General features: G+C 34.6%; 5 protein-coding genes and 1 pseudogene across 9 annotated transcripts; 3 read left to right on the top strand and 3 right to left on the bottom strand.

The window, feature by feature from the left end:
- Positions 1-428: 428 nt before the first annotated feature.
- Positions 429-823, bottom strand: LOC119984998 (annotated as a pseudogene).
- A 19,846-nt stretch (positions 824-20,669) lies between these two features.
- Positions 20,670-21,341, top strand: LOC119984993 (probable aquaporin PIP-type 7a). Its single transcript, XM_038829139.1, has one exon. The coding sequence runs from the start codon at positions 20,760-20,762 to the stop codon at positions 21,069-21,071; it is 312 nt and encodes a 103-aa protein (XP_038685067.1). The 5' UTR covers positions 20,670-20,759; the 3' UTR covers positions 21,072-21,341.
- Positions 21,342-28,477: 7,136 nt separating this feature from the next.
- On the top strand, positions 28,478-35,036 carry LOC119984986 (uncharacterized protein At4g15545-like). 3 transcript variants are annotated; one of them, XM_038829129.1, is made up of 10 exons: positions 28,478-28,867; positions 29,988-30,056; positions 31,558-31,611; positions 31,809-31,872; positions 32,057-32,131; positions 32,768-33,022; positions 33,304-33,349; positions 33,451-33,529; positions 33,613-33,745; positions 34,772-35,036. In XM_038829129.1, exons 1-9 carry the CDS (start codon positions 28,556-28,558, stop codon positions 33,703-33,705), a joined length of 1,047 nt encoding a protein of 348 aa, XP_038685057.1. In that variant the 5' UTR covers positions 28,478-28,555; the 3' UTR covers positions 33,706-33,745; positions 34,772-35,036. The 3 variants fall into 3 exon arrangements, with proteins under 3 accessions (XP_038685057.1, XP_038685058.1, XP_038685059.1); XM_038829130.1 differs by lacking the exon at positions 34,772-35,036 and adding an exon at positions 34,314-34,730; XM_038829131.1 differs by lacking the exon at positions 32,057-32,131.
- Positions 35,037-38,770: 3,734 nt separating this feature from the next.
- LOC119984966 lies at positions 38,771-40,165 on the top strand. Its single transcript, XM_038829099.1, has 4 exons — positions 38,771-39,274; positions 39,386-39,523; positions 39,629-39,790; positions 39,891-40,165. The coding sequence occupies exons 1-4, from the start codon at positions 38,822-38,824 to the stop codon at positions 39,963-39,965; spliced, it is 828 nt and encodes a 275-aa protein (XP_038685027.1). The 5' UTR covers positions 38,771-38,821; the 3' UTR covers positions 39,966-40,165.
- Positions 40,166-55,746: 15,581 nt separating this feature from the next.
- LOC119985191 (organelle RRM domain-containing protein 2, mitochondrial-like) lies at positions 55,747-58,324 on the bottom strand. Of its 3 annotated transcripts, none has more exons than XM_038829399.1 (5): positions 58,163-58,324; positions 56,828-57,024; positions 56,572-56,640; positions 56,192-56,298; positions 55,747-56,067 (listed from the first exon to the last, which is right to left on the bottom strand). In XM_038829399.1, the coding sequence occupies exons 2-5, from the start codon at positions 56,985-56,987 to the stop codon at positions 55,972-55,974; spliced, it is 432 nt and encodes a 143-aa protein (XP_038685327.1). In that variant the 5' UTR covers positions 56,988-57,024; positions 58,163-58,324; the 3' UTR covers positions 55,747-55,971. The 3 variants fall into 3 exon arrangements, with proteins under 3 accessions (XP_038685327.1, XP_038685329.1, XP_038685328.1); XM_038829401.1 differs by having other exon boundaries at positions 56,864-57,024; XM_038829400.1 differs by having other exon boundaries at positions 56,828-57,029; positions 58,167-58,320.
- A 2,844-nt stretch (positions 58,325-61,168) lies between these two features.
- Positions 61,169-63,397, bottom strand: LOC119986042 (transcription factor JUNGBRUNNEN 1). Its single transcript, XM_038830574.1, has 3 exons — positions 63,115-63,397; positions 62,208-62,491; positions 61,169-61,789 (listed from the first exon to the last, which is right to left on the bottom strand). The coding sequence occupies exons 1-3, from the start codon at positions 63,344-63,346 to the stop codon at positions 61,310-61,312; spliced, it is 996 nt and encodes a 331-aa protein (XP_038686502.1). The 5' UTR covers positions 63,347-63,397; the 3' UTR covers positions 61,169-61,309.
- Between the last annotated feature and the right edge of the window lie 8,692 nt (positions 63,398-72,089).

Genomic DNA, 72,089 nt, shown 5'->3' with positions numbered 1-72,089 from the left:
CTTTACTGTCACCTTCCACTGTTATTTTCCCGCTTGAGGACGAATTTTTTTTTCTTCCTGCTTCTCTTTTCAACCAGATAATAATAAAAAACAAAACTGTCACACTCAACTGTTCATTTCCCCGCTTGAGGACGACTCTTTTCTCTTTTTTTTTCCTTTTTTTTTTCAACTAGATAAAAATAAAATAGAATAATAATAAAAAAAAACTTTCACACTCCCCGAGAAATTATGAATATTTGCACAGTGAGGCAGGGTGCATAACAGACGATCAGGATTTAATCCAAGCAGGACCTTTTAAGCTGTCTGATAAGAGATTCCAACGGTGGTGGAGAACATGGCTCTGATGGTGATGGTGGTAATAAACATAGATCACAAGTCTTCGGAAGCTTTCTCTTGTTGTTGATGCATCTCTCTTGGTTTCCGTCTCTGGTCATGTAACCTTTCAAGCGCTTCACATCGAACAACTTCACTGACTTTACAATAAATCCTCTACTCCTTCTTCCAAGCATCTGTCGATTCGAGTCACTACGTTCTCAGATGACCTGATTTCCACCGGAATCTCTCTCAAGGCAGACGATTCCTTGATTTTCTTTAGCAACTCATCTCCTGGCATTCCAGGCATACAGTAATTGGTGATAATTAGATCCACTTTCAAACTATCAAACCCAACAGGACAATTATTCTCCTCGTCTAATCCCAGAAACTGAAGTATTCTTATTCCACTGTCCACTGCAGTTACTTTACAGGAAGTAATCTTGAGCAACCTTTCAATGACTGGTCTATTAACAAGGTTGTCATCGACAGCCAAAACGTAAACCTCCTCAGAATCAGACATAAAATGATCCATTCCCACTTGATCAACAAGAAAATTAAGAGTCAATTTCCTCACAAACTGCCCCATTATATTTTTTTTTGTTGTTCATTTTCATTGTTTTAGCAATTCACAACTGCAATCTTATACTATAAGGATGGCAAAGACATGAGTGAATTGGTGTTTTTTTTTTGTTTTTTTTTTTTTCATGCATGACTATGAACTTATTTAGTTTGACAAAATGCAATGACTGTGCCTACGTGAATGCATGAGAGAAGAAACCAATAATGGAAATTACAATTAAAAATGTGTAAGACAAAACATCGACGACAAATGAGTAAATCACACAAAAATAGAATATGCCATTACACTGGGTAACCTAAATTTCTGGAGGTTTTGGGCATGGATCTAGGGCTTTATAAAGTGCTTGGGTAAGTTTATCTAACTATTCTGCGAGGTCCCAGATCATGTTGCTTTTAAAATCCCAACTATTGGGACAAAAGCTCCTCCCTTAACTTTTAAGAGAAGTCGATCCGGTGAGGATATCTTCCACTATCCATGCGGAGACGGAATCTCACGAGAATAGTGGTCAACCCTCTCTAATACTAAAGGTAGAGCCCGGGTGGTAGGCTACAGTGAGTGTAAATGTATGAGATGACAAATACTTTACCACAACAAAATAAATCAACATCCCTAACATATAAAGGAAACAAACAATTAATCATACAAAAAGAAGTAACCGTAGCCAATCAATTTAATCATATGGGTTTGACCCTCTTAGGTTTAAAAAACCTGGTCTCCCCAGCAGAGTCGCCAGTTGTCGCAACCGGGGTCACGACGCGGACCGGCGTGGGAGGATGAAAAATGTTTAGAGTCGCCACCAATTGATTTAAGGTGCAATTGGACACCGAAAAGACCTGCGAACCAGAGAAAAGGGTACGGGGATCGATTGAGTGTGGGGAAGGTGTTAGGCACCCCACAACTCCCGTTTGAAAACGGTTACCCGGATTAATCTAATGGCTATCTTATGGAAACTTGCTCTTTGCAAGGTGTAATTGTTAAAGTTTGAATTATTACTTTCAACACACTTATCAACTTATGATAGTGTTTGAAAAAGAAAGCTTGGAATATTACTATCAATTTATGATAGTTTTTATTTGAAAATAGGTTTAAAATAACACTATCCACTTATGATAGTTTTGGGAAAAGATTTGTAAGAATACTATCAACTTATGATAGCATTAAAAAAAATTGTAATATTACTATCAACTTATGATAGTTTTTTTATTTGGAGACACACTACCAACTTTTGATAGATTTAATTTTAAAACACCAACTTATGGCGTTAACGATAAAATGTCCTACCAACTTTTGGTAGGTTTAATTTTGAACACCAACTTATGGTGTTAATGATAAAATGTCCTACCAACTTTTGGTAGGTTTAATTTTGAACACCAACTTATGGTGTTAATGATAAAATGTCCTACCAACTTTTGGTAGGTTTAATTTTAGATACCGACTTATGGTTTATTTAATAAAATGCCCTACCAACTTTTAGTAGGTTTAATTTTAAATACCAACTTATGGCATAAATGATAAAATGACCTACCAACTTTTGGTAGGTTTAATTTTAAATACCAGCTTATGGCATAAATGATAAAATGACATACCAACTTTTGGTAGGTTTAATTTTAAATACCAACTTATGGTATAAATGATTATTTGGAAAAGTGTCATCTATCAATTTAACCTATTATTGCCAACTTATGGCAAATTCATAAATGAAATCAAATAAGGTTCATAATTCAAATAAAGGAAATCAACTTATGATTTCTTTAATTGAAATGACCTATATTCAATTTTAAGCCTATATATTCATAATCCACACTTGTACAAATAATCCAAATAATAAATGTCGAAATTATACAAATCGACATGAATAAGATAAATTACACAATATGGGGGGCCAAATATACACAAATTGTAATAAACCAAACAAAATCTTGAAATTGCTCAAGCCTCCATCAACTCGTCCAAATAATATCCAAGCCCGAGCCTCGTCCAACAAAACAAACATAAAGAGAGGGAAAAATAGAATACTCAAATGTAAATCAAGATTTAAATCGAATCAAGACCACATTATGAGATTCACACGTATCCAAACCAAGAAAATCAAATCCAAATATGGTCTCTCCCGCTTTTTCCAACAAGAAATAGAAGAAAAAAAAAATGCAAAGAGAAAGGGCTCAACATATTAGTATCGAAAACACTCCCAAGCATCACATATGTCCAAGGTGAATGCAAGAAACACCATGTCTATTCTTAGTCAACATCCGAGGATGCTAAAAATGAATCAAACATTGAAATCAAGTGTAAATAGAGCAATACTTGAGTGAAAGATATGAGGGGTATGAAGCTTCTACCAAAAAATCCAAAGAATCGGTTTTCCCCTTCTCTCCTTCTCTTCTTCTCTTCTTCCTCTCCCCTCTCTTCCTCTCTTCCTCTCTTCTTTTTTTGTTTTTCTTCACCAAAAGCCAAAGCCTCTCCTTTTTTCTTCCTCTCTCTCACGCCTCCTCTCTTCCTCTTTTTTTTTTTTGTTTTTGTTTTCTCTCCCTTCCTCTCTTCCTCCCTTCTTATTCTTTTTCTTTCTCTTTTCCTTCCCCTTTTCACTTCCCTTTTTTTTTTACCCTACTTTCGGCCACTTTATCTTTTCCTTCTTTTTTTCACTTCCTTTTTTTTTTACCCTACTTTCGGCCACTTTATCTTTTCCTTCTTTTTTCACTTCCTTTTTTTTTTACCCTACTTTCGGCCACTTTATCTTTTCCTTCTTTTTTATATTTTTTTTATATATTTTTTTTTATATTTTTTATATGATATATATATATTTTTAATATATTTGTTTTTATTATTATTATTTTTGTATTTTGTATTTTTTTGGCCGGACGAAAACCGGGTACTACAGTGGTATACCCAAAAAATTTAAAAATTCTGAAAAAATCGTAAGTTGTGGTCATTAGTTCTTCGGCCTAGAAAACGTGTACCATGTGTGAGAGGTACTAAGACTTTAGTTATATACCACTCGATCAGATGATATCAATCCGATGTGAGATATAGTATTTAAATCATCATCAAAAAATAATCTTTAAAGAAAATGAATGATATTTTTTTTACGTTTGAATGGTAAAAAAAGTTGGCAAACCTTAAAATATTATAAATATTATATTTGGGTCCGAATGATAACAATTAAAAATACAAAATTTACCATGATTTAACAATTCAACTTTTAGTGCAGCAAAAGTAGTATATCAAATTTTTAGTAGAGAAAAAAGAGAGTTTGTCATGATCATTTTGTTCACATCATAATAAAGAAGTAAACAGAAGAGGGGAAAACATGGTCATATAGTCATCAAATATTATTGTTCATGTATTATTTGAATACTAATACCAACTGCTTTATTGGTGTCATAGTTTTTCAAGAATCGATCTTTTGATTTGTATATATTTCTTTTATATTGATATCATTTTATTTTTGAATCGATATATATTATGATTCATATAGAATGATACATATGGTCACTGACAGATGGAGTCTATAACAACTCAGTCCCTCACGTTTCAAACGTAACAATTTGGTCACTGGACTTTGGGACTGACTGGATTTGCATGAAAACTGACAGTGTAACATAATGAGAAGAAAAGAATCAGCCCATCCAAGACTGTATAAGCCCATCACCAGATAGTATATTCTCAGGCCCATCAAGGCTTTAGATGTATCTCTATCATATTACCGTTGTCACAATGGTAGTCTCTGTAAAGTGTTTGTAAAATGTAAGTCTTCTGTCAGCTACTATGTTTCACTACTTTGTGTATATATATTGTATATCGTGTATCACTTGAATTAACTGAATATAATCTCTGAAAGTATTGTTTATGGTATCGGAGCTTTTCAAACTCCAACGAGTTAGGCTCCATGGCTAACAATCCACCTCCTACCACCACTATCATCATTCCCTCAGGGACAACATCCTTCCTTAACTGTTCATGCAATCTCAGCTATTCCTACCAAACTCTTACCCACTAATTTCCCTTCCTAGCGCTTACAGTTCGTATCTCTTCTGAAAGCATACAACTTAGTTGGTCATGTTGAAAGCATTTCTCAATGGAACCCTCACTGAAACTGTCTACATGTGTCAACCTAAGGGCTTTGAGGATAAGAAGAATCCTAGTTATGTATGTAAGCTGCACAAGCCCATATATGGACTCAAGCAAGCCCCAAGGGCTTCCCTCAATGCTTGTCTTCTTAAGCTGGGTTTTAGAAACTCTAAAGCGGATACGTCTCTGTTTATTCTCCAAGAAAAACAACATCTTATGTACATACTTATCTATGTTGATGATTTAATACTCACTAGTTCTAATCCATCTTTGCTTCACAGGATAACCAAAGCTCTTTCCAGGACCTTCTCTTTCAAAGAACTTGGTGACTTATCTTTCTTTCTTGGAATTGAGGTCATACCCACAACTAATGGTTCATTTTTATCCCAACAAAAATATGTTCGAGACCTACTTGAGAAAATCGATATGGAGGGTGCCAAGATCGTGAATACTCCCCTATCAGCTCATTTCTCCACCAAAGTCATCGATGACACTCCTCTCCCCGATGCCACCCAATTTCGCAGAATCGTAGGGAGCCTCCAATACTTAAATCTCACTCGTCTTGATATCACATTTGCAGTGAATCGCATTGCCCAATTCATGAATCAACCCATTGACATCCATTGGTGCCATCTCAAACGCACACTCCGCTACCTGAAAGGCACGATTCACAATGGTATCACCATTACCAAATCTCCAGAACTTCAACTCAAAGCCTACTTTGACTCTAATTGGGCCGGCCACCTTGAAGACTACTCATCAAATACAGCGTACATTATCTTTCTTGGTGACACACCCATATCATGGAAGTCACAAAAACAGAGGGCCATTGCAAGATCCTCGATTGAAGCTGAATATCGTGCCCTTGCCACCACCACATGTGAAGTTCTCTGGCTTGACCATCTTCTCCGTGACCTTCACTGGCCAGCCCCATACTCGCCTCCCTTCTACTGTGGCAATCAAGGTGTTGTGCAAGTCTAAGCATCAATCCAGTTCTACACTCTAGAATGAAACACATAGGTGTGGATATCCATTTTGTTCGCAGCATAGTCAAACATGGTCTCATCTGCGTTGAGAAAATTCACACCTCTGATCAACTAGCTGACGTCCTCACCAAGTCTCTCCTCGAGAGTTAGTTTGCCTGGTTATGTAACAAGATTGGTGTCTCTTCCGCCACACAATCTTGCGAGAGGGTAATTAGAAGAAAAGGGCTCAACCCATCCAAGATTGTATAAGGTCCATCACCAGATAGTATATTCTCAGGCCCATCAAGGCCTTAGATGTATCTCTATAATATTACCGTTGTCTCAACGGTAGTCTCTATGAAGTGTCTGTAAAATGTAAGTCTTCTGTCAGCTACTTTGTTCCACTACTCTGTGTATATATATTGTATATCGTGTATCACTTGAATTAACTGAATATAATCTCTGAAAGTATTGTTTATAACAACTCACAAAATCCACTGACCAAACTTTTACGTTTGAAATGTGAAGGACTGAGTTGTTACAGATCTCATCTGTCAGAGACCAAATATATCATTTACCTTTTTTTTTAATCGCATCAGCAACAAAGTGTTCTAATACTTTTCTAGTTGATGACTTAATTAGATACTCAGCATCACTATCCACATTGTACTTCAAATAATGCGATAACAACAAAAATCAATTAGTCTAAGATTCTCCCACTTCATTTCATTTTTCTGAAGTTGTAGTCAATTCAAGACTTAGGCCTAGTTTCGTAAGGCATTTTGAAAATAGCAGATATGCTAGCAGAAATACTGGAGAATTTTAGTAGCGGAAATGCTGCTCGAATACTGTGTGGTGTTTGGTTGAACTTTTGCTGGTAACATTTTTGTTGAGTAGCATATATTAAATGATAAATATTTTATAATATCAATAAATTTATTTATTAATTAATTTATAATAACACATGAAGTGAGGGTATAAATGGAATAAAAAAATTAATGGGGACAATATTGACTTTTGACAATGAAATGCTATTAAAATGCTTCATACAAGTAGCATGTCAAAAATAACATAAAATGCTGAATAAAAATGTCTCGGATTATGTGTCAAAAAAACCCGTTTGGATTGAAAGTAGCATTTATACTAGCAAGTAGTATAAACGCTACTAAAAATGTTCATCCAAAAGTGCCTTTAAATTTTTGCTTTTTTTTAAAAACAAAGTTAAAACTCTTGCCTTAATATTGTTTGCTAATCCATTTTCTATTTTATCTATTTAAATTTAACTTTTTCACTATTTATAAAGTCTCTATTTAAATAAAATGCCCTGCATCAATGTTTTTATTATAACCTCTACAGTATTAAAATATTAGTTTAATACACAATTAAAGGGTTTTCTGTCATCATAACCGCAGTTAATAGCTCACATATGCTTCTCATTTTGCACACTTTATGTACAATTGAAGGGGCAACAACTTTTTCCTCTCACAAGAACCACTCTTAATTGAATGAGTCTATATTTCTATTGAGTGGCATAGCCAGGATTTTAGTCCAGTAGGAGTACTAATACACCAAACTAATACAATAACTTCTTATCAATCAACACATCAAATTAACACAATAACTTTATTACAATCCGTCACGACAATTCTTCATTTTTTGGAAACTTAGATTGCTCTATGAGAAGACTATTATATAATATTTCAAGAAATAAAATTGAAGGGGCACTTTGCGTTCCGTCCCTCTACTTTTTCTTTCTTTATAAATATTGTAATATATATTTTTTTAACAAAAAAAGTTAAAGGGGGGAGCACGTGCCCACCCTGATCCTTTATTAGTTATGCTACTGTTTCTATTGTATGTATAATGAGGGAGTCTACATGCCTAAAAGAATTGTAGGAACAAGCGTGGGACATTTTTTTTTTTCCCAAGCCCAACATGTCCATCATATGGTTAGGCCAATTTTAAACTCAGACCGTCAATTTAACTCATAAAAAATTATGTATGCATTAAGATCAATAGCTTCCATTCCCTTATAGAGAGAGAACCAGAATCAGCATAACTAACAATACCATATAAAGGCACCACTAAATTGTTTCATATTCAAAAAAAAAAAAGAAAAAGAAATGTAAGAACTCAAGTTTAGATGAAAATTTTGAGTTGTAGAGCATTTATTGATTTCTTAATTATTACATCTCTAAGAAAGAGAGAAATCAAATTGAAATCAAATGACAAACCTTGACATAAATGGGTGTTTATAAGAAGACCCATTTAGATATTGAGGAGAAGTTGGTGTCTCTTGAAACTTGAATTCAACAAAACCTTCCAGATCTTGGATTTCCCTCATACTCTCTGAGAATATAACAACATAAATGGAAGCAAGGACTAGCATAGCAAGAAAATAAGCAACTTTGCATGGGTTGAAGTACACGTAGTATGCAACCAATGATAGATAATACATTTTTTTTATATATAAATTTTTTTGCTTTTCTTGAGAGAGAAAACTTAAGAAGAAAAACTTGCATATATGAAAGATGGATTTTGTGATTATATATATATACATTAGATGGGTATGTTGTTCATATCAAAACTTATGGTTCATAAAACTTGACAGGTATGACTTGTGTGTGTGATGACTTATAGGCAACAAAAATATGGAGTTTGTTTTTTTGCTAGAAAGGTTGTGCATTCATGGAGGAATTTAGGGTACTCACCTACTACATTTAATAGTCTCACCGTCTTCAGACCTGCATTTTTGTTTTTGTCTCATTTTCAAGAAACCACAAAATCCACCCTATCATATATATATATATGAATTTATTTTTTTAAATTTAGAAAAAAATATATATTTGTATTTTGATCGGTCTAACGAACCCAACGACATATTTTTTGTTCAAAACAAAAATCAAATTCAACGTGAAAAGTGCATGATAATTCTGGATCGTTGGGTATGAAACAAAAAATATTTCATACACTTTTCATGTTGCATTTGATTTTTGTTCAGAACAAAAAATATATCGTTGGGTTCGTAAGACTGATCAAAACACAAATATATATTTTTTCAGATTTTTGAAAAATATTTTGAACCTTAAAAGTGAATTCTAAAAATTAAGAACTCATTTTAAGAACTCATGGGAGAATTACTTTATATATAATATTGTGCCGACTAACAAAGATAATTAACAAAAAAAGGAATAAAATCTTAAAGAGTTAGTTGCTTTGATTGGCACAAGTCACAACAAATAATTTTCAATTTTCTATATATAGAGAATTAATATGCCAACCAATTGAGAGTCGAGACTTCTTGATGATCTCTTTCATATTGTCACATCACCACTAGGAGGCATGCCATTAATTATATATGTGATCTAGTTTTATCTTTCCAATATGATAATAAGAGTGACAATTACTCAAGGTGTTAGGATGAAAAGGAAACATGTGATTTTGGAACGAAACTCCACCAAATTTTAAAGAGGATGTTTCATTGGAGATAAACCACACAAAATATACTTATGTGTTAATAAATATTGTTCTTATGATTGTCTACAATTGGAAGTTTAAGAATTGTTCGTTTGGTTGATTGTATCAATGGCATGCATGTCACGCCCCTCCCTTCTAAGGTATACCGAAGTGTAACTAAACCCATAAGAACGTGACCGGTAGGGGACCCCATCCCCCGAACCAACCCTTAATCCAATATATAAAATATATAAAATAGTAACAACTCCTAAAATATAACATGGGCATAGTCTCTCCAGAATATCACATATATACACCTATCGAAAACATCGGAGTATCTATACAACAGCGGAAATAAGAAGACTTATCTACCTGAGATCAGACTGAACAAATAAGTAACATATATACAGATACAAAACCCCAAATCCTCAAAACCTGCTAAAGAAACAGCTCGAGGCTACACACCAGTTCATGCGTCCCGCCGTTGACCAGCATCACCTAAATCCAACTCACCTGAAAGGGAAACAAGAAGAGGGGTGAGCCAAGAAGCTCAGTAGGGCATAGAAAGGGAACACCGATATCCAAAAAAAAAATAAGAAATCCAGGACTATGACGCATAATATGCAGCACAATAAATATACAATCATTGGCAATTCAACCAAGTAATATGGTAGCCGATAAGGCTATACAACACCGTAACCACAAACACTAAACTCCGGTAATCCATAATCCATAATCCATAATCCACCCCTGGACCCACCCTAATCCCCGTAGGGTGTCTCCCAGTCCAGGTCCATACCGAAACTGGATGAGGATCGGATATCCTGATAGCATAGCCTACACCAGAGAGCGTCCCCTGTGATGCACCTCACCTCAGACGGTCTACAGGTACGTACCCGATTGATTGTATAATCCATAATAATCCGATATATTGGGCTCTTATATGGGTCCCACAGTGTACCTCAACCACCTCCAAACACCCCACTCCCAAAGACGTACCAACAATGATAATCAACATAGAATACGTACAAATTATATAAACAGGTCGTATTTTCACCCCCGGAAACCGACAGAACCACAATATAGTAAGAGTCCGTGAAGCCGGAACCCTAGAATCACACGCAAGATACATAGAAAACCCGTACCTGAAAATCGGAAACCGAATACCACGCACGCGTCCCCAATAAACCCCTAACTCTGAAAGTCAACCAGCTTCAAATCTCAACTGGGATCACCGTCTACATCGAAAAACACATGATACGAAAATACAGTTAAAATACGTTCGGTCAACTATGGTCAACGGTCAACGGGCAAACCGGATCAAATGGGTCAAAACCGGGTGAAATGGATCAAAACCGGGTCAAATGGGTCAACCGGGTTAAACCGGGTCAAACTGGGTTGAACCGGTCAACACTCAGTCAACCGAGTCAACTCGGCCTGACTCGGTCAATTCGGCCGGAACCCATTCAACGTCACCGCCGGCGATCCGGCCACCCAAACCTGTCAAATCTTATGTCATATTGAAGAGCTCGATGAAATGAACTCATAGGTACCTGAATCAAGCGAAACCGTCACCGGAATCGGCCGGATCGACCAAAGAAAGTTCACGGTGGCCGGAACTTCAATCTCCGATTTCTCCCAAACCGGAGCTCCGATCGACGTGATTCAAGTTGGGTTACACTCGTCTCGTCCGTACGCTTCTTTTGATACCAGCCTTGACCGTCACCGTCGCCGGAATCATGATCTCACAGTTGAACCCGTTTTAGAGAGAGAAAGAGGAGAGAGAGAAAATCGTGAGAGAAGAGAGTATTTTTTTATTTTTTATTTTTTTTATTTTCTTTATTTTTTCTTTTATACAATATTTTACTTTTAAAAACAGCCATCTTTCAAAAACATCCCTAACTAAAATGTTCAAATTAACTTCATAAATTTATAATAAATCCAGTTTAAATCCGATTCGAGTAATTCTTGCGCCAATAATTTTATTTTTAAATCCCCCATTTATTAAAAATATTTTCATAGTTTTATCTTGATTTAATTTTTATTCTCCCTAAATCCCGATTCATGATTACCAAGGTTCACTCCACCTCGATCAACGTGTCAAAATACCGTAAATAGTGTATAATCGGGTCAGGATATTACAATGCACGCTCCAATGTTAGGGTTTATGGTCATTGAACCAAATGGAGCGTTAATATTTTTCCCAAAGAGACAACTTACCAAACTATAAGATGAAGTGTGTTAGTGTACGTAGTTGCTTTTCCATAAATATATATATATATATATATATATATATATATATATATATATATATATATATTAAATTGGAAAAGGAATCATTTAGGATTAAACTCACCCTTGACAGCGAACGAGCGGATAGGTAGTTGAGCAACAAGGACTTCCCATGCCAATTAAGTTAGGATACTCAATTTGGTGAGCAATCAAATCCAAGATCTCGTACACCCACGAAACTAACACCGAGACCCGCTTTTGACACGAGGGCCTTGAAATGTATTGGTATATAAATGTGATTAGATGTTATATAGGTTAATGTTTATGCCAAAAGTACAATGCTAAATACCCCTAAATCTATGTGACATTAAAATAATCATTGATTTAAAACACATATATAGGACCCACTTCACATCTAACACTCCACATTAAATGGGGGTCTCAAGCATTATCCATGCCAAAAATATCCTCCGATCATTTGTGGACACGTGGCAAGGGAGAACCCACAATTTGTCATGATCAACCAATCGTCAGCTGGAACGTCGCGAGGATAGGGGAATTTTGGATTAATGTTTGTTCATTTTTAAGGTAAATCCGATGTTAATGGCCTCAAATTCAGGATGCGCACAATTGCTGAAAATAGGCTTGTCCAATGATTGATGTCCAAAAGGCTACAAACTATGGATATTTTGTCTTAGATTTTTTAATTTCAATTTTAAAACAATTTGCTGAACAGAAATAGAATTTTTAGCTGGATAAGTGTAAAGAAGTACAAAAGAAGTCGGAGTTTGTTGATTATATGTTCCTAAATTCTCTCAAACACATTTTCAGCATACGTACTACAATTGATGACCTCAATCACGATCGTCTTGCACTTTGAGAAAGAACGAGTCTTCTCATGTTCAACTATATAGGAGCACTATTGAGATAGCGACTGTTAGCCATTTCCCCTCAAATATAAGCATGAGGCCTATAATCCAGGAAGGTGGAGAGAGGCATAGGTTTTCATTATTCCCACATCCATCATGAAAAAGGAGCATGACCCAGGATGTTAACCATGATGTCCATTACCAGGAGGCTGTTGTGATTATGAAAGACTTTGACCTAGCAACTTTAGCAGCAAGCAAGATGACAAGACTTCTCACTCCTGCACATGTCAAGAACGTGCCTAGGAATAGGAGTTGAACATTACCATGGTTGCCATGAAGAGTATAAAAGGAGAAAGAAGAGACGTCACCCCGCGTCAAACACAAACCTCACATCAAATACATAATCTGATCAACTAGTTTCTAAGGCAATGACTCCGGTTACTTATCTTTTTCAATTAGCATGACTCTGGTCAACTAGTTTCTAACTTAACCTTTACTTCTCAAACTCAGCGGCTATGTTTTTGATTTAGCTTTTGAATTTTAAGTCCTTTTTTCCGGAAGACAACCTAGAATCAATTGTCTTGTGTTCTAAGTCTGCAAACAGTTCCTTTGGTGAACATGTCAGATTTGGTGCAACCTTTATAAAAAAATGTTTAGACTGACGGTAAGTCTTGACACACCTAAATACACACTATCTATAATCCAAACATTCCTATTCCCAACGGCGAGAATCATGACATCTTAGTTTTAGAGTTTTTGTTTTAATGGATGTGAAATGCATATGTTGGTCCATATTCACATAAGGGTAGGTGTAGTGACGTGCAAGAGCATGTGTATAAGTGCCCTCCACTCATATCTCCCCAAAAAATAGCGGGCCGTCCCTGGGTGAGGCGACATGTGTTGTCGTCCAGGATTTTCGAATCCCTGAGATTTCATATTTTTGAAAAAATTACTAGTATTAAAGTAATCTCAAATCCATTTAAATCTCATTTAAATAACATACGTCATTTAATTTTTTTTAAAAGGATCTCTTTTTAGTGTTCGTCCAAGGTCCCTAAACGCTCAGGTACACCACTAGAAGTATAGCATTCTTTGGTACATTGACATAATTGTTTGGGTTGTTGCATGGACATTCATTGCCGCACTAATGAATTATTGTATTTGTGGTGATGAATAGAACGCGTGAGACTTGATATTTGGCCCTAATTTAAGAACACCAATAAATGCATTTCTGTTCATGTTTAGTTGTTGCAACCCTACAACTACAATTACAACACATGTGAATGTAGAATACAAAAACATCTACACCCGAGTCATTAATTGAAGTGATAAGAATAGTATGTATCACCCTAATAATCAGGGTTCGAGTCCCTTCTCCCCGTTTCAAAAGGGTACAAAACGTCTACACTGTTTTACTAATCCTAATTTATAGGTCTTTTTTTTTTTCTTCTGAAAGTTACTAAAGCAAAATAAAATTAAGTGAAGTTTGATAAGCGGAGTTTTTTCTTGTATCTTTTAGTTTTCTTTTTCGACCAAATTATACTGCATGTCCCTCTCATTTAATTTCATTTCAACTGAATTTCAATGTTAATTGAGTCGTCATTTCTAGTCTGAAGGAGTAGGCCACCAGTTCAATCCATACAGGACGAGATTGACAAGTAGAAATTGAGTCTGGCCCATTATTCTTAGCCCATTATTTTTTTTAACTATACATGTATGTACATAATTAAATTTGGGCCGGACTTAGGTAGAGGTTATGGCCCAATGTTTTAAGCGGCCATGATGTTGGAGTTTAATAAGCTGATGAAGGTGGTGGTGATGGGGGAATTGATGGAGGATACAAATTAAGGACACCATTAGAGGTACAAGAAAGATGACAAAAGGGAATTGATTTGTTGAAAGAGATTAATAGATTTAAGAGTGTTATTTGAGAAGCTAAAACTAAGATTTAAGTTTTACTGTTTGAGGGAATATCAAGTTGGTTGACAATGAGTTATCTTAGTTGGAGAATATAAGTTCAAATATAAATATTGATACCTTAGACTTTGCCTAAGAGCAACTCTAATACTAGTAACAAAATAGAGTAATCAAAATACGTATTTGATTATTGCTACAGTACTATAATATCCCATTTGATTTTCTAATAAAGTCACATATTTTAACCCAAATAATCAAATGAGTAATTATTTCTCAAAATCCTCTTGTGTTCATATATGAAAACCCCAAAACCCATCAAATATTTTCATTTCCAATAGTCACATATTCCAGTGTCTCACTATCATGTTACATCCTCCACCTTCTCTCCCCTCTTGGATCAAATTTTGCATCCAAGAAGAGCATCATCATTTTCTATTACGATATTTGTTATTGCGTTTGAGGCGTTTGTGGTTTGAGAAGCAAAATGACAGTTAGCCAATTTTATGGAGAAAATGAGGCTTTTGTGGTTTGAGAGTGCTCTTATGCGTAGGAGCAAGAGATCAACTGATTTTAACTCTTAGAGTCTTCTCGGGCATGCTAAAAATGTGTTTGGGCTCTTGGGGGATAGGAGCTTGTGATGTGATGATTCTGTGTGTTCAAGCGTGTCAGGACTTGTTTTCAGTGCAAAGAATTTGATATGGTATTTGTGCACCAATCTGATCAGTCACGAGATGAGTTATGCACAATTTGAAAACACAAAATTGCTAGTTTAAGGGTGGCTTCTTGAAAAGAACTTAAAATTTATCGAGCGTCAAGTGAGAAAAGTAAGAGATACAAGACAAATATTGGAATGAAAGTATTTCTATTGAGAAAATGAAAATTACGCATCATTGGAATGCATTGGAGTTTTTATTGGGATTACATTTTGAAATTTATGGAAAATCATGCTTTACAAGCTAAAATATAAGAAGAGTGGGAGTATTGACACCACAACTTTTATTAAGCGCACAATACTTTTTTAGGGGTTTTTCTAAAAACACTCACTCTATTTACTGTATAAATTCACCCTACCCTAAACCTTTAAGTCAATAATTCCGGCACTCACGTGGGTCCCCCTATCTATTTGCCATTGGTTGCACCAGCTTCTCTTCAATTCATGCATAATATATATATACATACATACATGTATAGGTGTGATAGGTCTATTGCTGACGTTTTCTAGTCATAGGGAACTACAACAAAAACTAATCATTATTTAATTACACAAATAATAATTATTATTTAATTGTATTTAGGCAAAGTAAAGCCACTTCTTAGAGCACTTGTCATGGTGCAAGTTTAATTACCCAACAAAAATCAATACTGGGTCCCAAATTTATACGAGATAAAATCAAATAATACAAAAGTCTTGGATATTTAAAACAAATTTATTCAAACATATTAACACATGTTACATTTCTAATCTTCCAACACAATGGTTTCAGAAGAAAACCTAGGACGCATATACTACATGTACGCATGAATTCGCTCCGCATATGGGGTAGCCCATGTAGTTGCGCAATCATGCCTGAAGTGAACCCATTGAGGCATAATGGGAGGCATCGGATAACCCTCTGTCAATACAAACTGGATTAGTGATTATTATTTACGTACCCGATAGCGATAGCAACATGTTGATATGACGGTGGTGGAGTAGATCGAAGTAGAAAATACGTGAAGCTCCGTGCAGCACTTAAAACGTGTAATATCACATTGAACTTTGAAGCAATCAAGAGACCCATGTCTGGCATAGTCATCCAATGCTCAATCAGTGCTCCTCTATCTAATGCAAAGAAGTTCAATGAGTTGTAAACACGAGTCCACTGGTCATCACTACCAAATATTGCAACACACTGTGTCCTGAATATGTGCAACTCTTCTAGTAGGTTATATCGGATAGTTGCCTATGGATCTTCGTGAAGACCAAGACAGACAGCTATCGCCTGAAAGCCACAATTTCCATCAGTTTTTACGTCTTGTACATGCATAATGTAAGGATGTAGTATAGGTGGAAACTGACGAACATAGGCATGTACAGAGTAGTTGTAAGTAGAGGAGCAACTGTGTCTCGCTGGTTCCTAAAACTAGAGAATATCTAGCTCAACAAACTCAAATGTAGTCGTATTAGCACGAGTGGATATGTCTTCCCTACTCTTTGAGTCGGGGCCTCCAAACGAATAACTGTGTCTGCTTGGTTCCCGAGAATGAGGGGAATCAGACTCAACGAACACTAATGTAAACAGATTAGCACGAGTGTTTGATGCAACTTTTTTTTTCGAGGAGGGGTGTCCACGAGTGTTCGTCTTAACAACAGGTTCACGAGTTAATGTTGTTGATGGTGTGATTATCTCCCTCAACTTCCTTAAAAGATTGAATTTACCATGCCTTGCTTGCTGCTTAAACCGTTCTGGGAACACTTACAGATCGACGTCACAATCGATGTCATTGTCTTGAAGAGACACACACAGTGATAAGTCAAGTTTCCTCCAAAAATTATCTATGGAATCAATTGGTATGGGACAACCATCGTTCAAATATATTGACATCCGCATTTGTAGGAAACTTATCTGGCATTCTTAGATCGCTCAAATTCCTTCAAAATCATATGCAATGCGTGGATTGAAACGAAACCACATAATTCCTGAAAGTGCGGTATATTGAATCGATGTTAGACGATAGTTTTGCTCTACTCAATACTTGCTTTGATAGTTATGTCCTGTGATTGGATGACGTGATGAATTAACGACAATGATGTCACCAAATCTGACTGTGATGACTCCAAGTATCGTTTCAAATTGGCATGTTGGCTCTCGATTCTATTAGTTGTTTGGTTTCCAAAATACAGATATTTATCGATCCATGCGGATACAAACATCTCCTTATATGATGTCAACCATACATCCTTAAGATAATTGATAATACCTTGAAAGTTTTGTAACACTACCTCAAGGTCCGCCAAAGTACACACATACGCATTCTCAGTTTCAAATTCCAGCAACGTAGTCCACATTTTGTAGAATGCATTCCAAGTTTTGTTGTCTGTTATTGATAGCCTGCACTTGCTCAAAATACTCCTATAGATGTGCCATCTATAAAGTAATTTCTTTGCATGGGGAAATACTTGGGCAGATGCATTCATCTAGGCAAGCTCTCTGTCGGTGACAATAACTCGTGGACCAGTGCATCCATCCATTGTTGACTACATACACCTTAAAGCCCAAGTATAATTGAACAACTGTTCTGAGGGTAGGAACACGAATGCTATGCAAAATGTCATATTAATTGCAGTCACGTCGACAATCTCAAGAAGAGGCATCATATACCTGTTTGTTTTATATGGCGTCCACCAATATCGAATGATCCTGGATATGCGAAGAATAAATCTTCAAGCTCATTGGTTACAACATTTGCTCAACTCTCGAAAATGTATCCTTCACGTTATAGGAAGGACATGACAACTTGCATATGGGTTTTACCGGCTTTCTTTACAGTTTGAAATTTCTAGCATGCATTATATACGATCTTAATGGTAGACACGTTGTCTGGATTCTGCTTCTTCAACTATGTCAAGATATCTCGTGGCTTCACATTTTTCGTACATAGATGTACCATCAACTGGATTTCGAATTCAAAGAGTCGACTAGGGTATGGATGTCCCTCCATATATGTTGCAGGGGTATGATTATGTGTTCCACATACCACCTTACCTTCCAGTCATCACCTGTTCGCATTTTCACCCCTTTCAATCTGAAAGGACGATCAATTCTTTTTTTCCCGTAACCTTCGTTGAGGTTTTCTTGCTTTTGTATGTGCCACCGCAACCACATTGGAACAAAAGTCTAGGACTCTTCTCGATTAGATTAGTCTCTAACCTTTTAATGACAATGATATATCATATACTGTGTCCAGTATTTTGAATCCAATCGATAAGAGATTGGCGCAAATTGAATACCTAAAAATGTATTAATTTTGTTAGAAATTAATAATTTTTTATTACAAATTGACATAATAAACATATATTAATTGAGTTAAATATCATACCATGTCGGTGGGAAATTCCTCAACATTTTCGTCAACATTTTCGTCCACATTTTCATCAACATTTGCATCCAACTTTTCTTCTCTTTTTTGTATTTCGTGTCCGAGAATATCATCCTGAGAACAATAGACATTCACTTGAGCATCTGCAATTAATGAAAAAAATTTCCTAAAACAATTAAAAAGTTGTATATTTACCTGATCACTTGAACCACTTGACAATCACAAATCATTGACCCAAATCCTCAATTGATCTAAATTCATATATTTTGTTGGTATGTATATTGCCAAGAACAACCATATATATATGTATATATAGATTAATGGTGTTAACTTTGAAGTTGTTGATGGAACTAAAGAGTTACACCCTTTTACAGAGAATATATTCTCTGCAAATAAAGAGTTACACCCTTTTACAAAGAATATATTCGTTGCAACTAAAGAATTATACCCTTTTACAGAGAATATATTCTCTGCAACTAAATAGTTACACACTTTAACAGAGAATATATTCTTTTCAGACAGATAGCACAGGACAAGACAAGATATGAGCATGCTTATCACTAGGCTAGGTAAAAACCCAAGATTTTTATAAAATTCAATAATAAATTTGAAACAAGACCCAAAGGCTTAAATATGTTTTGGAAAATCCAACTAAATTAAAACAGAATTAAAATAAAACATATGAAAAAGTAAACTCTGAGCTTTGACTGTAAATATAAGGCCCTAAACGAACTCAGATGGCCAAAATCCATCGAACGTCTATTCCAGAAGGCGTAGAGTATGATTTTTGTCGTCTTTCCGCTTCCAACAAGGTATGGTTCGCCCGAATCGAAGCTCGTCAACAATTACTAAAATACCAGCTACGTCCTTTTTTAATGACGACTATGTCCTTTTTGTATTTTAAGCTTCTTCCTCTCCAATTTTATGCAGAGCCGACTAGTACGACTAGAATCTAACTATGGAGGCTATCACCACTTGCTGTGTCTAGTTAATTATGTATTGAACCTACTTTTCGTGTTTAACTATGTACTGAAATGGAGATTAATGTGTAACTATGTACTAAAATGAAGTAATTGTACTTTATTTTTAATAATCTTCTTATGAAATTAGGATTAAATTAGAAAAGAGTAAAACATTCTTTACAAATATATATTGTTATCCGACCAAAAATGATTTTTTGCCCCTAAATAGAACCAAAGATAAGTTGGCGGGGGAATGTGCCTTACACGCACGTCGTGGCACGTGACATAAATGTACAAATAGAAAGAAAGAAAATAGTGGGAGTGGAGGGAGCCGCAGTTGGTGAATAGTAAACACACGTCACATCAATAGGGTTGACCACCTCCATGTGGATTTGTGAAACATTGACTCAAGGAAGAAATCACAAAAACATAGATTCATAGGTATAAGCTAGAGTGGGTTTGTATAGCAACACCCTTTTTTTAGTTACTTGCAAAGCTACATTGGTTTTTGTGTATGTGAGAGACAAATTTACACAGAAATCAAGATGACTTCACTTATTTCACCAACATTATCTTTTGGTTTATTATTCATGAGTTTCATGACAAAAAATTTCCAATCTTCCATTATTACATATATGCATATTCCAATTTTTCATTATTACAAATTTTTTGATCTTTCATGACACCATGTGATCACTGATACCTGGTGTCTCTCTTTTTCTTTATTTGAAACTCTTTCTCTAAATTTTCAGTAGCTCCTTATTTAAGGATTGTAATGCCAGCATGTTTGATATAGAGATTTTCACTCTCTTGTATTGATTCTTTTCTATTCTCTCAGGTTCATTTGGCCATTTCGAAGCTAGTCTTGTTTGATTTATAAAAAAATATGGGTTTAGTGCATATAGGTCACTGAAAAATACCTTCGTTTGTAATTAGGTCACCCAAAGAAAAAAATTTCAAATTGGTTCACTCAATGTTCCAATTTTAAGCAATTAAGTCCTGATGGTCCAATTCCGGTCAATTGGTCGCCGAAAATTGCTGACATGTTCGATTACTACCCATGTGGACCCAAATGACATGGAATTTTTTATTAAGTGGATAATGACAACTTATTTTCGAATTTTTTTTTGAATAAACAATAAAAAAAATCAAAGAATCAGATATACCCTCCCCACCCCACCCATTCTCTCTTATGTGAAACACCAAAATCAAACTCAACCTACAATTCTTCCATTGCCTCCTCTCTCTCTGTGTGGATCTCCTTCATTTGATTTAAGATAGGATGGTGAAAGAATAGGAGACTCTTATTTTAGCAATGGAGGGCAAGCACTCAGAGAGGCAGCCGATAGGGATGACGGCTCAGATCCAAGATGAAGGCAAGGACTACAGGGAGCCGCCGCCAGCTCCTCTGTTCGAGCGGGGTGAACTAACCTCGTGGTCGTTTTATCGGGCTGGGATTGCAGAGTTCATGGCCACTTTCCTATTTTTGTACATCACTGTGTTGACGGTGATGGGAGTGGTTAAGTCGAACACCAAGTGCTCGATGGTCGGGATTCAAGGGATCGCTTGGGCTTTTGGTGGCATGATCTTCGCTCTCGTATACTGCACTGCTAGAATTTCAGGATAGGTTCACAAATGACTTCTTTTTTTACAATTAAGAAGTAGCATACGGAGGAGGAGACGTGGGAGCTGTTTCTGGAAATGACTTCTACTATTGCTAGCTAGGGGATTCATGCTCCTATAAGCAGAAGTCGAGTGCTCATCGAAACAAAGCGGAGGACTCACTCATTCGACTAAGAATCTGGGAATTCAGAGGTGGATTCTTTGGCTGATGGTTCTGCTCCTTCTTTCAGAAAATTTTTTTACATTTTTTTATAAAAAAATACACATCATCAAAAATTCCATGTCATTTGGGTCCACGTAGGCGGTAATCAGACATGTCAGCAATTTCTGACGACCAATTGACCGAAATTGGACCATCATGACCTAATTGCTTAAAATTGAGACATTGAGTGACCCAATTTGAAATTTTTTTCTTTGGGTGACCTAATTACAAATGGGGGTATCTTTCAATGACCTATATGCACTAAACCCAAAAAAATATTGTTTCTCTCTAAATAAAATAATGGCTCATCTCAAACTCTGGGTTGAAGATCTAAAACCGTCTCGCGACGGCATTTGTCCGAATAGCCAGACTTGACATGTCCAGACAAATCCAACTCTGTGTGGAAATAATAATTTACAATGACGCACGAGACGATATAAAAAAATTAATAATTGATATGAAAATAATTTTATGCGTTGTGAACTTTTTTGATATATGCATATATGTAATAATGAAAGATTGGAAAATTTTTATCATAAAACCCATGAACAATAAACCAAAAAACAATGTTGGTGAAATAAGTGAAGTCATCTTGATTTCTGTGTAAATTTGTCTCTCACACACAAAAACCAAGGTAGTTTCGCACGTAACTCAAAAAAAATATGGTGCACTTACCAAAAGTTGTGGTGTCAATACTCTCACTCATATAAGCATAGTCGTGGAGACTACAACTACCTGAGGCTTGAAAGGAAATAAATTGGGCTAAAAATAATTTCTCAGAATCATGCTAAGAAAACAGTAAAGTTTGTAGATCTGGAGTCTGTGTTTGATACGAGGTAAGTGCAAATTATGATTGTCTTCGTTGTTATAGTATTCTTGGTATTCAATGGTGGTCATCATCTCTTGTGTTCTAGGAGTGATCTTGCCCCGACATGATGTGGTAGATCATAAGAAACTGCTTCTAGCTTGTTGCTTAGGTTATTGGCCTAGATTCCCCTCTAACCTTTGTGTCTTTAAAGTGGGTGGACTAGTAATACTTGATTCAGATCGTGGTCTTCATTCATTGTGGTCGATAGTGCTCCCACTCCCCTGAAAGGTAGGCTTTCTGCATGTTGTTGATGGATTGAGACTGTCGATTGTCATTTCTTGTTGCTTATGATGGATGATCGTGACAAAGTGGCTTGATTCTCAAAGTGCAAGAGGAAATCAATTTTAGTCTTTGGTCAACTTGTAATACCTGAAAACGTGTTTGAGACAAATTAGGAGCGTGAGGATATCAAACTCCATTATCTTCTGCACTTTTTTGAGCTTATCCAGCTAAAATCTCATCCATTTGTTAATAAATCATTTTTAAATAGAAGAAAATGACATTGACAATAAATTCCTGAATTCTAGCTCTTTCGGACAATGCTTCTCCAAACACTGTAATTTCCAACAAGAGAATCCTAGATTTCAGCCTAGATAAAATCATAATCCCTGCAAAATGAACAAATTGTTAGCCGTAAAATCTCTTTGCTTTGCCACGTTTCGCTTGGCGATTGGTTGAGAGGGCCAACGGTGAATCCCATGCTGTCACGTGTCATCATATGATTAGAGGTCATGTTTAATATAAAGAACATCATTACTTTGTTATCAATCATTACTTTGTATTATGTGTTAGGTATAAGTAGTTAGATAGTCCACAACAGACACTCTTAACAAAAACTCTATATATACAGTTTTTGCACACTTTTCACAAATTTACAGTTTTTCCAACAGTACATCCACTCATGAGACACTCTAAACCAAACTCTAAATCATTTAAATATTCATTTCTACAATCACTTTTAATAATTTAAAGTTGATATATTTTATAACATATTATAAAATAAAATATTTCTATATTAAATAATAATCAATTGATATTAATATTAATAATTAAAATTATTAAATAATTAGTAATATTATCATAATAATATGGTAGTTGAAATGCGTGTCTATCAAAGAATTTATTGAATTTTATGGCTACCAATTGATCTGGTGAGTTGTATGACTACCAATAATGCATGTGACTTGTGATTATCAATTGCGCAGGTGCCTTGTGTGTAGGTGCCTTGTGGCTACTAAATGATATTTGAGTTATGTGGATACAATTTAGTTGTTGATTGTTGTAAGAAAATGTATATAAACAATGCACTTGTATAACAAATTTATAACTAAAATCATAATTTCTCCAACATGCTCTCATATCAATGGATTTCTTTTCAAGGCGTAGAAAGAAAAAGATAACAATAGACTCCCCTTTAGATGACGATGTAGTGGAAACACTAACCATTGGGATAGTTGCGGAGTTCGAAGGATCGTCTTCTAATTGTGGTTCTGGACAATCTCGATCATATATCGATCGCAATATTTTGTCATCATTTGTTCCACGATTACTTCTCATATCATCCAGTATAGTCTGATGATCAATTTCGAAAAAGGTTTCATATGAGTCGTACTATATTCCTTCAAATCCAAACTGCGATTGAAGCACATTCACCATATTTTCAACAAAGGTGTAATGTGGCTAAAAAGTTGGGCTTGTCATCTCTTCAAAAGATAACAACTGTACTTCAGATGCTTGCATATGGAATATCAGCTGATTTGATGGATTACTATATAAGAATCGGGGAGACAACAACAATTGAAAGTCCAACAAAATTTGTCAAATGTGTAATTTCTGTGTTTGGTGAGGAGTATTTACAATCACCAACTGTCGATGATCTCACTAGGCTACTTACAATGGGTGAAACCCCTTTCCTGAAATGTTAGGGAGTATAGATTGTATGCACTGGATGTGGAGGAACTGTCCAAGCGCTTGGAAAGGTATGTACACTGGACATACACATGAACCAACTACTATTTTGGAAGCCATTGCATCCTATGACCTTTGGATTTAGCATGCGTTCTTTGGCATGCCAGGGTCTCACAATGATATTAACGTCTTGGAACGATCTACTGTGCTCCAAGACTTGGTCATGGGGCATGCTCCGACAATCAATGGGCATAACTACACAATGGGATATTACCTAGCAGATGGAATCTATCTTACTTGGGTTACATTCGTGAAAACAATTCCTGCACCACCAACACACAAACTTAAGCATTTCGTAAAATGTCAAGAATATGCAAGAAAGGACGTTGACCGTGCATTTGGAGTCTTTAAGCACGATTTGCAATTGTGCGTGCTCCTACTCAATTTCTTAAGGCTAATACACTAGACGACATCATGATGGCATATATCATATTACATAATATGATTATCGAAGATGAGAGAGACTCATATCAGCAGGTTAATATCTTTGGTCACGAACAAATCAATGATAGTCCTCTTTTAGTAGTGTCGTCAAACAACACACCTGAAGTGCACAACTTCATTAATCGTCACCATCTTATAAGAGATAGAGAAGTTCACTCTCAACTCCAACGCGACCTTATCGAGCATCTTTGGAATCATCACAATGAAGAATGAAAACATGTGTACTATAATTGTGATGCTTTATCAACTATAATGTAAAAAGGGATCTCTTACTCTTTACTAAACAAAATTGTATATCAGGGACATGGGATATCTCTAGAGACCATTCACTGCCCATTTAACAAAAAAAATTACAAACCCATCATATATTAAAAAAATGATCTAAAACAAAAGATTAGCTTTGCCAAGGCTTTTTGCCTCTCAACTTTACCTCTTTGCATCTTAGCTTCCACTCTCATTTTTTCTACTTAAAGGTTCTCATTTTTTATAAGTAAATGATCTTGTCATTCCCTCTCAACTCTTCTACCTTCAACTTCAGCCAATGCCATCCTCTCCTCGTGTTCTTTTTTCTTATCAATTTTCAATTGTCCTATGATCTCTGAAAGCTCTTTATGATCGGTCTTACATTTCTTTCACCGCTCCTTTTCAGCATCTCTACCAACTGGTCTCTCTAGGTAAACCAAAAATGATCATGTAGTGCCATCCTCATCCAAGTTGATTGGATCTTGGGCCTTGTTATAGCTGGAACCAACATGCTTTCTCTTGGATGAAGCTTGTCCCATATGCAAGTTCCACTTGGGTTGGTGCCTTAACAAATTCCAACAATGATCAAATTGAAAGTATGATTTTGTCATATCGTGGTACATTTCTTTAGCCAATTGTATTTGTAAGCAAAGCACAAACAGAATATCATTAAAATTTATGAAAAAACTACTTCAACTATATTTCAAAAACAAATAACAGTTCATGTTAGGAAGTGTGATTTTTTTCACTCTTTCAATATGTACAATGATATAAGATTAATCACAATAACAATTCAATATTTACCATAAAACTACAATTTGTCAACAACATTGCTTTAAGGCACTTGCTGTAAATAGCTCATCAAAAAGATTTTTATGATACAATAACAGTTCATGACACCCAAATATGTATAAATATTTGGCATAGCATAGCATTGTATAAATAAGTAACTGAACTCTCAACTAATTCTTCATTGAGTCCAAATCTGAATTAAAGTGATGAATACTACTAAGATTGTTATTTTAATGATCAACTCAATCATGAAAATTATTAACAAAAATTATAAGTTCTATTACCTTATCAATAATCTCAATAGTCCCGGATGGTCGGAAATCCTCCACTTGAGTTAGGAATCCACAAAACTTGTTTACCGTAAGTTGGATGGCTGCCCATTGACTACTCAATGATCGGTCTGTACACACTTTATGATTAGAGCCTTTTGTTGCATTATACGTCATTGTAATTCTAGACCAAAATGTCTTTTGCTTTTTGGTCGGTACCTTGGACTGCATCAATGCTTGTATTAAGCCAAGCAGCTACCAAATTCTTGTCCTCTTCAATTGAGAAGTTGACACTATGATAGTTTTCTTTTCAGAACCCATAAATTCTTCACAAGAATTCAATATTTGAACAGTATGTTACATCATCGATGAAAGGGGCAAATTCTTCATTCAATTGGTGAGACATCTTGCTCAATATTATGAGCTGCTGAAATCAGAGGAGCTATGGCCAAAACAAGGTTCAATCAGAGGAACAATAACCCAAAAATCTCAAATTTTAGAAAACCCCAAATTGTACAAAACCCCTACCCTAGATGTAGAAACTTGTTCTACGCTATTATCAACTACTTTCTACCCCCAAATTGTATATTCCATTCATTGATATCCCGATGAATCAAAGAGCCAAAATCAATGAAAGACCCAAAATAGAGAACTAGGGTTCAATAGAAAGAAAGGAGATCTGAATGATACCTCAGATTTCTAGATGGGTCCAATGTTGGGCTGTCGTCGTCACCGAAAAATAGTCAAAACTGGAGAAGAGATCGGCACCAAAAAACAACGAAAACTGGAGAAGAGATCGGCGAGTTTTGAAGATGAAGACGAAGAGTTGGGGTTTTGAGTATTATGGTCTTGTGTGGGAATGATAGAGAGAGCTGATTTTTTTTATTAAATAAATTATATGCGTTCGCTACAGTCACACAGATTGCCCAGCGTGCGACTGTAGCAAAAAACAATTTATCATTTTGAATCCAGTCACTGATGCGTGACTCAGTTTTTACTACAAGACAAAATAGAAACTCCAAAACTCCAATTTCGTTCCTATGTGCATCGACTCCTGTAGATAGCCTTAGAGCATCTACATCAGATTACCTAAACATGAATCTGTCTATAAAACAGGGAACGATTATAGATAACTTGTCAAAATAGAGCTCTGCATCAGATTACCTAGAGGTTCCCTATTTTACAGAACATGAACAATGGTTTTCTACATCTAGAGAACCACTATTTTACTTCCCTGAACATAAATAATAATTTTTATTACTTTACTATCTCTCATCTCTCCTCACTTTTTTCTCTCCCCTCTCTCCGATAACATATTTTCTTTCCCAGATCATGAAATCTAGCTAAAAAAACTCCAATTTTTAATAACATTAATTTATTATTTTAAATAACATTAATTGATTAATATTAACTATAATTAATATATTGTTTTAAATGGAATTAATTTATTATTTTAAATATAAGTAATTTATATTAATAGAATAAACAAAAGAAAGAGAAAGAAATATTATTTTAACGTAGTAGATACTATGACAGATAATCGGATGCATTGATGGTTGGATAAAGAAGTTGTAAAATAGGGAAAAGTGACATTTTATATGTATTTTAGGGAATTTGTTAAGAGAAACTAATGTAAATGCTCTTAGATTTGATTCTTTTATCCGCTTATTTGGCAGGGCGGCTCCACATTTGCGGCACCGCCAAGCCAAATAGGTAATTTTCGCCAACCGATCCGCTCGCGCAAAAGAAGCTCCCTTAGGGAGCTTGTTTTGAAACGGTTTTATTTTTTTTAAATTTTTTAATATTTGGGTCCCACACTTTTTATATAAAGTATTATTATTTTACTCATGGTACCCACCTAAAATTAAAGTTATAACATTATTTAATAGTATACCTAATAGATTTTTAATATAAAAATTATGTTTAATGATTTAAATATAATTATATTTTAATAAAAATTATAAATTAATTATATTTATGCATTTATAATTATTATAACAGTAAATTTAATATTGAAATAAAATAATTAAAATTTAAAAATACAAATAAAATATACTTTTAAATTAATAATTATACTTCTAAATTAGTAATTATAATACAGATAAATATCTTAATTTTTATTTAAAATATTTAATAAGGTATACATAAAAATAATATAAATAAAAAATATATTTATTTCATTAAATTTAATATTAAATTTACTAACAAATTTAATATAAATTTATAAATCTAATATTATAATACTTTAATTCGATAGTTTTTCTACTAACGTCAGTTTTTAGTTCACCAAACACCTCACAACATATTTCACAACTGTAAGCTCAATTTTTTTTCTACAGTATTTTTACTAGCATTGAAAATAAATCCTTCCGTTCTACCAAACAGAACCAAAAAGTCATAATAACTATGATTGTAGAAGTATTTTTTTAATGTTTGATAATAATTGAAAAATACTATAAAAAGCTTTTGGTGGGAAATGCCCCAAGATTTAAAATTTCAACAAACACACCAAGAATTATGTATCACACACCTAATACGCGCGTACAGCACACGACAACTCATCCAACACAGTACGAAGGCACACAAAACTGGGAAGCATAATAAGACACTGAACCATTACCTTTTATAGAGAACCAATTCATATATCTTTTTTTTTTTCTCGCTTGGTCGGACAGACGGAGTGAGGGAGGGAAGGATTAGGTATGTCGCAATCGCATAGTAGCGGGAGCAGCATCACCGGCGGCGATGGTGGTGGAGAGATGGACTTTCATTTACCGGACGAGATCCTGGCGGTGATACCAACGGACCCTTACGATCAGCTGGATCTGGCGAGGAAGATCACGTCCATGGCGATCGTGTCGCGTGTGACCAAGCTGGAGGCCGAAACGGGCCGCATGCGGCAGGACTTGTTTGAGAAGGACCGGGTTATCTCCGACATGGAAGAGAAGGTCTCTCGCCTTCAAAACGCGTACCAGGAGGCAGATTCGAAGTTGAAGATTATGGTCGACGAAAATGTATGTAGCCAAAACTCTACGTATGATTGTATACGTGTTGTGAGTTGTTCTTTGGTTTTGATATCTCGTTTTCTGAGTGGAATTGAGCGTTTGCCTGTGAAAGTACGGCATTAATCTGAACTCAATAAGAGAGGTTTTGGAGCTAAATTAGGGTTTTTCCCGTTCTTTTTCTGGCATAATTTATGGAATAAAATAGGAGATTGAGTTTTTGAGTCAGCTTTCGTTGGCGTTTGTGATTGTTAAAATCTTGATTTGGGACTAAATTAGGGCAAAATTATTTTACGCTGAGTAGAAGGTGGTAACTAGTTAAAGATCATCATATTAGCTGCTGCAAATTTTCGGCATGAGAGAAACTTTTATGGTTTCATGTTTTCTTTTCGCTTGAGAGTGCCAATTTTTTAACTTTGGATTAAGATGTTCCTGAGCTCAATTGAAACATATACCACCACCTTGCAAATTTAGAGAGGGGTCCTCACCTGGCACATCATGGGCAGCACAATTTTAATATGTGGTTTGGATTCAAAGACACCAAAGTTGTAATGAAGCAAAACAGTTTAGGGAACTACAATCAAACAGGCCCTTATTGTTTTGTAATTAAAGATAATATGTTTGGACACATTAATACCATACAGCAATGTCTTTAGACATAGCGCAGAAGAAGCAAGTTAAAATTAAAGGGACTAGCTTTTTCTAGTTTGATTGAATAGATCTATCCTCTATAGGAAGACTGAAGAAATTGGAATGAAGATGGATGCTGACATAGTTATACTTAAGCCTTGTGAGTATAGAAGCAGAAGGAACTCAAGGAAGTCCCTTTGTTTAACCCATTTTAATGGTGTGGTTTTATTTTGGGAAGGTTAATGAGAGAATAAGTGCTCTATTGGCTAAATTAGGTTTCAACTCTTCTGGTTTATCTTGTTCTTGGATCTCACGGTTAGGAGATTTTTAAAGTCATCATTGAGAATATTTGAGTACATGAGGAGATATAAACACATAAACCTGGAGCTAAATGGTTCATCAATTTGTGAGATCCATGTTGAATATTTGGTTTTGATTGCTACTTTATTTTTTTTTGAATGCAAGCTTTATTGTTTTTTTTTTCTTTTTCATTTAATTGAAGATGAAACTTTCAAAGGAGCGAGATTCTTTGGCAGTGACTGCAAAAAAACTCAGCCGAGATTTATCCAAGGTAGCAATTTTCTTTGACCGATGCAGTTAAGTTGGTTATTTTGCGTTGCTATATATTGTTTGTTTCAATCCATGCAAAACATTAAGTAGAAAGATAATGCAACTTATTATTCTTTCTCGTCGGCTTCCTCTTTTTCAGTAGTTTTGTTAGACAAAAATTAGTTTGAAAGGGTTACTCATGTGAAGTACCAGAGAAAGTTCCAAGAAACTTCTTCCTATGTTCTCAGTAGGACTACTGTTCTCTTTGTTTGTAGGGTTGAGGGTTGATGGTTCATAAAGTAGTCGTGATTTGTGAATTGCCTCTCTCTTTTAGATAGCAATTTTCCTTTTTTAAAAGAACCTATTGGCTGCCAACATTATCCCTTCATATCTTGCCACTTAATAATAGTTGACAAAGTTAATTTGTTAATTATTTGTTTTATATCATCTATAGTGCAAGTCATAGTTGTCAAAAGCGCAAGAGGCGCTTACCTAGGTGCAAAGGCGCAGCGAGGCAAAGTGGCTGCGCCTGAAACAGTAGCCACTTATTTTTGAACTTTTGTAGTGTGGTTGATGTTATGACTTATCACTTGTGCGTTTGTTATGCTGAATTTCTCTATTATTAGAATTATTTTTATTTTTAATTTTAATTTTGCGCGTTCGGGCGTGTGCTTTAAGTGCGCCTTGCGCCTAGGCGATATAAGATCCTTTGCGCCTTGCGCCATTGACAACTATGGTACAAGTTCGAGAAATTGCAGCAAATAGCACCATGATAGAGTTAATGCTACAACTGAAAGTCTTGGAAATGCCTTATCATAAGTGTGCGTACCAAGCATGGTTTGAGACCCACTTGTTATGGGAATGATTAAGAGGAAAAAAGAAAGTGGTGGCCACCTAAAAAGTTTTAATACATAATGGAAAGGGAAGAGGGGAGTTCCGCTTTGCAGGATTTGAAAATAATGGAAAAGAAAAGACACGAAGGGAGGAGGAACTATCAAACCATAGCGTTTGAGAGATTATGGGGTGGTGCAAATACTTTTGTCATACCTCCAAAACCAATTTTGCTGCTTTGTAACCAGCACTTTATTGTGTGTGTATTCCGATTTGTATTTATGACAATACGTAATACTGAACTGTATTTGAAGCTTTAATGGATAATTTTAAGAAGTATACAAAGGTTTAGCGAAAACCTAAGAGGAATTCAATGGGGGTGTTCTTATCCGCTCATCCCTTTGAATTCAGTCTTCTTCTGAATGTCAACTCCCCTCCCCCACCATCGCTCGCTTCCTTCGGTTTTCTTCTCTTTTGACTGTTTCTTGTCTCACTTCCCTGCACCAATGCCCATCTTTCCATTTTTTCTTCTCCCCACGTTTCAGCAAAATTCTGCTATTATGGTATTTCATATTTGTTATCATGGTGCTATAAAGTTATGATTAGTGCGGAAGAACAGTTTATATAATCTGCAAGTTATCATTATTATTTACTTTTCTTTTCTCATGACTGACATCTTCTATTGTTGGCAGTTGGAATCATTTAAGAGACAACTGATGCAGTCACTAAATGATGACAATTCCTATGTAAGATGTCATACTCCTGTGTCCAAGTGCCTTACAATTAAACTTCAATGTATTCTGCTTGTTCTTGCATGGGCACTTTGCTTGACACATGATCAATTTTTCTTCATGCGTGTATATACTACTTTTGTAATGAAACTTACTTATTCTTATTACCTTTTTCCACTTGTTATTTTAATCATCAAACTCCTCTTTGACAGCAAGCCGAGACTGTTGATATTGGGACCTGTGATCAGGCAGTTCCAAAAGCGTATCCTGACAAGGGTATGATTAAAGTGACCTAATGAACTTTTTACTTTACATTATTAGGGAATTTTTTTTATATGAGGGGGGGATTGGGTTGGGATTGTTCACTAAATCCTATGCTTAGTTATCTTCAGAGTTTAACTCTTTCTCTCATTGTCATCCACTTGGGTAACTGCGCCTCTATTATAATATTTCAAATTAGATGAGGGGAGAAATGGCTACATGATACGGCATTCATTTGGTGCATCTACAAATGTTGGAAATCCAATTGACGAAGGTAACTGAGGTTTACACCTTTTCTTTGCCATTGCCTGTACCTGCTAATTCTTAAATTAGTATCCCGTTGCATACCCTGTATGTAGTTCTTCAAGATACTTTACATAAGCATATAATAATGGCCTGTCTAATGTCCTTGGCATTCACATTATTCTCCCTTTTGAGATCTCATCTCGTGTGGAGATGTCAGTCTAAGGTTTTCTATAAAAATCAAATCAGCTAGACTTTAAAGTATAAATAACTACCTAGGACTCTAAAATTTGGAGCTAATATCTTATTTCTTGGCATAAAAGTATAAAACTTAAGATTTTAACATACTTTCTGTAAACGATTCCTTCCATGATACGGCATTGGTTTTCTTGAGAATTAACTAGAAACTATGCTCCAACAATGGAAACTTTAGACAAGAAAAAGAGACTTTGAAGTGGTGAGTGGTGACATAGCATGGGGCTATGAAATCCAAGAATGTGGACGGGTAATTTATGGTAACAAATGTTGTATCACAAATCTACCTGAAATACTGGTTTTCTTATCTTCAATTTATGCAAATGATATTTTTGTAGTACCAACTGTAGCAATTAATGGATGGTAGCAATTGTTATTCATATGCATTTTAAGCTCATGTTTTGGTGGACAGCCTCAAGGCATGTGGTACAACATTCTGTCTCCCCATACATTACACCTCGACTTACACCAACTGGAACTCCAAAAATTTTCTCAACAAATGGATCCCCAAGCGCTTATTCAGCTGCTGCAACTCCACAAAGAACCTCTGGTACAACATCACCCACAAAAACTCAATACGATGGACGGACTGCAGTTTCTGCATGGTATCCATCAAGCCAGCAGTCATCAGCTGCAAACTCTCCTCCACATGGCCGATCATTGCCAGGTTTGTTAATGTTTTCTCTATATAATTACAAGTTGTTATTTTCAAAAATTTTGAATTAGAATTCAGCTTTGTGGAACTTATGTTTCATGTTTTGCAATGATAATCAGATTATGTGTTCCTAGAGGTACCAAATTCAAAGTGTTTACTTGGTGGTTCAATCTGCTGTAGTTTATTTTATTTTATTTTATTTTTGTGATTAAATGTGTATCAAATGCATCTCACGTGTTAAGATTATTCCCTGATCCATCTGAGATTGTTACACTTTGGTGAAATTTATTTAGGTCGCACTCCTCGAATTGATGGAAAGGAGTTCTTTCGTCGGGCCAGGTTAGTACCTTGTTGCAATTCTGGGGTAGACGCAGTGAATAATTTACGATTATATTATGAAGGCTCTTCCATACACTGATTTGAATATACTTGTAATGCAGGAGTTGCCTATCATATGAGCAGTTCAGTGCATTTTTGGCTAACATTAAGGAACTAAATGCTCAAAAGCAAACTCGAGAGGTAATGCATTTGTCAATCCTTTAACTTCTTATCTTATCTAACCTCTTACTAATGAAAAATTGTTGACTTTCATTTGTTTGCAGGAAACTTTAAGGAAAGCAGAAGAAATATTTGGAACAGATAATAAAGATCTTTATCTTTCATTCCAAGGATTGCTTAATCGCAATGTACACTAGGCCTAGTTAAGGAACTGCTGGAGATCGTTTACATTAATTGGTATGTGTATCTATATTAGTCCTGTGTGTTCATCATGTGTTTGCGCATTTTTTATTGGAACATAGACATCACGCTGATTTGTGAGAGTTATCATTAGATTTTGTTGAACTACACTTTTGTAAAGAAAACCATGAAGATAAATTTACTCACACTAGTTACGAGTGTTAGAGACCTACACATTCTTAATTTTGATATACTCGTATGAAAGTTATTAACTTTGCCTTGAGGGTAGTGAATGCATCCACATAAGTTATTACTGACAGCAACTTATAGCATAGTATCGTCCATGAAACCCAGATGAAATCAACCCTTGAATTTTACGCATTTTAGGAGAAATCCTGAAAGGGATGTGAATTAATTGCTTCTTAATCCTGGAACTAGATGACGGGGGACAATAGGTCAAAAGGTTATGGCTAATTCAAAGACAGACTCTGTAGCTGAAGGTTTGGAATTTGAAAACAGTTTGAGAAAAGAAAGTGCAAAATTTTTTTTACAGTTTTTCTCGATTTTGTTATATTAAAAGTTGAAAAGGTATGCAAAAAAAATGAAAATTAGTTTATGGCTTCAGGGAACTGCTAGGACTCCTAAAGACAACAACGCGTAGAGAGGCCGATTAGCCTAATAGGTTGTCCCAACAATTGGCGTATTCCTGGGTGAAGGCATGACACAAGTAAGGAGTGCATAAGCATGAAATTAGAAGGCGATTCCATTAAAGAAATCAATCAAGAAAAGAGTGGAAGTAACGTAAAATGACAAGTTCATGAATATTATGAATAATATTTTGGTGAGAACCTCTTTCATGTAAAATCCCTTTTTCCAAAGAAGATTAAAGTTTTAAGATATTGTGGCTATGAAAAAGGGAGGCCATGAAGAGGACGAAACTAAAACCATCCTTTTTAGATGCTGATGATTATGATGGACTTTTTCCTATTAATTACTGTGTCCTGAGTGAAGCTGTGAACGTGTGACTTTGGAATTTTAAAATTTGTGACTGATTATAGTTGATCTGCAACCATTCTTTTGCAGGTATGTGAATCTCATCCTCGGATTTTTCTGCGGCTCCTTTGAGTTGGTATTAGAATGGGATTTGTGTAGCCATCATTCTCATTAATGCAGATATGCTGTGTAAATAGGTTTGGAAATTATATGCATTCCCTGCCCAGCAATTTCAGAACTACTGGTCTTGACTGTTGTTGAACTCTTGAGCGTCTGTTGAGCCCCGCCCGCTTTTCCTTACTAGCACATGTTCATGCAATCAAATGAGGAATTATTTTTGAAAATGGTCTATTGTTATTTCTTAGTGTATGTTTTGGCACCTGCAGTAATCTTTCTCCGCAGTGCCAGGATTATTAGCATGGGCTGTGAGATGAGTTCTGTTGTGTGGGATTTGCACAACCTTGTGATTTTAGGTCAGGCAATCTTATGGTCAAGAGATCGAGACTCGAACGGGCACACTGGTACAATTATCCAAAGACAAGATAGATAGGGGTAGCCCTCCCATGTTTATTAATCTGAAACATGATTCTTCTCACATAAATCTGATTCCAGAATTTTATGCTTTGAACAAACTGTCTATTCTTTCATGTCTTCAAGCTTCCACTTGGCTAATCATCAAATAATTCTTTGATATGCTGCAAGATCATCGACGAATGGCTTTTCCGATTTCTTGCCGACATATAAAATCTCTTGGAGGAGATATTTACAAGAAAAGCAAGTTTGAATTGAACATGTTTATACCAGAAGGAAGCAAGCCAACCTGAATTCATGAAAGAGAAAGCGACCAAATGTTGGGGGAATCCTTGACAAAAAAAATCTCTGAACAAGGATACAAAAGCAGTGTACTATATATATATATATATATGCAGAGAACAAGAATAATATATTAGTTAAAGAAATGAAGGGTAGGGTAAAGGTTCTGTGGTGATCTTATGATAGAAATTCAGGTTAGATTCATATCTGAACAACATGCATCAACATGACTTTGTTGGAACATAAACCACTTTGAACAAAAGTTCTGGAGAAAAACAATGGAATTTTATTTAGTTCTAAACTATTAATTAGATACTATTAGTGAATTTCACCAGTAATCAACAAATTATTTCTTTCTTTTATTTTTTGCTCAAGTAATTAGATCGGCTTAATCTTAATGTAAATCGCAAAATGCCAACGTAACAAGTGTTGTTTATTACAAAATATCAATGTGGAGAGTTGAATTGAGAAATTTTTTTGGCAACCAAGTAGACACTCAGCTCAGCATGACAATTGAGTGGACGTAAACTTGAGGCCGTCAGAATTCCAGACTTGAGCATTCACATTAAGTCCGGAGATAAAACAATTCTGAGTCATTGTTCTGTGATTGTTGAATTGCGAACTCCCAGCAGAAAGAATTTATCTGCAGTCAAATCAGCCCCCATGAGTGATTTAAAGATGGGTTTTAGGGTTTGTTTGTTTAAATATTGAAGTAAAATTGTTGAAATAGAAGCAGGTCTAAAATGTCAGGCTAGCTTACTTACTAAGTAAGTTGGGTTGATGGGATATTTGTGAAGGGCAAGCCCAGAGGCACCTGATACTGTTAGTACTGTCTGCAAAATCTTCATCTGTCTCCAATTCCATTCTCTCTTATCAATATTTTTTGCTTTTTGTGGCAAATCGCCTCATCTAAGATGAACTTTGAATAAGAAGAAAATGACATTTTTACCCTGCAACTTGCCCTTATTCCAATTGATCAATGATTTACTTTACATTCAAAAAGCATCTATATATCCATAGATATATATAAGTTGCATGAATAATAAATATATATTATATATGCAAGATGCTGGAAAACCAGGAATCTTTGTGATATAGCAAAAGATAGTGCTCAATTCATATATAGATATATATATATATATATATATATACCTTTTAAGAAACCTTTCATGAACAAGATACCCTTCAAATTAAGAACTTTGATGAAAAAAATTAACATAGTATAGAACTCTTTTCTACTTTCTAACAAGAAGAGTATCAAGGATGTTTGATGAGTTAATGATGATGATTAAGACACTAATAAACTATTATTCCCATTACTACTTTTTGAATAAAGTAAAATTTTGCTCACACTACCTAAGCTCCAAGGTCGGGTTAGTCTTTCACCTTTAGATTAGTAAACATAACTTGTGCATTGTAAACGTCATTAATTATCATAAAGTTGAGGGGAGCACATGCAATTATCATGTTTAGAAAATCTTAGGTCAATTTTTAGCATGGAGGGAGTGTGTTCCTAGGGGTGGCAAAAAAATCGATTTCAGGTCAGTTTCGGGTCGGATTAAATCGCATGTTTACAAAATATTTACATGTTCGCACTCTAACTTGGATTGAATTTTGGACGTACTTAAATTGACCAAACCCATATTGGTTGAAGTTCGGATAAGTAAATCGGACAATAACCTAAACCGGATTAGGGTCCGGACAAGTAAATAGGACAAGATTTATTGTTTGGACCCGGACCCACTTTTAAACTGGAAAAATAATTTATTTTGATTGGATCCATATTTCGGACATATGATTTATATCCAAATTTGATTTAATCTGGGTAGAACATATTTGATCATCCAGACCGGACATAATTTTAACATCCCTATTTTTTTGTCTGATTAGAAAATTCAAGGAAGTGTCATACCATTTTCATAGTTGATGAATAGGAGTCTATATGCATCAGATCAAAAGTTTAGGGGTTTTGTATGCATATTATGATTTTTTTATTGGACCCTCTAATTCAAAACACACAAGGATTAATCACTAAGAATTTATTTTTTTTATATGATTAAATTAACACACTTTCTAGTCTCGTCCCAAGCTGCTGCTTTTTTACCATTTAATATCCAGCTAGGATTTTTCCTCTCCTGTATAGGCACAAGGTCATATATATGTATACCCCAAAGAGTTCATTGAGGTTGTGGCAACATAGTTAAAATACCATAGAAAGAGGGCACCCACATATTGGAGTCTAAATTGGGGGATATATGGTTGTACTTTGTTTGTGGATGCAAATCTAAACAACCCCATGTGTTAGATTCTTGGCTATAACTAGCTAGGTTACATCTCCCTTTTCCATTATCTATGGTGTACAGCTTTAAAAAGTATAAGAATAGTGATCACATGAGATGAGACCCTTTATTTTCTTTTATCTAAATCTCCTTATTTTATAACTTTGCTAAAAGATCCTATACTTTACCATGTAAATATTTACTTAATTTTTAAAAATTTTCCTCCTAATTACCCTATTTTTTAAATATGAATTTTAAAATTACATGGACAAAACTCAAGTTGTGATGATTATGATGAACAAACCGTTGATATTTGACATATTTTTATTGTTATTTATTTATTTTACATTGGAACCTCCAACATTATCTTTCGGATAGCTCACGAACAATGTCTCTCAGATAAACACATATAGAAATTACATGTACGGATTTGATAAAATCGAACAAGTTTGTTATAAATTATAATATCCCACATCGCTTGGATTTCAAATTCGAGTTCACTATCAAAATGATGATAATAATAAAAGAGCATAACTTTAGGAGAGAAAAAAAAACCTAAATAAACTAGTATCTGGAATGATGTAAAAAATGTAGAAGCAAAACTACCCTTTGAATTATATAAACTTCAGAAGTGATCAATCATCCCAGTGACTGACATGTCACTCTCTGATTCAATCATCAGGTTTTGTGGGCCCTTACACTTATATCAATCAAAGAACAAAATGAATTATTAGGATGAATGAGATCCCTAACATTTTTGTATAAACTTTACGCCTTAACAACCCAACAAAAAATGGTGTAGTTAACTCATAGTGATTGTTGTGTTTGTTTAATTAAGCTGCCTGAATACTAAATATAACTCATGCAACTGACCCGGCCCGCTGCCCGGAATAAGGCAGAACAAGTTGCCTAAAAAGCCAATTCACTAACACAATGCTATATATGCTATATATTCAAGCCTCACAAGCATGGTGACACCAAAACAAGCAATCTCATCACCTAAAACAACTTTAGAATCTCTCTCTCTCTCTCTCTCTCTCTGTCTTCAATGGCTTCTCCCATTCCTCAATTCTACCCTAATTATCCATTCTCCGGTGACTATTCCCCGTTTTCAACTCCGTTGTTGGCTGAAGAAACCCTTGGTGGAGCGGCATCTTCTAGTGGTACAATTTCAAGTGGTGGTGGTGCAATGTGGGGAGAAGATAACTTATACCCATCATATCTTGATAATGGTGGATCAGACATTGGTGTCTTTCAGCCCAAATCCGACGTCTCATCGTCGTTTCTCCCCACGCCTTTTCCCGAGCGACTAGGGCTTTCAAACAACATGGCTGTACCTGCTGCATTGCCAAAGTATGACATGGGTTTAGAAAGCATTGCTCAAGTTCAGAACTTCAATGGCGGCGGATTTCAATCGCCGGATTTGTCTGAGTTTGCGGAGGAATGCTATGCTTACATCCCGGATTTCAAGCCTATTTTTCCAATTACAGGAGATAATTGGGTATGCTATAAACGTAGCTACTACATAATACATATCTCTATGTGATATATATATATATATACATATATGACATATGATTAATGTATATTCGATTGAATATCTCTATAATAGGAAATCAAGTGCAATCATGCGCCAGAAGCTGAGGATACCTCTATGAAGGTCAGGAGGTATTCAATAGAAGAAAGAAAAGATAGAATTATCAGATATTTGAACAAAAGAAGCAAAAGGAACTTCAACAAAACCATCAAGGTCTCTCTCTCTCTCTCTGTCTCACACACACTTACTTGAAATTAAGTTGAAACCCTTAACTAATTACTTTTGTATTAGTACTAAACTCTTTAATTGCCTGTACAGTATGCTTGTCGCAAAACCCTAGCCGATCGGAGAGTTCGTGTTCGAGGAAGATTTGCAAGAAACAATGATCGATTAATGGGTGAAGATGACATGAGAATGGAAAAGAAGGAGAATAGTACTCAGAAATGCAATGGAATATTGTATAATAGTGACACTCTCCAGGTACCTTAAAAAATATTCTCTTATGTGTGAGCGTGTATATATATGTTCCAACTGAAGTATACATATAGCCTAATTTGTGTACATATGCATTTTTTAACAGATAAGGAGTGATGATGAAGACTGGCTACAAGAAGCTATGGCAAGTCTAATGTATATACCTTATATATCGGGGTGATACATATATATATATATATATGCTTTAGATTTTTCAAAGCTAAGGGAATAATGTTAATTTTTAGTTTTTAGAGTATATATAGACAGTAGACTGGATGGAGATTCTCATATATCATATATGTGTACTCTCTTCCAACAAAATCTAGAGAGGAATATATGTGCCGTTACTACTAACTAATGTACCAAATTTGTTTCAATTGAAGGGGGAAAACCCTTTTCATTTTTATTTTGTACCCAATGAGATCATAGGAGTTCAATTAATGTACTAGATTTTTTTTCACTCCTTGATTGTGTACATAATGAAAAACATTGAACACTCGTCGAGGAAAAAATATTCAGTGATCCTAATATGCTACGTCATTTGTTAATTGAGAATGAGACCATTTTTAATAAGAAAGATTCACATGATTAAATCTTTTTTTTTTCTAGTGAGGAAAACTTGCAATGTGCCGATGTGTCAATAGAAAAACAAATTTTATGTTTTATCAAATATTTATATAAAATTAAAATTTTAATATGAATATATTATAATAAAACTATAATGATGTTACTGTTATTAATATAAATTGATTGAATTTGAAAATAGTTTTACCAATTGAATCTCCATCAGAATTAGTATGTGATTAAATTGTTTTGATTTGAAAATAGTTTTTTTTTTTTAATTTCTCATCCATATCCCTATAAACTAAACTTATTTAATAACTTATAACTTGAACCTCTATAAAATATTTTGTTCATTAGATCTATTGTTAGAACTCCATACCCCAAACTATCAATCATATTATTCTTTTTTGGGATTTTGATTCTTGTAAATACGTCAGATCAACGTCATGGGTTTCTTTATCATGGGCCTAACAAATGAGCCGAATCCCAAATCACTAACCCCATGTATGAAAAAGCCTGATTGCTAGTATTGTACGTGGACTTGTACATATATGTATATCCATCGGAAGACTTATATCGTACCGATTTTGTATTATTTCTTAACATCCATTGGTTCCCCACATATTATAAAATTCTCGGTCAAATAAGTTTAGAAGATTAAAACCCTATATATAAAAAACTTGTTTTATACATTTATTTTGAAAAGGGTCATAAAACTGATTGTATTGATTCACCCAATAAACTAGATAATTGAGGCCCGTAGGCATTTAAGCATCATGAAGATGGAGTATAACCAAGAGGACCCAACGAAAAACAAGAAAAAAATAGAAGAACACAAACAATAAAAACGGCCATCGTCGAATACTATTGGACAACACCGTATTACACAGGACATCGTTGGACTCCATCAGTTTACACCAGATAACGAAGACTAAAAGAAAAACAGCACACAGATTACACCTTGAATGTATTTCAAGGATGACAAGCAAATTTAAAAAAATAATGCCAAGTATATTTATTACTATTACTAATAAATAACATGAATTTTATTCACATTGGGGATTAATCATTCGTGCATCAAGGTGCACATTTTGAATTAATTTTACAAAATTATATTATTTGTTTTTAAAAAGATAAAACGACAAGTCTCTAAAATTCTATTTGAATCCCAATCATATATTTCGTTGCTTCCCTTAGAACAAGAAGGTATCATCTTCATATAGTTGTAAGTTTTTGGGTTGCTAGTTGTGTCATTTTCATGTACTGGACTGCCTCCACAATATTTATCAATTCCATCATCATGTTCAACAAGACCTTTATAAGTTGTAGTCACTTTGAAATTGACTTGAGGGCATGATTATGACTTTACATGTTTTGGGATCAATTCATTGGTCATCTCTATATCACCACAATCATGGTTAAGCTTTCTTGTAGAAAATTCATGTGTTGATTAGTTGCTGTAACACTGTAAACTAGAAAATAAATAATTGAAACATAGAAAAAAATAAAAGAGATACAGAGAAAGTGATGGCAATCTAAGAGGGGACCAAAAAAACTTTTACAACTAATTGTTCTAGTCACTATGAAAGGGGATCAAATTCTCAGAGATTCACATCCAAAATAATTAATCATATTCTGGTTTCCGTGGATACATTAAATTATCCTCATGGGTTTTTTTCTCCTGAACCTAATAACTTCGTTGAAGCCCAAGTCATTAAACCCGGAAGAAGGCTTGTTCTCTTTCATCAAAAAATGTTGAATATTTAGGTTGGTTTACACTAAGGATTTGGTACAAGTCAACATGAACATGAAATAGCAATAAAAATTCAGTCTTTTGGCTCCTTTGTTCACATTTTTTCCTTTAACAAGTTGGATTAGAAAAGAAGCCAAATGGGTGGCACCAGCAAGCATTCTGGCAATCGTAAGAAAGCACTTACTCAAAAAGCTGATTACTAACATCCTTCTTGTGTCCATTTTCTGAGATCAATAATTCATCATTTCATGAGTTTGATTTTGTGGCATTTGGGATTTTCTATGCATTCCCATTGGAGCCAAGATTTTTCCATCATGCATTCCTTGTACTCCTATGATCAATTGAATCTCATAGTTTTAAAAATTTTGAACTGTTTTTTGCAACTATTATACTGTTTTTTTTTTTTATATCCGATATAAACCTAAACTTGAACTTTCAAATCTGAGCGCACAAAAGTTTCTCATCTGACAACATGGTAAATCAGGTTAAAGCACAATGCATGACCACAAGGGTATTGCTTCTGCTGAGAATCGAACTCAGGAACTCCCGAGTACATACGTTTAGGCTCGAAGAGATTCATCAATACTATACTCACTATATATATACAGACAGCATCCAATCTGGTAAGTCAACTCCTTAATACGTGCACAACTGCAATTGAGAATATAATTAGAAAAGTTATTAAAAGAGAGGAAAAAAAGAAAAGAATGCCAGGCTTTGTAATAATTGTACATTGTAGACCTAATCTTACAAGAAGTTATGAAGTCAAGCCCAAGAAACTTCTCCACAAAGAAAGGCAGGAGGCATCTTTGTGCAGGACTGTGTATACACATTATGGCTACAAAGTAATCATAAGTTCAAGCAAGACATGACCACAGTGGAGTGAAGTCCTTTTCAATGCAAGCTTGTCAATGATCACCATCTACACTACACAAGAGTTAATAGTGTGTCCTTTCAAGGAGAGGAGGAGCTAAACAATATGTTGCCCTAGCTAGCTAGTGGGTTTATTGGACCATTGTACAATATTATTCATGACGTTCTTAAATATTCAACCATGCATGGTATCTCATGAAGAATCAACTCCAACCTCATATATATATATATATATATATATATATATGTGTGTACAAGATTTTGTCGGTGATAATAATAGCCTTATCTTTGCCCCCAAAGGGCTCCATTCCCACGTGAAATGCAAAGAAAACTAGACATGTATGGTTGACCCTCTCATTACTCTCAAGAAATCAACTTTTTATGTCCAATATTTGAGGCATACATTCTTAATGCTCATAAGCAGTCTTGTATTGTTATATATATGTGTGTGTGTGATAGTCAAAATGGATTCTAAGATATGACAGCGTATCCTTGTCACAATTATTATAGCCTTGAAACAACAAAAAATGAATGGAGTCTTAAGTCTAGAACTTACAAAGAAATAACACTTTCGAAAATGTAAATGTCAATGAGGCATTGCTTTGACACATGATGTAATTTAGATTTCATATGAAAATATATAATTGATAAAAGCTAGAAAAAGTTGTATGATTCTCATATTTCTCAATAATAAACTGAATTACAAGGTGAGTATTTTTAAAATTTACAAAAAAAAGGAAAATACAAAAAAAGGAATAATTCAGTTCTAATTTCTAGGAATGATCTACTCAAAATCATTTATAGCTATAAATAAATTTCCATATTTACGGGATTCTTATAATTACAAATTGTCAGCAGCTTGTAAACTGCAATCACATCTCAACATATATGATTGTAGTCAGGGGTGAAGTTAGGACATAATATGAGGGGGGTTATCGGGAATGGACAAAGCTAAGCAAGGGTTTGCTGCTCCCGGAATTTTTTTGTGTTTATCTATTAATTATATCTTCGAAAATATGAAAAATAACACTAAACAATTGCAACATGTCTTCTTGTTTCAACCATTTGAGCATGGGTCTAAATTGAAAATTCAACAGGTCTTTCTATCAATTACTATAAATCTGTAAACAACATCAAAGTGCTTTGGTTCAGGAGAATGCATGAATTGATTGACCACACTGACTGCAAAAGCTATATTAGAATTTGTATGAGAGGTATATTATATATCAGTCTTCCAACCAGTTATTGGATTTGGTCTCTATTGATCACGTCTTCAGGCTTGGCTAGTTTTTAACTTTAAATTAGAATCTATAGGTTACTTGGCGTATACCATACTAAGAAAATACTTCAAGGTGCATGACTAAAGAGTTTTTTACCCAAATGACACTCTGACCCATAATATGTCTCAATATAACACCCGAGTGAAAGTATTTGCCAAAATAGCACTACACGCCACTGTCAGTGACGTGTTCTTTGTATGTTTTTGGACGATCACGCCATCAGGGATGGCGTGATCTAATTTGTACTGGTGAGTGACCAATACAAATTTTGATTCACGCCAACATCGTTGGCGTGATCATCCATTTTTCTTCGGTCATGCCAACGATGTTGGCGTGATCAACAAACACAGGGAAAAATAATGAAAAAAAACCAACATGACAAAAATACATATAGATACATATCCAGAAATCCATATCCAGCAAAATATTTCATCAAATATGAACTATCCATCATAAGGACATATGAAAAATAAACACATAAATAGTTATATGGTTCAAGCAAACTGGAGAAATCATATAGTCTTGTGCCTACTCCATTCGGCAGGAGTAGTGGATGGACCAACATCATCTTGCGTCAACTGGGATGGATGCATGGTAAAGTCAGTTGCGCGGGAAATGTGACCACGTCTGTGTGATTGACCAAGAGGATATCTACCACCATGCTGGGGCGTAGCTTGAACATCAGAGCCTATAACTTCTTCAAATCGATGTCCCTCACCAACCTCGTCTAGAATGTCACGACAATTTCCCAACCAATTATTTACAATGGCAGCAGTAGAGTCATTAAGAGCATCACGCAATGCAGAAACAACTTTTTTTGCTCCATCTAATGCCAAAGCAACATGCATTAATGTTTATTACATTACAATATAATATAACTTACATAAATAAAATATGAAAACGTCGGCGTACTTACCACTCGTCGTATCCGACTCCCCCGTTGCGCATAATCCAAATTTGTTTGTGGCCTATCAGTCAATGGAGCACTAATAATCCGTCGGGTGATCGAGTAATACCAATGCATATACTCGTCAATGCTCGTGCGAGGGAATTGCTCTTGCGTAATATGAGCTAGTCTATCATCCCAATATGCCAACCATGTAGCGTTTTTGACCACCCAATCGACATTATCCCGCCCTCTCCTATTTAGATTATGTAAAGTATCATTCGTATCCACTGGAGTCGGTATATGCTATGATATACCAAATTATCTCATAACACGATCTGGGAATTGAAACTCCACAATTTCAAAGCAAATCAAAGGCACTACAGCTCTCCAGATTCTGCTACCATCAATACATATTACTGGTGCATCTGCCAATCTCCTTGGTGTATAAGGCATCCACTGTACCTGGTTAGGTTCTTGCTGATCCGGCTCATCTCTAGCAAATATAAGGACTTGCTTTGGATTTCTTCTATATGTACGTCGTCCACGCCAACTACATATATGCAAAAATAAGAATTAGCAAAATGTTAGCTACAATATTTCCCAAAATGTTAGCTACTTTATACACATATTTTTTTTAAAATTACCTGGCACCAAGTGGACGGGGTGGCTCGTGTGGACCAAATATATGTGGTGCCCTAGTATGCATTTGTGGTCGACATACATGCAACCTCTCCCACGATCATAACTGGAAAAAAATTATATAATATTAAAAAAAATGATTTTTATTGTTATAATTAAATTTCAATAAACTAATGTTACCTGAAGTAATAGGCTACAACCACCTATCGTACGAGTAGAACTCAAACATCCTCGGCAAAGATTGCGATATAAGCATGCAAGTACTGCTCCTCCCCAACTATACGAGTTGCTGCAGCCGGTCGTTGGTGGTGCTTGTCTCACTGGTCGAAGGCTTGCTGCGGCTTGTGTGTGGTACGGGTGGGGAGGAGAAAATGGGAGAGAAGAGGATTTAGTGTGTGGCTGGGGTTGATCGTGTGTGTTGAGTGAGAAGATATTACCTTCCAACCCAGGTGGAAGCTCCATAAATACGTCTTCTTACAAGTTTCATTTTAAGAACGCATTCTTCACGTCCAACTGGTCTAACGACCAGTTAGAATGTAGAGCGATGGATAATAAGACTTGGATTGAATTTATCTTGGCCACTGGTGTGAAAGTCTCTTGGTAGTCTATCGTATAAGTCTGAATAAACCCTTTAGCTACAAGTCTCGCCTTGTATCTCTCTACACTCCTATCATCTTTGTGTTTAATTGTAAACACCCATTTGTATCACATTGTCTTCTTTTCTTTTGGTAAATCAACAACCTCCCAAGTGCCATATATTGTTTAGAAGAGCATTCATCTCTTCTAGAGCTGCTAATTTCCAATATGGATGATCAAGAGCTTCCTGAATAGTTCTTGGAATATATAGGTAAGAAATATTAGAAGTAAAAACCTTATGGTTATAGGCAAGTCTTTGATAAGAAAGATATTTAGCAATAGGATGTTTGGTACACGTTTTAAGCCTTTTCCCAAGAGCTACATAAACATCAAGATTCGAAGTCTTATTAACAGGAAGTATAAAAAGATAAGGATTATGATAATAACCAAGCCCAAAACTCTTATGAACTCTGATTGATGATTGACAAAATAAAAGTTTCAATTGGAAACAAATGGTAGAATAGCAATACAAGGATTACAAGCACAACTAATTTTCGAGGAACTAGCGCCTCCCACTATTCAACCCAATAACAAGTAGTTTGATATTCTACATACCCCCTCCACGACCAACGACTAACGACTAACCTTTCATATGATTACCCTAACCCTTACAATGAGAATTGACCAAACTACCCTTCTCCTTTTTACAAAGACTTGCACAACTTCATCATTATCCCCTACAAGAGCCACCTTGTCCTCAAGGTGGAAGTTAGGAAATTGTTGGGATATGGCATCAAAATCTTCCCAGGTGTTGTCACAGGGTGGAAGATCCTTCCACTGGATAAGCACTTCTCGTGTCCCATTTAATAATTTTCGCACTTGTAACACTTCCGTGGGCTGAACATGGAGAAACCAAGCCACCTGTGAGCAAGGATGGGAGAGGTTGGCTATTGATAAGAGTAGCGGGAGCCCGCTTCAATTGTGATCTATGGAAGGTAGGGTGGATTTGTGTGGTAAGAGGTAGTTGTAGGCAATACACAACACTACCACCCCTACCCAGATCAGACAAACTTGATTTCATCTGGATCAGACAAATTCAATCATCTAGACAGAACAGAGTTTTGCCACCTTTACCCGACCTCTATGATCTCAATTAATAGTTATATTGAAAATAGTAGTTACTAGAAATATGGGTGCGGAATGGTGGATAACTAGCAAGGTCAATTATTTTTCAAAGTTATGACTAATGACAATATGCTAATGATAACATTTGTATATATGCACATCATGTAAACAGTGATCATAATTATTAAAAAAAAATGCGTACAATATGCTAACATTTGTATATACACACATCATATAATACACAATGGTCCTAACCCTAATAGACCAGTACTTCAATCTATAAGGCTGTATTTTCAAATACACCCAATCACCTAGTGCAAAAGATAAGTCCCTCCTCTTACAATCCGAGACGTGCTTCATGTGCAATTGAGGCGCCTCTAAATGTTGTTTTACCTCCTCCCACATGATATTACTCTATTATCTGTTGGTCAACTTCATCAATAGGGGTGATAAACAAGATCCTCATAATTCATAAAATGTCCACACTTGTGACAACAACAATAAGAGTTTTAAATATGGAATTTAAGGTTTAAACCCAAAACCTCCCGCTCTAATATCATATAATTGATAAAAGTTAGAATGAAAGTGGTATAATTCTCATATTTTCTAGTAATAAATTAAATCACAAGGTAGGTATTAATAGAATTTATAAAGGAAAAAATAAGAAGGGAATAACTGAGTCCTAATTTCTAGAAATAATATAATCTCCTAAATCATATATAGCTATAAATAAATTGTTATATTTATAGGCTTCCCATAATTACTAATAGCCAATAGCTTATAAACTGCCATCAGACAAACTTGATATGTGGAAGGCATGGTGTATTTGTGTGGTAAGAGATAAATGTAGGCAATACACAACACTACCACCCTTATACGGATCAGACAAACTTGATTTAATCTAGATCAGACAAATTCGATCATCTAGACAGAACAAAGTTTTGTCATCGCTACCCAGGGCCTTTATAATCTCAATTAATAGTTATATTGAAAATAATAGTTACTAAAAATATGGGTGCTGAATAATGCATAGCTGGTAAGGTCAATTATTTGTCAAAGTTTTGATTAATGATAATATGCTAATGATAACATTTGTATATACATGTAATACACAGTGATCAAAATTACAAATAAAAACACATAGAGTATACTAATGATAACATTTGTCTATACACACCTCATGTAATATATAGTGATCATAATTGCAAAAAAAAAAATCGTACAATATGCTAATGTTAACATTTGTATATATACACATCATATAATACACAATGGTCCTAACTCTAGTAGACCAGTACTTCAATCTATAAGGCTATATTTTCAAACACACCTAATCACCTAGTGCAAAAGATAGGTCTTTCATCTTACAATACGCGACGTGCTTCAAGTGTGATTGAGTCACCTTTAAATGTTGTTTTAACTCCTCCCACATGGTATTTCTCTATCATCTGCTGGTTAATTTCATCAATGGGGGTGATAAGCAAGACCTTCATAATTCATAAAAGGTCCACACCTATGACAACAACAATAAGAGTTTTAATTATGGAAGTTAATGTTTAAACCCAAATCCTCCCGCTCTGATATCATATAATTGATAAAATCTAGAATAAAAGTTGCATAATTTCATTTTTTTAATAATAAACTAAATTACAAGGTGGGTAATAATAGAATTTACAAAGGGAAAAAAATAAGAAGGGAATAATTGACTCCTAATTTTTAAGAATAATATAATCTCCTAAAATCATGTATAGCTATAAATAAATTGTTATATTTATAGGCTTCCTATAATTACCAATAGTCAAGGGCTTGGAAACCGTCGTCAGACAAACTTGATATGTGGAAGGCATGGTGGATTTATGTGGTAAGAGCTAGTTGTAGGTAATACACAACACTACCACCCTCATCCGGATCAAACAAACTTGATTTAATCCCGATCAGACAAATTCGATCATCTAGATAGAACAGAGCTTTGTCATCCCTACCCAACCTCTATCATCTCAATTAATAGTTATGTTGGAAATAATAGTTACTAAAAATATGTGTGTTACCCAGCCTTTATCATCTCAATTAATAGTTATCTTGGAAATAATAGTTACTAAAAATATGCGTGTTGAATGGTCGATAGCTGGTAAGATTAATTATTTTTCAAAGTTTTGACTAATGACAATATGCTAATGATAACATTTGTATATACATACATCATGTAATACACGGTGACCATAATTACAAAAAAAAAAAACACGTAGAGTATGCGATTGATAACATTTGTATATGCAAACGTCATGTAATACATAGTGATCATAATTGTAAAAAAGAAAAACACGTACAGTATGCTAATGATAACATTTGTATATGCACACATCATATGATACACAGTGGTCTTAACTCTAGTAGACCAGTACTTCAATCTATAAGATTTATTTTCAAACACACCCTATCACCTAGTGCAAAAGATAGGCCCCTCCTCTTACAATCCGCGACATGCTTCATGGGCGATTGAGTCGCCTCTAAATATTGTTTATATCCTCCCACATGGTATTATTCTATCATCTGCTGGTTAATTTCATTAATGGGGGTAATAAGCAAGACCCTCATAATTCATAAAAGGTCCCTAGTTGTGGCAACAACAATAACAGTTTTAATTATGGAAGTTAAGATTTAAACCTAATACCTCCCGCTCTGATACCATATAATTGATAAAAGCTAGAATAAAAGTTGCATAATTCTCATATTTTTTTAATAATAAACTAAATTACAAGGTGGGTAGTATAGAATTTACAAAGGGGGAAAAATAAGAAGGGAATAACCGAGTCCTAATTTTTAGGAATAATCTAATTTCCTAAAATCATGTAAATAAATTACTATATTTATAGGTTTCCCATAATTACTAATAGCCAATAGATTGTATACCGCCATCAGACAAACTTGATATGTGGAAGGCATGGTGGATTTGTGTGATAAGAGGTACTTGTAGGCAATACACAACACTACCATCCATATCCGGATCAGACAAATTCGATCATCTAGACAGAATAGAGTTTTTCCATCCCTACCCGACATCTATGATCTCAATTAATAGTTATACTGAAAATAATAGTTACTAAAAATATGATTGCAGAATGGTCGATAGCTGGTAAGGTTAATTATTTTTCAAAGTTCTGACTAATGACAATATGCTAATGATAACATTTGTATATACACACATCATGTAATACACAGTTATCATAATTGCAAAAAAAAAAGACGTAGAGTATGTGAATAATAACATTTGTATATGCACACCTCATGTAATACAGTGATCATAATTGCAAAAAAGAAAAACACGTACAGTATGCTCATGATAACATTTGTGTATACACACATCATATGATATACAGTGATCCTAAATCTAATAGACCAGTACTTCAATCTATAAGGTTGTATTTTCAAACACACCCAATCACCTAGAGCAAAAGATAGGCCCATCTTCTTATAATCCGCAACATGCTTCATGTGCTATTAAGTCGTCCCTAAATGTTGTTTTAACTCTTCCACATGGTGTTACTCTATTATCTGTTGGTTAACTTCATCAATGGGGGTGATAAGCAAGACCCTCATCATTGATAAAAGATCCTCATTTGTGGCAACAATAATAACAGTTTTAATTATGGAAGTGAAGGTTTAAACACAAAACCTCCCGCTCTAATACCATATAATTGATAAAAGCTAGAATTAAAGTTGTATTATTCTCATATTTTTTAATAATAAACTAAATTACAAGGTGGGTATTAATAGAATATACAAAGGAAAAAAAATAAGAAGGGAATAACTGAGTTCTAATTTCTAGGAATAATATAATCTCCTAAAATTATGTATAGCTATAAATAAATTACTATATTTATAGGCTCTCATAATTACTAATTGCCAATAGCTTGTAAACCACCATCAACATATATGATTGTATTCAAAATATTTTTCAACAAAATATTTCAAATTTTGAAAAGATTTGATTGTTCTAGGAATTTTATTTTTAGCACTCGTATGTCACCTTTTAGAGTATTAGGCCATTAGTAATATAAAAGATTCACTCTCTTACAAATACCGATTCTACTAAAAGCTCACATTTGTAGAAATACGAATATTTTATCTTTTATATTACTAGTTATTTATATTATAAAAATAAAGATTATCTATGTTAATGTAATCAATTATTTTATTCTTTATCATATTTAATTTATTAAAGTCTCACATTGAATAGGAGATGAATTAAATACCACTTAATAAGAGAGAAAACACTGATGGGTTATTATGATGAGCTTGGATATGAATCTAACCCACAGGCTCAAGGAAGTAAGGAAAGAGGGAGAGGTATGGATTTTTTATTTGGACAGGACGCAGGGCCCGTTGTGACTGCTACAAGCCGATGAGGGGAGTTTTACATTGGGTATTTAGGGCTTGTTACGAGCATTACAACCTGTTACGCTATAACAACAAAAGGAGTTATTGGGCTATTATTAATGTTATAGTTCATTAAGGGTGTGCAAAACTCGTTTAAGACCTAAACCAACCCCATACCTGTGTGAATGCGGGTCAGATATGGGTTAGATATATCCAACTCTTTTTCACCCGACCCAACACCGTTAATATAAAACCACATTGTTTTATATATTATTCCTATCTCAGCTTTCATCCCATACGGCATCCACATACCCACTGGCCGCCACCACCACCATAGTAGTCCTCAACTTCACAACTATTCTTTGCTCGTCGATCGTCATTCTCGGAATCCTAACTCTCATTGTCTCCCTCATTGGCTTCGCCAGCACTTATTGGTACAATGAGACTCTGCTCGCCGTCTACCTCTTTTACCCTCACATATCCTCTTTTTCAGGCAACTTCATCTTCTATGTTTTACATCAACAAACAAGCTTTCTTCATTGATCTTCTTAAACAACTCTTTTTTTGTTAGTGTTGATTAGAATTATATGAGAATTTTAGTTCAATTAATTGAATCGGAGTTTGTTTCAGTCTACATGTTGAAAGAAGTAAAGCTTCGATTTTGACTTTTGAGAGAATAAAAAATGGGTGTCCATTTTTAACTTTACCAAATTTTATATTGTGACACGACGCACTGTCGTTGGTTGACTGACCCAACCTCATACCCTATCCAACCCAGATGAGGTAAACCCTACCCTACCCAACATCAAATGAGGTCAATTGAGTGTTGAAGAACCACTCACCCGACCCTATGTGGGTCGAATGAGGTATCTCTCCAAACCTGACCCATGTGCACCCTTACAGCCCATAACTACTCTAACCCGCCTATATAAACCTTTCTAGTCCTATACATAAATCACACTACAACACATTGTGATTGGCTCTCTTTTCTATCAAATATAATTTCTAACCTACTCTGTTAGAGATGGTGTCATGACTCTTACTAGTCATTAAGGGAAGTCTTACGTTGGGCTGTTTAGTGCTCGTTACAATCGTTACTCTATAACTGCAAGAGCAGTTGTTGGGCCATTATAAATGTTACAGCCCGTACTATAACCCATTAACTCTAGCCCATCTATATAAAGCCCTTTAGTCCTACTCACAACTCACAATACAACACATTGCGATTAGCTCTCCTCTCTCCAAAATATACTCTCTGAAAATACTATAGTAGAGATGGTGTTTCCCGTAGGTTTTCGGGCTAGCGATCGAAGTGCTGGTTCAACTAAACCACATGACCATTTCGGACTGTTGCATCTTTGAATAGTCGAGCCAAGCAACTTTCCATGCATCGGTTCTGAGGATAACGAAGAACTATAGAAGGCTCAAATCTCATTGAAGAGAGAGAAAAAAATGTGTCTCAGTCCACTATGATTGAGATTTAATTTATATTTTTTTATTATTATTGTAATTCTGTACTAACACTAGTGACCCTAATACTCTAAAATTATCCCTCACTTGTGGATCGAATTTTTTCTCTTTTGTGAGGCCTAACAAGTATAATATTTAATTATATTTAAATCGGGTGGAGGTAACTTTTGTATCAAGAATCTTGTCGTTTTGCTAAAGCTTGGATACCATGTGAAACACTGATTCTCCTAAAAGTTTGAACTTGTAGGAGAGTGAATATTTTATTCTTTATATTATTATTAATATTGAGCCTAATACCGTAACACTCATTGCAGGTAGCTCTGGTAAGCATTGTCCACATCACGTCTTCTCTGGAGATTGTCGCCCCTTGGAAACTCGTAACAAGAGGCCCTTGGCAAGCTATTACACTCTACCAAGTGCTCCTCTGGGATGCCCCCTATGATGCCCCTCCAAAGATGTGACTGTCGGGACAGATATGTAAACCTGAAGAATATAAGACTCTATTTGGACTTTGTAATTGAAATATCTCAACCAATTTCATTCCAGGATGTTCGATCCCTATGGTTTCTACGTGAGCTCAAGGTGTGTAGATTGAAGGCTTCTCCGTGAGTCAGAGATCTAAGCACTCCTCTCAACCCATTGAAGACGAGTCAATCGAGGAGTCAATTGTGGTTCTAAGTACTATCTCTTGCGTAGGGTTGTAATTCTAAGGTGTTCCTTCGTATAAATATGTATTTATTCTTTTATAGTGGATTGAGAAAGGTTGGTCACTCATAAAACTGAGTTTTTACCGTACTCATTGTGATGAGGGTTACCTCGTTAGATTTGATCTTGATTCATATTGCTTTTCGATTATATTTAACATTTACTATTTGAAATGTGATTGAATTTGATTGTTGTTTGCCAAGTATTGCAAACTCTTTTTTTCAATTTTTTGTTTTTGACATTGATGAATTAAGACACATATAGCAAAAAAAACTTCACTCAATCTACCATATTGTCAAAAGTTAAAGAAGAATATATATATATATATGTCACAATATATTTGCAGCTTCTATGTATATCAAAACGGAGTTCTTGGCCCAATAAAAGCTTACACCTTAGAACCTAATAATGTGTTTGGATGGAGGGAATGGAAGGGAAGTGAAAGAAAGATTCCTTCCAATTCTCCTTTTTGGATAATTTATAAAACATTAAGAGTAGGGAATTGGAGGGAATATTTTATTAAATTTTTGCCAAAATTCTTACTCTCCAAAATGGAGTCATTTAGAGGGAATTAATTACTAATTAAATCATTTATAAGTTAAATACCTATTTTATCCTTGTATATAATATTTTAACATAAAAATAAGGATAAATTAATAAATTAAACAAATTTTATTTCTTTCATTTTTTTATCTATCCAAACATGGGAGAGGGAAAAATATTTCCCTTTCCTCTCCCCTCCCCTCTTTTTCCTTCCTCCCAAATCTCTCAATTCAAACCCACTCTAAATCAATAAATTCAAAATCCCTTTCAAGATGATTATGATATGATTTGTCAAAAAGAGGGATTTATTTTGGGAGTGGGGGAAGGACTTTGGAATCTGTCACCTAGTAGAAAGAAAATTTCTTTTTTACATGCCTATACATGTTTTGACATACCAAAAATAAATGGGCCTAGTCCCTAGTCCATCCCATAATATCATTAGAATCCAGGTTTATTGAGTGATGGATGGCATTTCTTTTTCCTCTGAAAATTTTCATTCCTTCAAGTTACGATGGATTGAAGAGCGATCAAGTTTAAGAGAAGGATTCGCAATTGTTAGGAAAGGGAGGGTTGGGGAATCCTCCCAAACTTAGCCTTAAAAGTTTACATTGACAATTTCACGCATGCATCCAATAGGAGGAGAATTTTATAATTTAGAGTGTGTTTGGATCGAACGATTTAAGAGGATGGGAAGAAAAAATGAGTTTCCTTCTAATTCTCTTGTTTGGATAGTTTAAAAAAAATTAAGAAGAATGATTTGTGAGTAACTGAGGGGAATAATTATTAAACTTTTACCAAAATACTTCTCCCAAAATGGGGTTTTTTTTTTTTTTAATTACTTCTCATTGGAATCGAATCCAGATATGTTTAACCCAATCGATTATCAACTAAACCACCTCTTATTGGTCCAAAATGAGATCATTTGGAGGGAATGAAGGATTAACTAAGTTATTTATAAGTTAAAAACCTATTTTAACCCTTGTACATAATACTTTAACATAACAAATAGGGATAAATTAATAAATTATCCTTCAATTCAAACACACTCTTAAACAACAAAGCTAAGAATATCCCTCAATCAAAGCACACTCTTAAACAACAAAGCTAAGAAAATGACCATAAGGGATTATCATTTTGCGATATCACAAATCAAATTGAGAGAACTCCATTACTTTGAAATTTTGGCTGGCTTATTACTTTCGAAAACACCAAATCCAAAGCAAAGCTTTCCCTTAAATTGATTATAGAAACTACAGAGAATGGAACAGAAAACAGGAGAAGCACAAAAATTAGTTGCAAGAGAACCATGCTTTATCTAACCAGAAATCTCCATAGAACAAAATATTTAGTCCAGGGATTACATTGTGTACTCCAGATCAATAGGTCCAATGTATCACAGCTTGTAGGGGTGAGCTTCAGAAGGTACAGGCTGCTCAGGAAAAACCCTTGGCTGTGCATATTCAGCGAAGATTACCCATCCATCAAGATACTGCATCAACTCAATTATCATCAAAAGTACGTAAATACGAACAAAACATGGTTCTCTCAACTCTCGGTCTGATTATCAAGATGAAAGACTCAGAAAGACGAATATTATTGGAAACTAGACATACCTGTCCATCCATTTCTTGTATTCCTTTAGTCGAGTCTTCCAAAGTGGCATATGTAACAAAACCAAAGCCTCTGGACAATCCTGAATTGTGGTCTGTCACCACCCTAGCTGAAATATATGTTAATTGCTGAAAGCTAAGCAGAACAAGTTAATCCCAACAATTTCACTCTTGCATTATATTAAGCCTAAAGCTTGTCAATGGCAGATTGGCACTGGCCGTCCATTCAAACCATGAAAAAATCAAAAAAGAAGATTCGAGACTTCGAATGAACAATCACTCAAATATCATGAACAAAATTAATAAAAATAGCTGCATCAGAGCCAGATGCATTTATCTAACGGTGTCTGAAAACAAGGATCAATAAGAAAGATAACACTTACCAAGTTCAACTTGACCAAACTTAGAGAAAGCTTCATGAAGTTTCTCTGATGTGGTCTTATAGTTAAGCCCTGCAAATAAAAGCGTAGATTGTAATCATCAGGCATCAGCTAATGACATTCATCCAAAACCCATGTGGTTTCTCTAATTATGTGTAGTTTTTTTTTTCCTTATGAACCATTCAAATTTCAAGCCCACGTCATATAACAAATAGAGAGATGGGAAATCATGAGAAACAAATTTAATGGGAAAATCTACCATGGACGAAGACGGTCTCAGAAGGTGCAGGCTTACTGTTGAAATCAGCAGTAGCCGGAGCATTAGCGGTAGAAAAAGCCACAGCCCCAGGAGCAGCAGATTGAAAAGAGAATAGTGAAGTGGATAGGTATCGCCTCAGGACTCCGGCTCTAAGCGCCATCTTTGCTACTTCTTGTCCAACAGGATCCGTAAAAGCCCTGAATAATACCCATACAAATTTTTTTAAGAAATTGTTATATTCATTTTTTAAATCTTATTTTATCTCAATCCGTACAATCAAGCATTCAAGTAAACCATGTTTAATAGTTTCCCATCGAGATTACTAAAGATCTCAGCAACCCAAAGTGACTCAACCCTAGTAATCTTCAAACGCCAATTCTTCAACATCATTATTCACACCTAGCTCCTAGTCCTCCCGAAATACTTATGCCCCAACTCCCTAAACCCTAGCAATGGGTGGTGTTATCAAGGTTACTCAGGAACTACATGATATGCACTTTTGCTATCCTCACTTGTAATCACTTAATAAATTCCCATGTATAAATTTCAAATCTGCCAAGAGGCGGATGTGAAGCTAGGAGAAAATTACTTGAAGATGACAGACATACAAGCACCAACATCTTGAAAGGTTAGTTTTCTACTTCATACAAGGAAGCACCATGTCCATGTGTTGAACATTTAACAGAGTGAACCATCAAACTTTTTCCAAGAAATTGAGCTAAGGTGCTCAATGTGAGCCAACTCTTCAAAGTGACTCAACCAAGTGATAGCCAACACCTTACATTTGCACAAGGTGCAAGGTTCGATTGGCCCCTCCCCCTGAACCCCAAAGATAAGTTCTAAGAAAAAGAACATGATTTTTGGCACCCGAAATGCCTAGGGTCAACTCCTTAAATCGAATATGGTTTCACCAATTTCAAAAATCCAACGCCTCAATGTTGGGATTGAACCAAATTTCAACGAAAGCGCTTTCCTTCCCATAAGAAAAAAACTTATGTTCCCAATTGTGATTGCCCTCTTTTCCATTAACACTTATGTCACTAAGCTCAGAACTAGAGCCATGGGAGACCAAAATCATGTAATCATTCAAAATTCACAGACAGAAAAAGAAAAAACCCAACAAATTACGTAGCTCAACAACTGCATTTGATGTCTCTCTTATATAAATTCGATTAAGATGTGCTGACAATAAATAGAGAGTAAATTTCTTGGATTTCATGTTGTCTAATACATTGAAAACTGACGAACGGTTAAACGCGTATCTAGATCAAATGTTATTGGAAAAAGAAAGAAGAGATTAAATCAGAAAGATAAGACGGATTGCTTCAGTAATACCTTAAAAAAGTTGTTTCGACCAAGTTGGGCACTAGAGCTTTCCTTTTCCGGTTTCAGTCGCTGCCAAACCCACAAGCAGATATCAGACTGAGATCTCTGGTGTCTCCAAATCAAGGACGCGAGACAGAAGACAGATGAATATGAGAACGAAGGGAGGAGTATAGTATGGTATGAGGTTAGAAGTTAGAACCTGAAGGCTTAAGTGCGTATCATGGGCCTGACGCCAGGCCCATTTTAGGCCCATATCCTTTCCACAGTCCATTCCAATTTGATAACTCACATGAAATGATAAAAGTAAAACATGATGTTGGCTTGAGTTTGGTCACTCCCAACATTTTTCTTTTTCTATGCTATAATTATATTTGAAATTTCAATTATAACTCGATCATATTGTCTAGGCAGCCACTATGATACTCGATTACTCCACTGTATTATATTATATTGAGCTCCTTGGTTAATTGAGTGTGTTGAGATTTTTAATCCTACTATTTTATGACAAATTGTGTGGACAATCACATTTCTTTGATTTATATGATTTCTGTGCAGTGATGTAACATGCAGTAGCTACACTGTTTATGTAACCTGATGTGGGCTACTCCAATCGCAATTATAGTTCAGGTCCAAACACGTCCCTCGTGTTTTTGCTCAGTTGTGATGTGGATAAGTGTTTTATCTCTTGTATTACTGGCATATGATATTAGAACTTTGAATAAGAGTTGTCTATAGTTAGATGAACTTTATCTAGGATTTGGATCTAGATAAATTAATAGGAGATAAAATCTAAAAGAGTAAAAATCAAATTAAAATACATCTCAGTTACATATGCAAACTGTTGGGAGAAAAGTGCCTGCGTGAGACAGCTCATAGTAGTGTGGATCACTTGTCGATAGGAGACCAAACGACATCATCTCAGTTGAAGTCTTTGGTAGGTGTCAAAGTACATGCAACTAACGAACTTGATGTGTTGTCGGAACAACGATGAATTAGAGATGTAATAAGGTGTTTGTTGAGTGAGTATAAAACTTTTGTAATCTTTATTCATATAATGGATTGTTTCGGAGGTTGTTCGCTTGATAAACTTAAAGGTTTTTCCTAATTGGATTTCCTCCTTAAAAATTGTGTTGCTTATTGTTTTATATTCCGCACGTTTTCATATAATTTGATCAACCGTTCTTGGGAAAGAACACACGAACTCTCAGAGTGACTCTAATATACAAACTAATATTATAAATATGGCCACTTATTTTATAGTAAAAGTACTTGTTTTATTTTTTTAAAAATGTCATAGACCTGATTATATTAAGTTACCCAATAAATTAGATAATTGAGACTCATAGGCACTCTGACCACCATAAATATAGAGTACAAGCAAGAGGATTAAAAAAATTGAAAAACACAAAAAGACGACTATCGATGGACACTGTCGAACGACACCTTATTACACCGGACATCGCCGAATGATCATTGAATGATTCCGTACTCTACCGGTCTACGCCAGTTAACAAAGACTAAACATAAAACCAACAAGCATATTACAACTTTGATTTATAGTAAGAATCTTCGCTTTCTCTTCAACGAGAGATCGATCTATCTTAGATATGAAAATCTTATCACTATAAATCCGAATATATATCTTCGAAACACACCAAAAACGCCGATGATCGAAGATGCTCGATGGATGGAGGATATTTATAGCCGGAGAAGAAAAACCCAACAAAATTCTTATTAACACAAAAACATAAAGGAAAAAAAATTAAAACATAATAAATTTTTAAAAAAGTACTCATTTGAATGTTCAACACAGAAGACACGAATAGAAAAAAATACGGTCAATGTCGAGTAAACGGTGGTTCAACTCAGCTTCATCAGTCAAAAACATGATAAAAATAATAAGGAAATACAAAACAATAATAAGATTAGTAATTGATGTATCAGTGTTAATAGAAGAATATCTCTTAAACCTATTGGAATAAACCAAATACTGGACTTTTGACTAATTGACTTTGACTGCCCAACAATTTTTACCTGTCCATTGCATACTTTAATTATTTTTTATTATAAAACTGAGATTGAAAATTAAAATTGTTCCCACTTCTGTGTCATTAAAAAAAATAACAAAAGAAACTTTGTTTCCGAATGCGGAAGATCGCAAACTCAACTCCCACACTCAATAGTTTCAGCATTATTTTCTTACATGGGTCAAAGGCACATTAGAGATTTTGGTGGAATTAACTCTACTTTGTAAGTTTTGACCTCGTTCTCTCCGCATAGACTTTGACTTAGTTTTATATGTCGCGAATGTAAGGTAGACTGGGGCACACATAACAGTTGACTGCGAGGTGACTGGGACTAATGGGCTGGGATACGGGAGGCAATATCTTTGTATTACGGTACATAGGTCAATTTATAAAATTAATGTTCATAGGGTTGGGCTAAGAACGAATATGTGATCACAAAAGGTTTATTAGACTTGTGGTAGTCACTCTTCAGATTTCGAAGATTGAAGGTTGGAGTCCTCACTTATGCTAAAATCAACCAATAATAACAAAAAATAGTCATTCCTTAAAAAAGATATAAATATGTGATGTAAACTCTATCTTTCTTGAGAGTAAACAATTTGTCGACCCACATAAATATGTGTAGGAGTAGGGATGTAAACGGTTTGTTACGATTGATTGTTTTTTATTTTTTGACATGAATTTAATATGAACAGTTATTTAGATTATTATCGATTGTTTTTGTTTGATTATCGATCGGTTCGATTATATCGATAATTTTGTAAAGACTTATACCCGTGTTTTTGTTCTTACTCTGCATTTAGTTATTGTTGCACATTAACAATCACAAAAAACCCTATTTTATAGTTACAAGGAATTCACTACATGAAATAAAGCCTAACTACTTTATGATAAAACAAAATCAATTATGTCAATCACCAAAAATATACAATTTTAACCAAATTTTGGACGATAAACTTCTACACTAGTCTTAATAACAAAAACAAAATGTAATCAACACAAAGATATGATCATCAATTCCATATGGAGCAGAAAAAAGTGGACTATAATATTCAAGTTGATTATCAATTACAAACCAAAACCACACAAGAACTAATAAATATATACAAAAAGGGACCAAGCGAGCTAGCTAGGGATGACTACAAGCAAACTCCATGACTGATCTAAGCTCTTCCACATCAACCTCTCCATATGAAAACAAGTCAACATTATTCATATCCTCATGGTATGGATTATTATTCCAAATATTGTTTGAAGATGATGATGCCATATATGGAGGAGCTTGATGAGCAGCATTAATGGAGGAACTCAATGGATTAGCAGCATTCCTCCTCGCCGTTGCGCTCGTAATATCATGATCAAATATAACAGCACTCTTCTGGTCATGATCTTGTTGAAGAAGAAGTGGAGTGCCAAAGCTGAGATAACATTCTCTGGTATTACTAAATGTAGATTCTACATTAATACTACTACTGTTGCATGTAGTAGTAGTAGTAGTCTTGGAGCTTCTGTTGATTGGGCTGCGTTTGGTGGATAATTCTCTCCAATCTGAAGTGTATTTTCTGTGTGTCAAATTCCTCTTGAAAATCCTACACAATGTCCATACTTCCTGTAATATTTGCAAGAACCCACGAATATTTCATCACAAAATTGTACAAAAAAAAACGACAATATGAATCTTATAAAAAAAAACAAAAAACAAAAAACTCATTTTTTGGTAACGCGAATTCGCTGAACCAATATGTCAACCAGATAGTTGGGCATTTCATGGGCTTAAGTATCATTAAGTTAGATATTCATGAACAACAAAGTCATGCAAACCCGATATATTCATGGGATTCAGATAATGCAAAGCGGACAATATTTATGATATGAGTAGAGGTCGGGATTTTCAACAGTATGTTCTAAACTTGGATCTCCAACCAGCCCGCTCCACGCTGGTAACAGAAAATCCACTTCACAATCCCAACCAAAACTTCTTTGTTAACAAAAAAACTCAATCTAAAGGAAGTAAGATATATGCTTACAGCTTCTGGAAGGGAAGATTTGGGGTTCGAATTGGCCGGAAGGCGGAACTCGTGCATCATCCAGTCGGTTTTTGTGCCTTTTCCGGCACTTCCGCGGTAGTAAACCAAAGTCTTCTTGAGGCCAATACAGTCTCCTCCATTACCATTAGAATGCACAGGCTTGTCAATGCCGGTCGCTTTCCAGAATCCAGACCCAGTCACTCTATTTGGTCTTATGCTGTTCCTGTACTTTCTTCCTCTCTTGCAAAAGAAGTAGCCTTCCTTTTCCCCAACGGTGTTAGGCCCTGCATGCATGTATATATATATACACATTCTTAATTAATTAAATAATACTATGAATAGAAAAGTGAAAAGAGATTTATATAGAGAGAGACAAACACAAATTTCCCAAAATTGGAAAATTTTTAATTAGGGTTTTAATCACTTTTTGTCAAGCCCAATCTGCCTTTTAACCTACAAACATTAATTTTCATATTCCATAGATGATTATATATTTTTTGAAGGGATAGATGACTATATATTGTTCTTTAGTTAATAATACTCATAAACTATGTAATTAAGCAAAAATATTCTTTAGATTGAATAAACAACTACATTAATTAGTATGATATTTTGCTCTATAGCACTAGCTAGCTAGATAAGAAAAGAATAATTACGAACTAGATTTGCAATCTTAACACAAATAGAATTTTAATTTTAAAAAATACCCAAGGTTTTTTTTATAAAAAAAATAGATTAAAGAATATTGAAACCCTTCTTTTAGATTGAATTAATCTAAAATTTTCATTTTCCACTACAAATAATCTGAAAATTGGAACAAAGTGAAGTTATCAAAAAAAAAAATTTTAAAAATTAAAGTTATCAAATAATCAAAAGACTTGAAATGGAAAAAGAATATCTATCATACTTGGGAGATCCCATGGATCAAACTTGTAGATATCAATTTGTTTGATGAGCTCAATACTAGTCGGTTTCTTATCGACCTTTCGACGAAGATAAAACCCGACAAGTTCTTCGTCGGTCGGATGGAATCGAAACCCAGGCAGTGCAGCTTCTTCTTGATCATCATCAACAACTATGCTTTCAGTGTCTTTTTGGGTGTAGTTGCTCATGTTGTTGAAAGTGTTCATCTTCTCCATCCTTAACAAACACTAGAGATAAAAAGATGAGGAGTGCAAACAATAATGTAATTTGAGGACTGTTTGGAAGTATATTGATATTATATATACAAGAAGTCTTGTGAGGGGAGTTGGTTTGTTTTGTTTGTTAGTTCAGGTCAAGTCTTGGCCTTTGACTCTTTATGCCATAATCAGGGCCTTCTGAAAAAATCCAACAAGTAGAAGAAGTCTTACAATTTAAATATTAGCTGCCATATTAGACCAGGGGACTGAAGGGAGTAAGATTCTCTGTGTTGCTCTTATGTTTGAGACGGTCTTTCCACCAATTAGATTATTGTTACATCTCAATAACTGAACTGAATTAGGAAAATATAAAATATATATATATATATATATACACACAAAAATTCTCTCACAAGGGTGTAAAATAAAATAAGAGTGTAAAATGCGAATCACTTTTCCACCATTGATTTAAGTAAAATGACTAGTGAGACCCACTACTTTGACTCCCATATGTCTTAAATCAATAGTGAAAAAATGATCCGCATTCTACACCTTTAATTATATGAGAAAACCTCTATATGTGTGTGTAACATTTAAACCACACTAAGTAAAATCATCAGGTTTGTGCAATAATTTGCAAACCACGTTATCAAATAAGTCCATAAAAAATTCATGTGGGCTTGCCCGTATAGAAGTTTACACCCTGATGAGAAAACATGACGAGTATATCTTTAACCAACCAAACTAGCTTCTAAGACAATCATTTATGATACTCAGGCAATTAATATAACTTCTTTTTGTTTTGTATTAGGCAAGATTTTATTAAATAAAAGAAATAAATTAGGAGACTATTCCTAACGAAAGTCCATACATTTTGCATTTCTAGGACATTAATAGTAATGCAATCGATTCATTGGATCGATGTAGCCTACTTTGCAAGATCATGGCCAGGCTATCAGCTGACCTATGAATCTTCATGATTTGCCAGCCTTGATAATATGAAAACAACAATGAAACTTCAAATAATTATAGTTGATACTTTTATAAAATTATATATATATATGAAGGACAAGCGGGGGACCAAATTACGATCATGGAATTAATATCATTGACTAAAGTCTATGACTTTTTGAGTCATCGGGGATTGTTTGTGTATGTATATATAGAGTAATACTCTTATGCGTATCTAATTTATACACTTATAATATGTATCATTTTTTAAGGATGTGGATGAGTGAGGTGATAAGTGTGGCCCACTGTTTTAAGTCCCATATGTTTTAAATCAATGATAAAAATATAGGTGTATATTTTAAGTGTGTAAATTAGGTGTGCATAGGAGAATCCCTCATGTGTGTTTAGGGACACACATATATTATAATACAATGCTACATGTGAAAAGCTAATTGCTGCTAATCACAATTCACACACACACACACAAGCACATATATATATATATATATATATATATATATTAAAAGCCCATAAACTAGTTAAAAGACAAAATGATAACCCAAAAGTGGTTGTTACGTGCAAGAGACATGCAGCCATGTGATTGAAATATTTGTCCAATGTCAGACAAACTCAATGGCCTTATTATAATTTTTTTGTTCTTCATATAATACAATAATATGATTTTTGTTTTTTGTTACAATATTAAAAGCTTATAAGTTGAGTCACGTTGCGGACTTGCGCTAGAGAATAAAAAAAGTTTTTACTAAAAATAAAAAAAAAAATTTATGTGATTTGTATGATAATGGTATTATGACTCTATAAATATATATAGTAACACTAACTTTATTATAATTATATATATATTAAATTAATTAATTTTTGTATATATAAATGTATATATAGTTTTCCTCAACACTAGAACCTAATGTATTTATATATAATAAAAGAGCACATCTCTTTCTAGATATGTCTTTCTAGAAGATGGGGAAAAAAACAGATTTACCATAATTATTTGAATATATTGGGGAGACTCAATTAATTAATTAATTAAATCCCATTTTCAAGGAGGACAAATTGTCCAAAAAAGTAAAATAAAGTTGCAATGTTTGACTAACAGAAGCAAGATAGAGAGGCAGTTAATTTCCTTTCTATGGAACCAACTAGAGTTGTTTGATTGATAATTGATTGGGTTAAACATATGTATACCCAAAAATCGATTCCAATCGCAAACGTAATTCTCGATAGTATTTCAAAATTTTTTTTCCCTTTCTATGGACGTTCCTGCTTGGCAGGACCTTGTCTATATAAAAAGAAAAGGACAATGCTAGGGACCCCAAAAATCTGACCCCAAAAATCCCTCAAATTTATGTGGCATTAAAATAATCATTGATTAAAAACATACATATATGATACACTTCACATCCAACACTTCACATTAAATGAGGATATTTTGGGGTCATTTTTTTGGCATTAAAAGAAAATCATTGCTATGTTTTTCAAGGGGTGTCTACTTTTATTTCAATATATTTTTTAATTAACGTCAATATTGAAGGCTTTAAAAAAGTCCTAGTTCTACAATTAATGGCTGCTGTTGGTCCCTGTATAGACTTTAGACTAGGTATAGTTAAAGTGTCAATACTCAATAGGGATAAAGAAGGATTTCCTTGTCATGGCATTTTTGACTTTGCCAAAACCCTAATGAAGTTTAGGGAAGTGCATGCCTTCCCCAGTATACACATGAAATGTTTGACGTAATCATGTCATTATTATTTTTAAACGAGAACAACACTATATAAATTTGCGCTCTGAACATTGGATGCCAACAAGTGACACCAACCATCAACCAATAACCTTTCAAACATCAACCCCAAATTCTACTTTGAAAAAATGTCATTTTGTGCACGGTGATCCAACTTGATGACCTAACCCGATAAGATTGTTGCTAAAAATTTTTTTGGGGACCTTTAATGTAATTTTCAGCCCATTTGTTAAGTGTAGGATTTTGGGTATATAAGTGTGATCGTAACCCTAAAGCCGCATCTTGTATTCTTTCTCTAAAATAATGAAAATTCTCTACAACTTTGAAGGATATAGACACAATTGGCCGAATCTCATAAATTTCTACGTCTTATTTTTTATTGCTTTATTTTCACTTATTCTCTGTTGTTAATTTCATTCCCAAAAATTATCTTCTCAAACGTTGATTGAGTTCCTTTGGGCCTCTACAGTAGTGCTGGATAGGTCTGTGCAGCTGCTTTCTATTTTTCCTGGCTTCAATGTCTTCATCAAGATTGGTTCTCTAGTGGTTCAGAGATTGTTGACGTGGCTTTGTTTTATTTATTTTGCCTGGAATTGTTATGTGGGTATGGGTGTGGGTGTTGGATTTACAACAGTGGCTACACTTTGTTTGTCTCTTGGGTTGGCTTGGAGAGTTTGCTTTGCGTTTTGTGTTGTGTTTAGTTTTGGGTTTAGTCTTGGAAGAGATTCTCTCTGTAAAGACCTATTCGTTAGCCTTGTTACTGTCTGTTAATTATTCATCAATAAAACTATCATCAATTTATCAAAAAAGAATTGAATACCATAATATATTTGGCATAGGTGATATGACGCAGAACGGACGTTTGATTAATTGGCTAGTTCACGAATAAAACAACAAAATTTGAAATCCACTAAAGCAATTAAGAAGAAGCTTAAAAGTACTATTAATTCATTAAAAGATTTTTTTGGCGAACACGGCTACAGCTCCATAAATATTAAAACCATAAACTCCTAATAATTTAAATATTCATCATTCTAGTAATTAAAGAAATTGACTATATCTATTATGGCGTAGGTGATATGAGGCCAGATTTTCAACCTGAAATTTACCATGTAGAGGTGAGTTGGGATGGCTGTTCATTACTTGTAAAGAAAATAAATACTAAAGTAAATTGCACAGATTCACGACTAGTTCTCCTAAAGATATAAGCTCATAGGAGGTTGAGAAATACGTTTTTCATTAGAATCGAATACTTGACACATATATGTCTAACCTAGTTTATTATCAACCGAACCACCTCTCAAGTGAGTCAATTACTCTAACAGTCTCTCTCACTGTGGGTCAAAGTTTGCCTCTTCCAGGGTATGACCAACAGTATGTACACATCTTCCAGATTTATTAAGTTCTGGAAGCATTCAATTTTAGACTAGAATTATTTGTAGAAAAGAAATGTTCAAAGGTACTCTCTAATAATCAAAATTAATTGTTGTTTCCACGTCAACAGTCAAGTCAGAGAATAATCCAGAATAATAAATTTTACAAGCAAGATAGACTCAAGATTTTTATTTTATTTTTCCCTCAGTGTTTGATTCATCATTCATGTACATTTCTGTATATATTAATGTTTTATTATATTGATTGGATTCTCAATGATTGAGAGACAAAAAAGGGTTGTAATACTTAAAAGGTTCAATCAGCTGTATTTTGGTTATATATATATAATAACATATATTGGTAGGTCATGGACTGAGAATAAATCTCTTACTTTCTTATATAGATGAGAGAAGTTTTGACTAGGTATAATTTATTTGGGTATAAGTATGTTAATATATTTTAAACACATTCATTCAAACTTGTGTGTTTTCAAGCCTCACACCATTAAATTCACTGTCAAACATATTACATCAGTAGGTCCCTAATTTGTTGTTGGACGAAAGTCCGTATATGCAACGTAACCCTAATACAATGTATATCATCTCCTACCTCAAGACTCTCTCCTTTCACGCCTGTCTCTCTCTTAGAATTATTTTTAAAATTTGTTTAATAACAACATTTTAATTGATACCATGTGGCATAATAGTGTATATATTCAATATTTTTTTTAAAAAAAAATACCGCTGAGAATTATGCTTCGCATTAGAATTGAACACATATGTCTAACCTAACCGATTGTCAATCGATCCACCTCTCGAGAGTATATATTCAATACTTCAACTTTCAACTTTTAATTATCGTGTATAGATTAATCACATAAACTTGACAGCAAAATATCAGACTTAGACTTGGACAAGAAAATTAAAAAAAGAATTTTCAAAATTTCAATTATTTGGTATGTGCTTTGAAAATGGAAGCCCAGCTAGCTAGCTAGCTAACAAGTAAACCTTTGTTGTGTTACTTTAAAGTCAGTCAAACGAAGAGAATACTTTGCAAATCAAAGAGAAAAATTCAAAGTCATCAGTCAATGAACATGACATTGATCAATGAGAACATTCCATGGAGTGTGGACGTGATGTGCTTAATCACATTAATGATCCCAATCCAGATGACAAGAACAAAGATTTTTAGTACGTAAAGTTATGCTATTTTTTTTTTTTAGTTGGTGCTGTGGCCTGTGGGGACGTCATGGGGGTGTTCTTACCCCAAGTTTATGCTCTCAAGGTGTTTGAAGAAATGCTTGAGTGGATTGGATGTTCAATATAATATTTTTTGTTTGGCTAATGTGCCGGATTTAGAAATGTAGACTATTGTGCGGACCCACAAAAAAGGGATGGTTGCAGACTCCTCATTGCATAACATGAGAAAAAGAAATAAAAATTAAAAAAAAATCATGTCACCTATCTATGTTTGTATCAAATTATGAAAATTGGTATTACATGGGCCAAAGTTTTGCATGACGAAAGCCCATTGATTAGAAACAAAAAGAGCAGCTCGAGATTAGGTTTGGACCAAGTCAAGTTACTTTCCAGTCTACGCTCCCTTTTTTTTTTTTTCAAGAACTCAAATATATATAGATCATCTCCTTTGTGTGACTCGCAATCAAGAGTGGAATATATATCTCTGATACCTATCTCTACTGTTTAGCCAAGAGCTCGGTAATTGTTAGTAAGCGGTAAGAGTGTTTAATTGCCTGGTGGGACAATGGAATGGAGGACTCGGGTATTCGAGATTTATCGTGTAACGTGGGGTTAAATATGATTGTGTCTTGGAAAAGCTTGGTGAAATTACGAATCACCATTTGAAAAATAGTCCGATCCGACCAATTTGGTCAAGGCTCCTGCCGACCATCACAACCACCACCACCAATTAACTTATTGGACAAAGGCGCGGCATATTTGGAATTCGATCTGATAAAATAAGTGAAAATCGTTAGGGTTTCTAAATCTAATTATATGTTATCTATTTCAGATCTGTTAATATTATATCTGTTTTGATGATATTATATTTGTTTAAATGAAATTTTTGTGTTTTAACTTTTATTGTGACGACATTACCAAATGAAATTATCCTGTTTTAGTATTCAAACATAGACAATAAAATAGATAAGATATAAGAAAGTAGATATAATAAAACAAATAGCATATGACGTAGATTTGTGGGCATGGTTGACTTACCGCCGTCCGACCCATCAAATAGAAGTGTCGAAGCATCACGACCAACCCCTAGTCATCATTTGTCATCGTCAACTATTGATTCCACCGAAATTTGACCTTGAAGTTTTGGCCACCTGTGAAGAATTAACCGATCCGGCCGTCGAAGACAATGCCACCGCAAACCACCACAACGTGAGTGTAACCCATACCTAGGCACATCATTGGTGGTCGGAATAGTCGCAGAAGGAGGAAGCTTCAATTTGGGTGTCAAATTGGGAAAATGAGAATATGAAAATAGTTATGTCAATAAAATAAATGTTTATAACTTTTTTTTATTCTTTATAGAATATTATTTATGCTTTATGGACTTTATGTAACAAAAATTTTAGTTGAGGGACTCATCTTTAATTTTCTAAAAGAAAAAAATAATAATAAGCTTGAGTTATTGAAAAAAGAAAATAAAAGAAAGATAAAGATTGCGTCAACAAGATCATAACACATGATTCACAATTAGATGTGGTCAGCGAAATGATAAAATTGATAGAAGAAAGGGAACACCTACTCCAGCTTCTTTAAGAATGTGTTCGGATTGAGGGATATGAGAGAAAAGTAAGAGAATGAAAATGAGTTTCCTCCAAATTCTTTTATTTGGATAATTTAGAAAAAAATAAATAAAGGAGGAATTTGAAGTTAATTGGGGGAAGATTTCATAAATTGTGTAAAAGTAATTCCTCCCCAAAATAGGGTTCTTTGAAGATAAAGGAGGTATGAATTAGATTATGTATGAGTTAAAAAATATATTTTACTCTTGTATATAATATTTTAAAACAAACTCTATGAGTTAAAAATATATTTTACCTTTACACATAATATTTTAACATAAAAATAATGATAAATTAGTGAATTCAACTAATTTTCTTTTCTTTTATCGTTTCCATCCAAACAAGAGAAATAACAAATTTTTTCATTTTTTTTTTTGTCTATTCAAACATTAGAGAGGAAAATATTCCACCTTCTGTTCTCTTCCTTTAATGAGTTTCCCTCTCCTTCCTTCTTCTATCCTAAATCTAAACACACCCTAAAACTTAGTGTAGGGGGAATTTTCTGTATGCTTATAAAATTGATGTCGCAATTACATTGGAACGCTCCCAATACCCTCCACTTCCCATCGATCGTGCCAAGTATTGCCTAAAAGTCATTTGATCTTTTACGTACCTCGCGAAATATATGCTCCATTTGGTAAAGAGATTGTTGTGTTAGCTGAAAAGATGTGAATAAGTTGGTGAGGTATTTAGCGAAACTTTTACATGATGAATACGAAAATTATTTTATATTTATTATTAAAATTATTTTTCTATAAAATAAATTTCAAATTATTTTAATTTAATAAAAAATAACGGAAAAAAGCAAAAACAAAAAATAAGACAAACTCCTTATTGGAACTTTTTTTTTTGTCAGCGGTGCCGCTAACTATAGCTTAAATTGAAGCTGTTTGGTGGAACGATGCTGTTAGATGGCCTATATCATGGATAAGACCCAATTATACTTTTTTAAGCATTTGAATATCGAAAATGATATATATCCGTAAGATTTTTCATATATAACTGTCCATAATGATATCACAATTACATTGTTTTAACACAGCCACTTATTACATTATTTCTTATTAACACATACATCATCTTATTACATTGTTTCTTATTAGTACATCTCTTATTACACATTTATTGATGCAAATTAGAATTGAACTCACAACGATACTAATTCACTAATATTAAAACTGAGAAACAAAGATAATAATAGGAGAATCATTCTCAAGAACAAGGACTCACTCTTAGAAATCTCTCCTAATACAAAGAACTTTCTTTCATATCAAAACATCCTCCCAAATACAAAGAAAGAACTAGAATAAATGGTGAAATAATCTTCAATCTTGAGACATGTCATTTGCACACGGTTTGCTTCAATCATGCCTATCATCTTGTTGCCATTTTCACGCCTGTAATTATCCTCACCAATCATGCTAATGATTTGCTGGAGATTCAATCCAATATGCTGTTGACTTGCCTTTTTATTATGTTGTCATTTTCCCACCTTCAATCAGCCTTTCCAATTATGAAATTGATTGGTTGGAGATTCCATCTAATGTTAATGACTTTGCTGGTTGGTGTCTTGATTTCCTCCTTGATAATGGGCTTCCTCTTTTGGATCAAGAGTCAGCTTGGGTTTGGGCCATTCTATGCATCTCTTGCATCATTTATGTACTTAGTTGCATTGCTTTAAGTATTGTAGATTTTATACACTATTTCAAATATAATGTAATTAATAATGCACAAGTTAAACCTATCAATAATGCATCTTTTGAGAAAGAGTTTTACAAGTTGAATCTGAATATCTAAAATTTTTTTTTGAAATCTAACATGTATTTTCAGAGACAAAACATTTTGAAATTTCGTTTAAG

This window comes from Tripterygium wilfordii, chromosome 19 (assembly GCF_013401445.1).
Source record: "Tripterygium wilfordii isolate XIE 37 chromosome 19, ASM1340144v1, whole genome shotgun sequence".
Classification (NCBI taxonomy): Eukaryota; Viridiplantae; Streptophyta; class Magnoliopsida; order Celastrales; family Celastraceae; genus Tripterygium; species Tripterygium wilfordii.
This window is presented reverse-complemented; position numbering and strand designations above follow the sequence as displayed.

Coding starts and splice junctions, on each gene's coding strand:
- LOC119984993 (XM_038829139.1), top strand. CDS start 20,760: ATGGAGGGCAAGCACTCAGAGAGGCAGCCGATAGGGATGACGGCTCAG.
- LOC119984986 (XM_038829129.1), top strand. CDS start 28,556: ATGTCGCAATCGCATAGTAGCGGGAGCAGCATCACCGGCGGCGATGGT. Junction 30,057..31,557: donor TCAGCCGAGATTTATCCAAG/GTAGCAATTTTC, acceptor TATTGTTGGCAG/TTGGAATCATTTAAGAGACA. Junction 33,530..33,612: donor CTCAAAAGCAAACTCGAGAG/GTAATGCATTTG, acceptor ATTTGTTTGCAG/GAAACTTTAAGGAAAGCAGA.
- LOC119984966 (XM_038829099.1), top strand. CDS start 38,822: ATGGCTTCTCCCATTCCTCAATTCTACCCTAATTATCCATTCTCCGGT. Junction 39,275..39,385: donor CAATTACAGGAGATAATTGG/GTATGCTATAAA, acceptor TCTCTATAATAG/GAAATCAAGTGCAATCATGC. Junction 39,791..39,890: donor ATAATAGTGACACTCTCCAG/GTACCTTAAAAA, acceptor ATTTTTTAACAG/ATAAGGAGTGATGATGAAGA.
- LOC119985191 (XM_038829399.1), bottom strand. CDS start 56,987: ATGGCGCTTAGAGCCGGAGTCCTGAGGCGATACCTATCCACTTCACTA. Junction 56,299..56,571: donor GTTTGGTCAAGTTGAACTTG/GTAAGTGTTATC, acceptor CATATATTTCAG/CTAGGGTGGTGACAGACCAC. Junction 56,068..56,191: donor TACAAGAAATGGATGGACAG/GTATGTCTAGTT, acceptor GAGTTGATGCAG/TATCTTGATGGATGGGTAAT.
- LOC119986042 (XM_038830574.1), bottom strand. CDS start 63,346: ATGGAGAAGATGAACACTTTCAACAACATGAGCAACTACACCCAAAAA. Junction 62,492..63,114: donor TGATCCATGGGATCTCCCAA/GTATGATAGATA, acceptor ACATGCATGCAG/GGCCTAACACCGTTGGGGAA. Junction 61,790..62,207: donor AATCTTCCCTTCCAGAAGCT/GTAAGCATATAT, acceptor CAAATATTACAG/GAAGTATGGACATTGTGTAG.